At 46.9% G+C, this 71,630-nt stretch overlaps 1 protein-coding gene across 1 annotated transcript; it reads left to right on the top strand.

Annotated features, from left to right (window-relative positions):
* The first annotated feature begins 13,141 nt into the window (after window positions 1-13,141).
* On the top strand, window positions 13,142-47,122 carry EHD3 (EH-domain containing 3). The gene is made up of 6 exons (XM_011960555.1): window positions 13,142-13,976; window positions 25,075-25,251; window positions 30,309-30,406; window positions 41,362-41,774; window positions 42,423-42,587; window positions 44,885-47,122. The coding sequence occupies exons 1-6, from the start codon at window positions 13,750-13,752 to the stop codon at window positions 45,410-45,412; spliced, it is 1,608 nt and encodes a 535-aa protein (XP_011815945.1). The 5' UTR covers window positions 13,142-13,749; the 3' UTR covers window positions 45,413-47,122.
* Window positions 47,123-71,630: the final 24,508 nt, after the last annotated feature.

The following is a 71,630-nucleotide window of genomic DNA, read 5'->3' as shown; positions in this document are numbered from 1 at the left end:
CAAGTCATGCTACTCCTTGATGTTTTTTTCCACCTGATTTTTGTTCATTTGGTTACACATTTTCAAAACCAGGATCCAACAAGGAAAAGAGAAGGCTTTGATTTGTGAGTGGGAGAAAGGGCAATAACAAGTTCAGAAGAATGAAAGGAAAAATTGATGATTCCATATATAACTTTCAAGCATTAGAAATCTATCCAAGAACCAAGATAATAAAAAGAGGCTTTGTGGCGTAGCTCATAAATGAAAAGTCATGGCCAAGGTTTCAAAGTAAATTCCAAGACCTAAGTTATTAAATCCTTCACATTCACAATCTTTTTAGAATGTCATAGAAAATATTCTTTAAGAAATTCATTGTGAAGTTTGAAAATAAACACAGACAAGCTATTTTCTCAACAGAAGGGTGTTTTCCTAAGTTCTCAGAGAGCTAATTAAAATTTCAATAACGTTTATTCATAACAAACAATTTGAGTGAACTCTGATTGACAAGGACTGCTCTGTCTGGGGAGGGCTTGGGGACAGCGCCGTGAGTCATGCCCATCAGGGAGGCAAGGCAGGTACAATGCACGTTTTTTATTTTCTGCCTCTATTTTAATTGTGTACTTGGCATTGTTTAATGGGTCCAAATCAATACACTACTAAGGAACATATTTCTAGCCATTCTCTTCCTGACCCTTTCTTTGTTCCTGACATCATTTTCTCCAAGTGTCTCACAGTTTTACCTTTGTTTATCTGCCTTTTTGGGGTTTGGTTTTTTTGGTTTATTTCTGGCTTTGTTTTCCTTTTGATCTGTAAACTACCTATCTTTCTTGGCAGAAAAGTATTTGTATTTGCCATTATGATGCTCATGACAAGGAAATCTGATTGCCAAGGAGAACAGCGTGGTTTCTGCATTTCCTCCCAAGAGATGGTTGCGAGGTTTCTGTTTCATGTCATTGGGGTATAGTTGGAAAGAAGCCCTGATGGTAAATAAACCATGACTAATTTCAAGGATACAAAAGTGAGTAAGACATTGCAACTGATGCCCAAAAGATGCAAGAAAAGAGGTACAAAGGGCCTTGAAGTCAGCAGCACCCCAGCCAGAGTAAGGACTCTAGCACAGTTGCCAAGATAGCAGCCCCAATTCCTAGGAGTTTTTCGCACATAACCCTCTGAAGCAATGTATCTAGCATGGAGGCATCAGGTCTATCAGTCAAAGGAATTCCTTACCTTAACAACTATGCCAAATAGCCATCCTAAGGCTTGCATTATCTTAAAATAGAGGGATTCTCTATATACAGAAAATAACACACTTTTATGGAGTTGAGTGGGCAAAATTTTTCAATAGAACATGGAAGACACTTATGTTGAAATGCATTTTCCTCCTACGGTTCCATGGAAAGGTTTATCTGTGCCTTTCAAAGCATAAAAGACCAAACTTCCCCTCAACTGAAAAGCATATCTGGTAAGTCTTTGAGTCTGGGCTTTATTGAAAGAGGAAGCAGCTCTGAAAACACTAGTCACCTAGGTGGCCTTCATACCTGCGCCTTCCGAACACATAGCACCTTCCACTTTGACTTGCCCTCTCTGGAATTATGTGGAGTTTGCATCCTAGAAAGACCTTACGTTTGGAGCCAGATCAACCTGTGGTTTGACCCTGACGCTACTCCTTACTAGTCGGATAGCCTCAAGATAGCAACTAACCTCTAAGAGCCTCAGTGTTATCATCCACAAAATGGGAATGATAGATACTTTACATGATTAGTGGAAAAATTCAATTGTTTGTATAGTAATGAATATAAAACATTTAATCCAGGGGCTGGACTAAATGGGTACTTAATATGCATTCAATACATTTTTTGAAAATTGTAATTGTGATTATTCACTAATGATTGGATTTGGTGCTTACTGAGAGGTTTTTGAGAACCTTTTAACCCCTTGGACTAAGTGTGATTGGTCTATAGGATATCCAGGTGAAAGTGTCATAAATAGATCTGGAGTTCAAAGTGTTATGGAGTGAATGTTTGCATTCTCCCAAAATTCATAGGTGGAAATCCTAACCCCCAATGTGATCATATTAGTAGGTGGAGGCTTGTGGAGATACTTAGGTCACGAGGGTGGAGCAATGAATGGGAGTTACGAATGGGAGTTATGAATGGGATTAGGGCTCTTATAAAAGGGACCCCAGAGAGCTCTCCTGCCAACTTTCCACCATGTGAGGATACAACAAGAAGTTGACAACATGCAACCTGGAAGAACCTGGTTCACCAGAACCCAGCTATGCTGGTGCCCTGATGTCGGGCTTCCAACCTCCAGAGCAGTGAGAAATAAATGTCTATTGTTTATAAGCCATCCAATCTACAGCATTTTGTTACAGCAGCCTAAACTGACTAAGACAAAAGGAGAAGTGTAAACGGGAGACAGGAATGTTTAAGGTTATCAGCATGCAGATGCAGAGAGAAGCAGAAATCTTGCAAGTGGGTGATATTACGGTAGTAAATTGATTACCTTTGGCTCACCCTCTATCCAGAGTTTTCACTAGCCAATGTGACCGCCCTTCAAATATAGCTTTAAAATTTTTAGCTCCTTAAATTATTCACACAACACAGTTTAGTGTGACCAGTTCCGTCACTGTTAAATATGTCCCATCAGACCACATCTGGAGCACGTAAGTCAGTTCAACATCCAACCCTTCAGAAAGACAATGACACCTCCTCTACTCTGCCTCATTCCAAGTACTAAGCTTCTGTTTCTTTTCCTTTCTTTCTTTCTTTCTTTTTTTTTTTTTGATGGAGTCTTGCTCTGTTGCCCAGGCTGGAGTGCAGTGGGGCAATCTCGGCTCACTGCAACCTCTGCCTCCCAGGTTCAAGTGATTCTCCTGCTTCAGCCTCCCAAGTAGCTGGGACTACAGGCACCCACCACCACACGTAGCTGATTTTTTGTATTTTTAGTAAAGATGAGGTTTCACTATGTTGGCCAGGCTGGTCTCAAACTCCTGACCTCATGATCCACCTGCCTTGGCCACCCAAAGTACTGAGATTACAGGCATGAGCCACCATGCCCAGCTACTTCTGTTTCTTTATCTGGGAGAATAATGACATTTTGAGCTGTCATTGTGCAAATGAAATGAAGTCATCTATTTAAGAACACTGAGCGTAACACGTGACATATCAATGTTGATAGTCATTTTTTCCTATGTTTGTTTTCATACAGCCTGAATCTCATCATCATTTTTCACAACTACATCTCAGTATTGATCCACATTGAGTGTGTCATCAGTTAAATATCTTGTCTCTTTAACATGTGAATTTTGTCCCATCCTGTAAAGGAAAAGCCTTTTGAGAAGAGCCTGGGGCAGTGCTGTAGTATCCTTGTGGCTATCAGTGGAGAACTCCTCAAACTGACTGCTTGCTCCTGAGACTCTTCTACAGTCTCAGCTTCCATTGATGGCACCACCATCTACCCAGGCTCCCAGGAAAGAACACTCAGTACACAACACACATACACATTTACGTATGAAGGCTTCCATATACACCCAAATATATATGCCTGTTAAAGCTGAGAAGATACCACATACCAGATGCTTTGCTTTAGTAGAATATTTTTTTATCCAGCCAAAAGGAAAAAATAAGTGTTGAAAGAGATCATCATGCCCAAGCCAAGGGGTGGGGAAGTTGAGGTGAGGAGAGAAAAAAGAATCCAGACAGGTACCAGGATATCATTGAAATCATGAACAAAACAAGAAAGCTGACATCTTTGTTATTTTCAACATTGTTCTGAAAATTCTAGCCAAAATACAAAATATACATTATAAACCAACACAGTATTAATAAAAAAGGAAAGCACTAGTTGATAATCTTTATATAAGTTGAAAAACAAAGAATAAACTAAAATCAAATTAATAAGTACTAAATAAAATAACTATATATATTGTTTAAATTAATGGGATTGCTATATATAACAATAAGACGTTAGAAGTTACCATAATAGAAATATCTCATTTGCAATAACAATAAACTACAAAATATCTGAGAATAATCAAGGAAGGTTTTTGACTATTTGAGGAGAACTATAAAAAGTTTATAGAGATATAAAAGATTTGCGAATAAATAGACAGTCATGTCATATTCCTGGAGGGAAAGATTAAGTATTAAAAGGATGTCATTCCTAAAATTAATTCCCAGTTTTAATGAGATTCTGATTAAGAGATCCCAATGATTCTGTTTTGTAAGACAGAGAAGAGACAAGGACAAGGTAATTAGCAAAATATTAAAATTAACTTGGATTAGACACAGACAAAAGATTAATCATGTCCTTACTGTAAAACTTAAAAAGTCTTTCAAAACAATAAGAAAAACACTAAATGCTTTTAGAAAAATGAGGGAAAAAATAGACAATGGGAAAAATATAAATGGTTAATAAACAATTTCAGAAGTTTTTCATAGTAAAATATATACTGATTTTTTAAAGTCTATCATTTCTCATTTCCCAAATTAATGGATATTTTAAAATAATAAGGTTTAGATTATTAAATGAGAGATAACTACATTTTAATAAAATGAAAATATTTTAAAATAGTAACATACAGGGCTGGAGAGAGAGAAAAAATGTAGGAACTCTGACATCATTGTGGTAAGTGTATAAATTGATGTGCCTCTTTGGGAAAGCAATTTGGTGATAAGTATCAAAAGCATTAGTAATATTTCCAGTAGTTTCATTTATTAAATATGTACAAAGAAAATAAAACCATAGATGAATATTTACAAAATGTTCATCTTTCAATGATGATCACAGAAACAGGATAGATAACTCTGAAATAGAGTTTTTATTATTGTTGACAATAATTTTGCAAATGACTTATCTGTCCATCACTGAATGTAGTTAATTAGATTATAGAATTTCCATATAGCTGAATATTAGCATTCACTTGAATTTAATTATTGGAATATTTTTCAGGATATCTAAAATTACTGGTGGTATGGTGTTGACTGGGGGAAAATATCAGACGGCAAGTTAAATATATGTGCACAAAAGAAAAGACTGAAGTAAAATTACCCCCAAATTGTCATAATTACTTTTCAATTTCAATTGGAAAAAATAAAAGACAGAAAGAGGGAGAGGAGGAGGAAGACAACGATGAAAACAAGAAGAAAGTGAGAATATCTAAGAAATTTTAAAAATATACTAGTAAGGGAGGGTGACTATTCATACCAGATATTAAAATTTAACAAAAGTTGCTGTAATTTAAATGACATAATTCTAATTTAGGCAAATAACTCATGGAAACAAAATAGATAACTCTGAAATAAGGATTATGTTACCCAATAATTTATAATAATTTATTTTTAAGAAGGCGCGACAAATCAAAAGAGAACAGAAGATCATTGAACCGAAAGAACTAGTAAAGAATGCGGAAATAATTCCTGATGGATTATCACCCCAAACTTTAATACCCCACTTTGTCTGCCTGTGTATTTTTAAATAACCCATACTCATAGCTTCTGCCTTTATCAGGTTCTCTGTGCTCACGGACATTTTTGTAGTCATAGACTTATCTGTTATAACATATAAGGTTATAATAATTGGCCAACTGCAGCTAATTCACATTTCTAATCTTTCTGTTTGCTTGTCAAAAGCCACATCAAGAATGAGTCAATGTCAGTGCCTGCACCAGCCCTGTGCAGGGTTAAAAGAGAGCTTTTCTGCTCAAGGCACTTCCTCTATCTCCCCTGGCAAAGAGACAGACACATAAACAACACTTACAGCCCAGGAAAGATGCTCAGGAACTGGTGTTGGTCCTGGGGTCCTTCAGCACTGGATTTTCCTGCTTTGGGTGTTTCTCTTACTCAAGCGAGGCTGTTGTGTGGGATGGTGCAATCAAGATCCTGCTGGCAGGAACAGACTGATATATTTGGGTTTGGAACTAATAACTTGTTTCTGCTTTTGCTTTGATCAAGCAGCTCAGAGCCCAATGTGATGGCTGCTCACCTCTGGGGGCCTCTTGCTCACCTCTCTCTGACATTTCTGTCCCACCCACCTGCCCATTCCCCTCATATCAGCTGCCTCAAGGGTTCATTTATTTTTTAGAATTCAAGAGATTTCGGTAAGCTGCCTCCCGCTTTTTGTGGACTGAGGGGAAAGTGAGTAGGATGATCGATAGCTCAGTCAAGGATGCCGGTGTGGGCAGTTTCCTCCCTCTCTGCGCCTGAGTTTCCCGCTGGGAAATATCCCTAGCCCCCTCTTCAGGATTGCCGTGAGGACCAGATGCCCACGCTCTGGAAACATATGTGCTACAAAAGCAGACCCTGGCCATAATTGGGAGATTTTCTAATTATAGCTCACATCTTGCAGGTAGCAAATGTCTTGCCTTTGGAAGTTGAGGTTCTTAGAAACTGAGCTGTGGAGGTTCATCAAGCAGGCAGCTTATTAAAACCAGACACACACCACTGCCTCTCACGGTGTGGGCTTTCCTCTGTGAAATGTTGGATTTCTCAGGTGAGCTCTGTTCCTGCTGCACCTAGGGATGAAACTGACTTTCTGCCGAGGAGAGCTGCTATGTACCAGAGAGCCGCATCCCAGCGATTGGTACCGATGGTATGAAGGGGGGGGTGTTATTCCTGAACAAGCCATTAACTAGACTCAGCCAGACCCTCTTTCTTCACCTCTTTTTTGGCTTATAAACTTCCTGAGCACAGTTCCCTCACCTGTGTATTTTTATTCCAGACTTCCCTTTCCTTGTGCACGTTCAGTACTCATTCATCCAAAGGGAAAGGGAACTATTTATTGAGCGCTTACTATAGACTTATAAAAAACGTATCAAGTCCTTGACCTACATTGTTTCATCTTATCCCCACAACAACATTGTGAAGTGTCACTGACACTTTTCTGCCTTTGGTGTTTCTCTTACCCTGGTTTCACCAATGAGGACCTTATCCTAAACAGAGGTTTTCACTCGGCCTGATCTCATCAGTAGGAATTGGCTGAGCTGATGCACTTTCACCTCCAACTGAAGTAAACAAAACGAGTACAACACAGCGCCAGGCTGAAGACGTGCCCTGTCTAGTTGAGAGGCAAACAATTTAAACACGTAATTACAGTAAAATATGATGAATGCGGTAACAGAGGTTTACGTGGGGTAGCTTGGAAGTGGAGAGAGGGGTGCAGCCTTCTTATGGGAAAGTTGCTGACTCAGCTCTTCAGAGGGCGGACCACCGCACTGAGCCCTAAGGGATGAGTGGGTGCCTACCAGGCAGAGGGTGGGGAAGGGAAGACTGAGGCTGAGGACAGGGTGTGCAAAGGAGCCCACGTGATGAGGAGTGGGAAGCACCTGTGAAGGCATGGATGCCTGCGTGGTTGCAGGCAGGTCACTCGGATGCAATCGAATTTGGGCCAGGTTGAAAGAGGCCATAGATTCCTAGGATTGTGGACACTTGGCCCCACTTCCTGATTCTTCTAACTCCCCTAGCCAGGGCTCAAACTTGTATTCCAGGTTGCTGCTACAGTTTCCATCTTCTCCCTTTACTTCTGGCCAGACTCTGGGGTTGTGGATGAGAAAGGGAAGTGGCTGTATCCATACCACCCTGAATGCACCCGATCTCATCTAATCTTGGAAGCTAAGGAGGGTTTGGCCTGGGTTAGTACCTGAGTGGGAGAAACGGAAGAGATGGAAAAGTCCTCTGTTTCATAGTGTCATCCCCAAGAACCCACAGCAAACGCCACAGACATCACTACTAACAATTACATTCCTTTGAGTTAATGAGCCATCCTCAGTTAAGACATAAATGAACTGAAAGAAGTTGCTCACTAACTTATTAGGTGCTAGCTTATTAAATAGCTTATTAAATATTACAGCTATTAAATACTAAGCTTATTCAATAGTTTATTCAACAGCTTGTTAAATAGGATGTAAGGCAGTGCCATGTAGTAGATACAAGTAATAATGATTATAATATTAAGAGCTAATATATACTGAACACTCTCAATGGACCAGGCCCTGCACTAAGCACTTTACATGCCTTGTCCCTTTAATCCTGAAAAAAAAGTTATTGCCATCTTTATTTCAGAGACCAGGGTGCTGAGGCTTGAGAGTGAAGCCACTTTCCCCAAGCTCACACAGCAAAGACATGGGGACACCGGGACTCCATCCACTGCAGGTTGTCTGACTGGGAACCCCCATGCACCTGGCAGGTGACAGAAATAGGAGGCATGTGCTGGGTTTGGAAGAGACACCTGGTGGGAGAGAGACCTGTGGAGCCAGATGGGGCTGAAAACAAATGTGGAATGGGAGAAAAGTTGAGTTCCAGGGACGCTACATGTAGCAGGATATGCTTTTTATAAAAAGTCCAAAAACACTAAACCTCAACAATATGTTCTTTCGGTTTGCATTTGTGTGTAACAGTAATTAAGAAGCAAGGGAACAATACACAGTAGATTCAGGATAGCAGTCTCCTCTAGAAAGAAGGAGAAGGGGCAGGAGACAGGATGGGGAGGAGCACATAAGTAGATGTAAATTACTGCTAATTTTTCTAGTCCTCTGTTTGAATGATGGGTTCATTAAGGGTCCATTACATAAATATGTGTTAAGTTTTTAAAAAATATAATAAAAGAGCCAGGTATAGTTTGTCCTGAACCACAATTATGAAAAAAAAATCCAACTTTGTGCATCCAAGGATCAGATTTTTTAAAAATAAAGGATAAAAGGAATAAGAAATGAATAGCCAAGTACTCACTATCAAATTTGAGAGATAATCACCTGGCCAACATGGTGAAACCCCATCTCTACTAAAAATACAAAAATTAGCCAGGCGTGGTGGCTCATGCCTGTAGTCCCAGCTACTTGGGAGGCTGAGGCAAGCGGAGAAACTCTTGAATCCAGGAGGTAGAGGTTGCAGTAGGCCGAGATGGCACCACTGCACTCCAGCCTGGGCGACAGAGGAAAACCCTGTCTCAAAAAAAAAAAAAGAAAAGAAAAAGAAAGAAAACAGTGTATATATAGTTGAAGCTCCTTGTGTTTTGTGTACCCATCCCCAATGCCATTTCCCTTTTTAGTCCCCAGAGAACACCCCATTCCTTTGCTTCTCTTTTAAAAAATTTCAGTGCACATATATGCATCCATGAACAACAGATAGTGGTTTTTGCATGACCGAAAACATTAATGAAATTGTATGATTCTATGCATAATAGCCTACTTCTGGCTTTATTCACTCAACACTATATTTTGGCATCAGTAGCACCACTTTCCTCATTTTTCTCATCTGTAGATTATGCATTTTTTGTAACTTTTATTTCAGGTTCATGGGTACATGTGAAGGTTTGTTACATAGGTAAACTTGTGTCATGGCGGTCTGTTGTACAGATTATTTCATCACCCAGGTGTTAAGTCTAGTACTCAATAGCTCTTGCTTTTTGTTCCTCTCCCTCCTCCCATCCTCCACCCTCAACTAGACCCCAGTGTGCTACAAATTTTATATGAATGTGGCACAATTCATCCATTTACTCGGTGAAGGACATTTAGTTGTTTATATATTTTTGCTGCTACAAATAATGCTACCATCAACATTCTTAGACTTATCTCCCTATGCACATGTGCAAGAGTTTCTCTAGATCATGCCTTGAAATAGAATGGCAGGTCATGCAAATCTTCAGCTTCACGAAGCAATGCCACATAGTTTCCCAAAGTGTTTGTGCCAGCCTGCACACTCACCAGCATTTTATGAGAGGTCCCATGGCTCTACATCCTCACCAACCTTGGTATCATCCAACCTTTTTGTTCTTGCCATTTTGGTGGGTATGGAGTGTTAGTGTGGTTTGGCATTTCTCTAATTACTAACAAGATGCAACATCTTTTCTTGTGTTTATAGGACATTCATGTAGCCTCTTGTAAAAGGCATTTTTGTGGCTCTTGCCAAGTTTTTGTCTATTGGAATGTTTGTCTTTTTTTTATCAATGTACAGGCATTAATTCTATATTCTGGATATGCTTTTGTGGGTTTTTGTGTATGGGAAATATCTTTTCACTCACTTTTTTATTTTTAGTTGAACGACGGTTTTAAATTTTGCTAGTGCTAAACTTAGTTTTTTTCATTTTCAGTTGTACTTCTGATGTCTTGTTTAAAGAATTTTTCCTGACTTTGTGGTGATATATATGCAATCTCTAAAGCAACTTCTGTATATATCAGGTTTCCAAATTTCCTGGCTATTTACTGTGTCATTATTCTATTGGTCTCTGTGCCAAAACCATCTTAACCACTGCAACTTTATAATAATGTCCACTAGGGCAAGTTCTCTTCACTTAGTTGTTGCCATTGCTATGTTACTGTTGTCTTCTTCTCTTCTCTGTTCTCCTTTTTCTTCCCTCCTTCCCCTTCTACCTCTCCCTCTCCTCCTCCTCCTCCTTGTTCCTCTTATCTTCTTTCTTCTCCTGGAATATCTAAGCTATTTTTTACTATTGCTCTATATGTTATACATTTTAGAATCACCTTGTCAATTTCCATGGAAAACCTTATTTAGATTTTGATTTCAATCATATCTCTCAACTATTGAATTTATCAATTATGTTGTAAAGAATTCACATGTTTGTGACATGGAGTCTTTCCATGATGGAACATGACATATCTCTCCCATTTATTTAGAACTTCTTTAATATCTTTCTATAAAGTTTTGTCATTTTTCACATAAAGATCTTGCACATCTTTTGTTAGATTTATCCCTAGGTTTTTGTTCTTTTGAAAACGGTATCTTTTTTGAATATTATCTTTTATGACTTTTTATTGCTAGTCTACAGAAATGCTTCATTAGTTCCTTTTTTAAACAGATAGATTTCAACTACTCAGGACTGAGACGGGAGTAGATATGTCAACAGGCACTTGGCAAATTAGATATTCAGAACAGCCATTCAGCAGACAATGGCATGGTTGTACTGATTACAAAATTCTTGAAATATTTTCATAATGGGTCCCCTTGATTTCTTTCCTGTCACGCTGGCCATCCTGACCTCTCCCCGGGGACAGGCCCAGACCTCTCCAAGGTCCAGACACCACTGTATTAACACCAGGTATGGCACAGGGCTCAAGTCTTGCTCCACTGGGAAGGCCAGTGTCTGTTCTGGGTGTTTGATTCTCATGCCTTATGAGTTGTTAAATATCTTTAATATTACTCCTTAGGTTTTTATGCTGGTAGTAACTAAACACCAAGGGTGAAATATTAATCTGAGTGAATTCTCAACAAGAGGTGTCAGTTTTGGGTTTCAAGGAGAGAGTCAGGAGATCTGAGATGTAACTAAGGAGATTCTATTCAGCACTGGCCTCTAATCAATCCCCCCCCCTCTGAAATCCCTGCAGCTTCACCATACTCTTCTTGAAGCTCCTGCAGGCACTTCAAATGCAACATGTTTTAGAATGAATACATTATCTCTGTCTGCTAAATCAGCTCTCTCTGTGCCTCCACTAATTAGTGGAAGAGGTTCTCCGACGATCTTATCCCCTATGGTAGAAAATTCAAAATCATCCTAGACTGTGCCTCACCCATATGTCCTCTTTTTTATCACGTACCAAGATCTGACAATTCTATTCCATGAAAAAATCTTTTGAGTCTGACCTCTTCTCCAATCCCATTGCTGCTGTCAAGTTTTGGAATCGTTTCCTAAATGGTCTCTTGGCCTCTGTATTAGTCTGTTTTCACACAGCTATGAAGAAATACCCAAGACTGGGTAGTTTATAAAGGAAAAAGGTTTAATTAACTCACAGCTCTGCATGGCTAGGGAGGCCTCAGGAAACTTACAATCATGGCGAAAGGGGAAGCAAACACGTCCTTCACAAGATGGCAGGAGAAAGAAGTGTGAGGAGTGAAGCGGGAAGAGCCCCTTATAAAACCATCAGCTCTCACGAGAACTCACTCACTATCATAAGAACAGCATGAAGGAAACTGTTCCCATGATCCAATCTCCTCCCACCAGCTCTGTCCTTAGACACGTGGGGATTACAGGGATTACAATTAGAGATGAGATTTATGTGGGGACACAGAGCAAAACTATATCAATCTCCAACCTCTTGCCCCTCCAGTCCCTGCCCCTGACACTGCTCTTGGCATTCCAGTCCCTGCCTGGTCCATAGCCTACTCCTTCTTCATCTGTGGAAGGGAGGGTAGTGGGAGCCATCAGCCTGGGCAGGGAAGAGTGTTTTCTCACTATACTGTTTAGAATGGTGCCAATACAAAGCATGCCAACTTTCAGCCAGTTTATTATTGGGTTTAAATTCTCTACACACAATGCACTGCTTTTGCCTACACCTGAACAGTGTTACCACTCACACTCCTTGGTATGATGCTGGAGATAATATGATCTGCCACGAAGGTTAAATAAAGCAATGTTCACTGAGAACTCAGCCCATGCTTGGCCTCCTTCACTCTCTTCCACCTTCCTAAACCCTACACTCCAGCTATGCCAAACAGTTTACTCTGCCTTAGGCACACCAAGTTCTCCCATGTTCCTCAAGCCTTTGCAAATGCTCCTTCCTTATGCTGCTAGAATAATGAATGTCAATTCATCATTTAGGATCCAGCTTACAGTCCTGCTTTCCGTGAAGCCTTCCTCAAATTAGCCACACAAAAGGAGTGAATCCTCCCTGTATTCCCATGGCCCTCTGCTCATGCCTCCTCTTTAAAGCCTGCCTTCACTGGAGTTCCTGGAAGGAAGAGTCTGTTCAGCACTCATCTCTGTATCCAGTCACCAAAATTGCATCTGCCCCATAATAAATGCCCAATACTTGCAGGGATTTTGCTTGTTGGCTTGTTTTGTTTTGCTGGAATGAATGAATAAATAAAAGGGAACGATTATGACTTCACCCTAAGCCTAGCTAAAAGTTTGGGTAGTGACAGTTTTGGTTATTTTGTGGAACCTGATAGTGGGTCCTTCTTTCTATGCCAAAAAAAAAAAAAAAAAATCCCAAATAGTAGAGTACCTGTTTTCCTAGGAAATTGACCTCAGCAACCGAAGGAGAGGCGATTCAATACAGGGAGGGTGATGAACAGGTCAACTCTGTCCTCGCAGCCGTCCCTGAGAGGGCGCTGTTCCCAAATAGAAGCCCCAGAGGCGGGGACTGAGACACCGGCGCTCTCACCCGGGACTGGGTCAGCATCCGTCTCCCCGCGCGGCCGCAGGTCTGGAGCCGAGCGCCTGCCCACAAACATGGCGGCGCCCTGCGCGGCTTCCCGTTGCCGGGACCGTGGGGCCGGCCCAGCCTTGCCAGTACTCGGGGACTTCCTCTGCGCGCCGGCTTCCTGCCCAGCTGGCATTTAAACCAGCGCCTGGGGCTGCAGGATGCTGCTGCGGATGCGGAGCTGTCCGCGGGCTGGGCAGTGTCACCGCCTCCCCTGAGCCGCCTCGGTCTGGCAGGAGCGGAGCCGAAGCATCCCTTGCTGCACGCAGGGCAGAGCAGGCGAGGGCTGGGGGCCGATCGGGGACCCCGGTATCTGGCAGTTTCCTTGCAGGTTCGACTTTAATTTCCAAGATTGCACCCCTCCTCCTCTAGCCCAGATCATTTATCCTCCCTCTGGCCTGGGCTGCTGGATGCAGCAGCGGCTGGACTTGGTCCCAGGAGCAGGGAGAGTGCGCTCCCGGCCCTCCTAGCCGTGTGCCCGGGCCATGGTGCGGCTGAGCTCCGTGCTTGGGTGAGGCGGCGGCGCGGCTCGGAGCCCGGCGGACCGGTCCTACGGGACATCTTTCCCTGAGGAGGAGTCTTCCCTTGGAGCTGCGTGCCGGGGGCGAGCGGCGGCTGCGATGTTCAGCTGGCTGGGTACCGACGACCGCCGGAGGAAGGACCCCGAGGTTTTCCAGACGGTGAGTGAGGGGCTCAAGAAACTCTACAAGAGCAAGCTGCTGCCCTTGGAAGAGCATTACCGCTTCCACGAGTTCCACTCGCCCGCCCTGGAGGATGCCGACTTCGACAACAAGCCCATGGTTCTGCTGGTGGGCCAGTACTCCACTGGGAAGACCACCTTCATCAGGTGAGCCGGCCCAGGGTCCCGGCAGCCCACCCCGGAGCCCAGCGCCTAGTCCCTCCGGTCACTCCTGGTGCTCCACTCCTGACAGGGGACCAATGGGAAGCCTTCAGTTGAGGGCTCTGAAGATATCTGTGTTTGTGCAGGCGTCAAAATCTTACCCCATAATTTTTGCTGGTCCCCCTTCCCATCCTACCCAATACCTGTACACTCTACTTGGCCCTTGGCTCTAGTGGTCAACCTGAAGTATTCAAGTGTAAAGCCATTCCTGGTCTCCCCATCTTATGGATGATGCAATCGAGCCCCAGGAGGCACAATTGAAGAGCTCCTGGTCTCTGGAGCACCTTATGCTGGTGGGGATGTCTTGCATCTTCACTTTTTAGAAACACATCATTCACGGGCAAAACCTCTTCCCTTGCTTTTCAAGGGGCTTGGCACTCACGTGGGGGCCTCACAGTTGCAGCTGAGTTCTGATGGGTGCAGGCCTGGGGACGGAGGTGGCCTGGGGATGCTACTTGTCCTCCTTTTATCATTTCCTTCTCTAAAGCAGAGCTCCTGGGTGTGTATATATGTATCTTGGAGACTCGACAGAGTCCAGAAGCAGAATGCTTTTTTTTTTTTCCTTTCTCTTATTTGATCTTAATGGCTCAATAAGAATATTAAAGACTCTTAGAGGTGGAAGGGATATTGGCATTGTCTCATCCAGTTCCTGACTTTGCAGGTGAGATAACTGAGGAGCAGAGAAGTTAAATGAATTCTGCAGAGCCATCTAAAGAGTGGGCAGCAGACCTGGGATCTAAGTCCTAGACGCATGTGAGGAGATGGTTGGCTAAACGCCTGTAACTCTTGAGAGTGAGTCATCCATTCCCTTCAATTACAGAATCCTTGGGCTGAAGGGAAGCTCAAGAAGTCAGTTTGTTCACCCTGCATTCAGAGAGGTCCACCAGAGGCCCTTCCTATCTTTAGATAACAGGCTTCTCTCCAGTCGTCAATCCTCCCAACTTCAAGGCCGGCCATTTTTCTTGGCCTCTTTTATAGCCATTCCAAACTGTTGAGAATGCTGTGGCCCTCTATCTTAAGAGTCAGGCTCCCACAGACTGAGAATGGAGTTTGGTATCCCCCCAAAGTCAAGCGTGCTCATCTCCTGCAGAGGGCTTGGAAAGCAGGGGTACCCGTGTTCCTATTCCTTGGCTGTCTGAGCATCCACAGCATGCGAAATGCTGTGCTTTAGTGAGGAGAGCTGAAAAGTTAACAGTCTAGTTACTAATTTTCTAGGTACTAATTTTCTCTAACATCGACCTTGTAATGCAAGCCTTCTGGAAGTAGCACCATGCTAATAGGTCATGTCTAAGCACAACACCACATTGAGTTTGTCCTTGTGGAGTGCACAGCCTAGGGCTCAGCAGCTTTAAGAGGCCAAGTGATTTCTGAAGGAGTTTGGGAGGTGATGGGCCTGTTGGCTCTTGTATGTTTTGTATTGATAGAACTGCAAGAGGCCTTTGAGATTAATCTAATCCATTGCTTCTTAACTTTCTATCTTTAGAAAAATGTACATGCGCCGGGCGCGGTGGCTCAAGCCTGTAATCCCAGCACTTTGGGAGGCCGAGACGGGCGGATCACGAGGTCAGGAGATCGAGACCATCCTGGCTAACACGGTGAAACCCCGTCTCTACTAAAAATACAAAAAATTAGCCGGGCGAGGTGGCGGGCGCCTGTGGTCCCAGCTACTCAGGAGGCTGAGGCGGGAGAATGGCGTGAACCCGGGAGGCGGAGGTTGCAGTGAGCTGAGATCCGGCCACTGCACTCCAGCCTGGGCGACAGAGCAAGACTCCGTCTCAAAAAAAAAGAAAAATGTACATGCATCCCAAATTTGCATATAATGTTGGGGGTGCAAGGGCCATCTTTGGACTTCAGGGTGGGAACCCCTGATCTAAGCCATGCCCCTTGTTTTATTAAGCACCCATTGCTGCCAAAGGCACTTCAGAGCTGCCTGAGTTGTGTGCAGGGTTTCCTTTGTGAGTCCTGGCCTCCACTTGGCCCATTCGTGCCTCAAGGGAAATGCAGGCCATTTGCAGATGGCCCTTGCCCTCTCACAGCCTTCCCTGGCTCTCTGCACATATGGTATTTATAACCTTTCCTACATTATTTGTAGCTTCTCCTTCCTGGAGTACGATCACTGACAAGACAACATCCATGCCTTAGCATCTCCGGGGCCTCTTCCAGGATCTCAGCTATAGGAGGTTCCCAGCAGACATTTTGCAGAATGGGAGGGAAGATGGGGAGAGGCGAGGATCCCCAAGCAGCAGACAGGTTTAACTGCCTTTTGTCTGAGACACTCTCCCGGCTTTGCCTGAGTCATCACTGGCTGTTAACTGGGTCTAAGAAAGTGGCAGAGTCAAATTGCCACAGATGATTCCTTGTCTGAGGGAGACAGCAAGACTGGGAGAGACAGATCTCTCTTCTTTCTTATCCTCCATGTGCAATAGTTCCCTCTCCCCACTCATGTCAGCAACTGAATTTAGCTCATGTGTCAAAAGCTGTCTCCCCTTGGGGGAGTGTCAGCCAGCACTGTCGGAGGGGTCGTACCAGAGGGAACCCTCCAGAACCAAATCGTGTACTTTTCTTCTTTCTTATAAAATCCAATAAACAGTTGTTTTTAATTGGAAAATATAGAAAAGAATAAATTTAAAGAAGAAAGAGAGTCACCCATAATCCCGTGACTTAGGAGAAGCTATTTTAATTTACATATAAAACATTTATATATAAAGCATATAATTTATATATAAAATATATTTCCAGTATTTGTAGCTAGTCTATAGCACAGTTGAGATCATGCTGTACATATAATTTTGTGTGCTGGCTTGTTTGTTTTTGTGTTTGTTTTTGAGATGGAGTCTCACTGTGTCACCCAGGCTGGGGTACAATGGCACAATCTCGGCTCACTGCAACCTCCGCCTCCTGTGTTCAAGCGACTCTCCTGCCTCAGCCTCCCAAGTAGCTGGGGTTACAGGCGCCCACCACCACACCTGGCTAATTTTGGTATTTTAAGTAGAGATGGGGTTTCGCCATGTTAGGCAGACTGGTCTCAAACTCCTTACCTCAGGGTATCCACCCACCTCAGCTTCCCAAAGTGCTGGGGATTTACAGACGTGAGCTACTGCGTCTGGCCAGTTTTTCTTACTTATAGCATGAACATTTCCCATGTTATAAACATTATTTGTAAGCATTATTTTTAACAACTGCATACTATTTCACTGTTTGTATATACAATTATTCATTTAACTAATGGGTAATAACTAATGAATAGCATTGTTTTTAACAGCTACATACTATTTCATTGTGTGTATATACGAGTCTTCATTTACTTAATCTACTTCTCTTGGATGTTTTAGGCTATTTCTAATTTTTTGTTATTGTAGAATAATTCTGAATATCTCTGTGTATACTATTTTTTCCTATATTGTGTGTGTGGGTTTTGTTTTGTTTTGTTTTGTTTTGTTTTTGAGATTCCCAGAAGTGGAATTGCTAGGCCAAAGGTTGGGCAGAATTTTGTTTAAATTATTTTTTAACTTTAAAATTGTTGTATTAAGAGTCATATTTTGCAGTTGTTTTCCAAGAGGGTGAGTTGACACTGCATCCCTTCCCCAGAGCGAGTGAGGCTGCTCTGGGGTGGATAAGTGCGTACATGCCTAGGTCTCAGAAGGCCTCCTCCCCTCCCTTCTCCCATCCCTGCTTCTCGCCTTGATTCTTGTCTCCATCCCAGGCCTGAACCTGTGAGGGGCCTTTTCCTCAGAAACAAAGACTTGCCTCTTCATTCCCCTAGTTCTTGGCATTTTGCCCCGAGGGTCCATCTACTTTCTGTTATATGTGCTTGCCACGGGGTCTATTTCTTGTCTCAGGAAGAACACACAGAAAAGGACATTCTTCTAATAACTAATTAATGTGCTGTGATCTTTGCCTGAAATAACTTCCCTGGCCTAAGGCCCGGCAACACAGAGTAATAAAATAAACAGTAAATTGGCTTGGCGGCTGCCCTCTCCAACACAGGCTGCCTCTTTGGAGTACAGTAGCTCTGTGTCCCTCGGGCCCTGGCAGCCTTTCCTCCTGCCTCTGCTATTCTTCCTTTGCTATTTCTCTGCCTGGCATGCAGCCTCGAATCCCTCCTTCCTTAGACCCTCTGGCCCCTGGTCACTCCTTCCCGCTGCCTACTTCTGTGGCCCCTTATTCTGCAGGTAGTGGAGGTGAGTAGCTGGCTGCTCCAGGGGCTGAGAAAGGCCTGAGTACTTCCGTGGGCCATGAGGGAGGCCTCCCAGGACCTTGGCAGAGCTGAGATAGGGGCTCTAGCGGGTTGGCTGTGGGGGCCTGGGGCTGCAGAGCTAAGCTGCCCTGGGCTCCACAGGGAGGCTGGGCTGGTCTCGAGGGTTACACGGACCTTCTATCATGTGACTTGGACTCTGAGGCATGAGCACACGGTGGGGCTGCTGGGAGTCCACCCTGAGGGCTACTGAGCTGACCCTTTCAGCTTCTCCCACTTCAGGAGACTGCAACCTCCCACCCCAAAGGCGAACTGTCATTTGCTGTGGCTGTACCAGCTCTCATCACCACCCTGACATCCCCACCCCAGACATTACAGCGCTACGGCACCGGGAAAGATGGTTCTCCAGAAAGCCAAAGGGATAAAGTAAGAGGACCACCGCCCCAGTAGACCCACTCACTGCAAAGTCCATCCTGCCGGGCACAGCCCCTGCATCGCCTTCAGCCCTGTCTACCCACCGAGGCCAGGGGATGTCGTTAGTCTGTCAGGGTTCTGATCTGCTGGCTCTCTAAAGGGGCCTGGGTGAAAATCCACCTGCTTCTTATAAGGCCTAAGTGTTACACAAGGGAGCAGAAGGCCTTAAGCCAGAGGAACTGTGTCTACGTGCCTCAGCCTGGCTTAGGGGCTGCCTTGTAAGTCAGGTGCCTGGAAGTCATCAGGAAAAACATTTACTGGGAGGAGAAAGACCTTTGGGGAAAGGTCTCCCTCCCACTCCCATTGACAGTGGGACGAAGGCCATGGTACACAGTCCAAGTCAGCAGAATCCAGCTCCACCACTTCCTGCCCAGAGACCTGGTTAGGAAGGTCTGACAGAGGTCAGGCCACCTCCCCTTTCTGACCTGCAGTTTCCTTATCCATAAGATGTGAATAGTAATAACTGCCTCACAGCATTATTGACCGGATTCAGGGGGAGGCAGAACCAGTTTAGCACCAGCTGTGCTCCAGGCCCCGTGCATGGGGCTTTATCATTTCCTCTTCTCTCTCGAGCTGACTCTGATATGAGCTTAGAGGCAGGCTCTCAGGAAGGTGCGGGAAGGCCCTTCTCCAGCACGAAGGGGAGGGCTGGAGAAGAGGCACATCGCTGAGCTCTGGGGATGGTGCCGAGTAGTGCCCTGGGCGGGCTGGCCTGTCGCAAGGAGGCTGGACTCGCTGGCCACCAGATTCTCCTTCGTGCTGGAATCCCTTCATCACATGGCTGAGGGTGCTTTCGACAGGGCCAGTTATAGCTGCTCCAGGGAACACAGAGCTGACTCATGCCTTAACTTGGCTGTGGAGTCTCCCATCCACTTCCTCGCTTGTGTCTATGGGGTGCGTTACAGTCTCCCTCAAACCCACGAGGCCAACAGGGCGAGTATTATCATCCTGGACTCAATCTGTCCTGTCTCCCCTCATTCTCATGTGTCCCTGTCTCTGCTGTTCCCACCCTGGCCTGAATTAACTTTTCTTTTTTTACACTGCTGTGGGAATGTTTTCTCCTGGCAACAGAGGCAATCTGTATCGCTCCCCATAAAGAATCAGTGCATGAGATTCCTCAATAGATTTTTCCTTTCTGGACACAGTGGCTTTGTTACAGGGGCACCCGCTGCTGTAAGCCATACCCAAATGTCCCTGAGAATTTACCCCACCCGACTGTGCTGCCTGGACTTGCTGGTGGCCTCATTAGACTGTGTTTCCCCAGACCCATGTGTGGCCAGCAAGTTTTGGGTCACGTGGGTTTAGCAGGACAAACCCCAGGCCCTTGCCTGACCACCTGAGGCTGCGGTCCTGTAACTTCTCCGGAAGCCACCCTGTTAGGCTGGGAAGCCTTCGCTCGTCTGCTGAGAACACCACGTCCCTCTCGGGGGTGGAATTTGAGATGCCTGTGTGAGGATGATCCTTCATCACTGCTGTTTGGCCCTGTTCATTCTGGGTATTTTTGAGGCTGCCTCAGAATGGTTCTTTTCAGCCCTCTCTATTTCAGCTGTCCCTGGAGCCTTTGTTGATCCCTACTTCCCGCAATCCACTGCTGCTGCTCCCTTGCAGAGCCCTGCTTAGAGCTTCTCATCCGCACACTCACTAGATCAGCTGCCTGGGCAAGCAAAGATAAATGGGGTTTCCCAATCAGGGTGGAATCTTTCTCATGAAGGGTAATCTTGCCCGACTGTTTGTAAGTCCAAAAGTGTCCTTTTAGAGCCCTTGGGGCCAGGGACCTGCTCTGATCACATGATAGCAGCAGCTTTGGGATGCCACACCCCAGTCACTGAGGCCAAGCAGGGAACCCCACGGCTGATATTTATAGAGATGAGTACACTCCTGCGTTTGTGGGCCTCAAAGCCTCACCTCCCCTCCAAGGCCTGGCCCTGCCTGCCTCCTGCCAAACCATGTTTCTTTGTGGCCTTCTTGTCCCATTCATTGTTCTAAAAGGGAGCTCAACCCTTTTGGCCTGTCCCTAAAGATGGCTGCATTTCCTGGTCAAGGCAGGAAAGGAGAGTGAGTGTAGTGGTTAGGAGCATGAACTCAAATCCAAGGGCCAGGTTCAAATCCTAGCCCTGTTACTATTTACTGAGTGCATCACCTGGGGCACTTCAAATGGAATGATAATCTAGGTAATTTAAGGTACTGGTTAAATGGTTAACTTCTACAATGAATTTAATCCTCAGAACACCCTGTGAGATAGGTTTTCTTATTAGGTCCATTTGATGAGGAAGAGCATAGTGCTGACATCATAGTATATGGGAAGGTGAAATGAGATAATCCATGGAAAATTTAGAATAACATCCAGCACATCGCAGGTACTCAGTCAGTTTGAATGATTACCCACCATGTTATGGAGGGAGGTACTGAGGTTCCCTGAGTTAAGTACCCCCTGAAGAGCATAGCCCTCAAGGTTAGAGGAAGCAGGTTGACTGGCCCCAGGCCACTGAGATTCCCAGCTTCTCCCAGGAGGCCCTGAAGGACAAGGTATTCTGAGAAGGCAGGAAGTGCTAGCCTAGCCAGCTGTTAGGATTCACTCTCATCACAACCTCAGTGCCAGCTTTCAGAAGGATCCTCTGACCAGGGGAAATCCTGCTCTCATACTCCGATCATTGAGCTGGGATCTGGAGGGATGAGGGGCTTCCCAAGACAACCTGAAAGCCATCTGTGCCCTGTGTGGCAGGTGGCCTTTGGACAGGAGGGCTCCAACTCTCAGCGGATCAGCAGCTTCTTCCAGGGCTGGCTGCCGAGGCTCCCCCTTGGGGACGGAGCCCATAGCAACCTGACTTTAACTACCATGGAACCAGAGAGTAAATTCACAGCTCAGAACGCTGCTCAAAGGCACAAATGGGATGTTGATGAGTGGGAGGAAGCCCTAGCGAGCCTCCCTGGCCACCACCCCTCTGTGCAGACCAGGCCTGCTGCTGCAGTCCACCTGCGCTGGCCCACCTTAGGGAGTCACAGGATGGGCAGAGAGCGAGGGCATGGGCCCTGGAGATGTGGCCTCTGGTACTAGCTCTGCCCTGTCGGCCTGTGGGGCCTTATCAGCTCGCTGGGCAGTGGTTTCCTCAGGGTAGAAGACAGTTGAAGAATGAAGGATTTGGTCAGACTGATGTGCATGTGGATTCCAGCTCTGTTACTAGCTGTTTAACTTTGAGAAGCCATGTAACCCTTCTAATCCTCAGTTTCCTCAGTGCCTGCCTATCTATAGGGCTCCTGTGAGAACCAAAGGAGATGCTGTTGTCAAAACATTTAGCATAATGTGTGACATGTGGAAAGGCTATGGAATGTCAGCAGTTATTTCAGTCAAATGAAAGGCTGGGTCCAGAGCAGGTTACCAACACTGGCTGGACCTAGAATCAGCTGGGTAACTTGGAGAAGTAGCAGTGTCCAGGGCTCTACTCCTGATAGAGCAGTGAGGACCTCTGGGAGTGGGGCCCAGACACCAAGAGCTAAAGCCCCACAGGAGGCTGGGATGTGCAGCAGGCTGAGGACCACCCACTAGGAGATCTCCAAGTTTCCCAACTTAACAGTCTCTGTTTTAACATCTCTGTTCCTGAGGGCCTCCTGGCTCTTCCCTCTGTGCATAACTACAGGCCCCCAAGGTTTAAAGCAGGAGGGGGATTCTCAGCGCTTGGGGAGAGCCCACCCCAAGGGCCTGTATTTGTTGGGCAACATCTCTTAGCTCCTGTCCATCAAGGTCTTGGAGGATGCCCCAGGGCTCTCCTCTGGCCGGTCCCAACCCAAGGTAGTTCTGAGCTCCTTTCTTCAGCCTGGTCTCATGCTGCTTGGCTCAAAGCTGTTCTGAGCTCCTGGAGGGCTGGCTGGTTCTTAGAGGTTCCGTGTGCCTCTGCTCTTGGCTTCTAAAGAGGACCATGGAGAGGGGGAGGGGACTTTGGGCTCTCACCGTGCAGACCTGGAGAAGAGCAGAGAGTCACCTACCTTCCCGGGCCACAGCCAGAAGGTCAGAGGAATAGTCTGCTCACCATCCCCCTGTCCTTTCAGGAGTGGCCACCAATGAGGGACAGAGCTGTGTGGGTGTGAGTGACACAGATGGGCACCACCCAGAAGTGCATCCTTCAGGCAGATCAGGGAACAGACTTTTAGAACAGGAGGCACCTGTTCTATCACATTGTCTAGCCTCTTAAAGGGAACGGAGGATGGGGCCCAGAGAGGGGAGGGGGCCTGCCTGAGGCTGCACAGTGAGTGAACAGGACCAGATCTTGGACCTCTGGCCCCCTCCTGGCCCACACTAAAGGACAGAAAGAGAACATGTTAAAAACCATTCCATGAAAATAAACAAACCCCCTTCCTCTTCTTCGCCTGTCTGGTTGGGATAATGTGTAAACTCTCCTACTGCCATTTGTCTTCCATCTAGGAAGAATTGAAATAGTTGAAAGTTATTTGTAAAATTGTAAATGGTCAGCAATGTGGCCGTTAAATTAGCCAGTAATAACCCATATAATGGAATTCTACATTGTCATTAGGAGGAATAGAATAGATCTGTCCTGCTATGTCCTAAACATATTAAGCATAAAAAGAAACACATGCATTGATAATATCCATGTAATCATCACAGGATCTGTACATTCCTGCTTGTGCACATTACAACATCCTTCATGGTTACAAAGCATGCACGCGTTGTGGGGAGGCGTGTGTGTGTGGGTGTTGGGTGCGGAAGGAAGGTATTGACACATAAAAGGTAACTTTTTGACACCTATTTAGGTAGTACAGGTAAAAAACCAAACACATTTTTAAAAACATAGCACAATTATAATCTCTATCTGGGAATCCCACCATATACTATTACATTTGTAATGAAATTGCCTAATACCCAAGGGCACAAGGGAGGACTCATTTGTTGAACATATCTGTTTTTGCCAGGTGCTATACAAGGCATTTTGAATGTAGTCTCTTCTTTGATAGTTGGAATTAAATGGATAATGACAAGAAAGCTAGAATGAAAGGTGTGCAGGTTGCTTCTATGCTAAAAAATAAGATCAGGTGGCTGGGCGCAGTGGCTCATGCCTATAATCCCAGTACTTTGGGATAGGCCAAAGCAGGTGGATCACCTGAGGTCAGAAGTTCAGGACCAGCCTGGCCAACATGGGGAAACCCCATCTCTACTAAAAATACAAAAAAATTAGCCAAGCATGGTGGCAGGCACCTGTAATTCTAGCTACTCCGGAGGCTGAGGCAGGTGACTCATTTGAACCTGGGAGGTGGAGGTTGTAGTGAGCTGAGAACACGCCACTGCACTCCAGCCTGGGCAACAGAGTGACACTCCATCTCAACAAAATAAATAAATAAGATCATAAATGTGTAGATCTGTGTGAACACTTAATAGCATAGTACTTGTGTGCATGGGACATTTCTGGAAGGATACAGGATACAAAATACAGATACTAGAGGTGTAGGATAGGATGGAGATTCATTATTCTTTTCCTTTCTCTTTCTTTTTCTTTCTTTCTTTCTTTCTTTCTTTCTTTCTTTCTTTCTTTCTTTTCTTTTTTTTTCTTTCTTTTCTTTCTTTCTTTTTTTGAGAGAGAGTTTCACTCTTGTTGCCCAGGCTGTAGTGCAATGGCATGATCTTGGCTCACGGCGACCTCTGCCTCCTAGGTTCAAATGATTCTCCTGCCTCAGCTTCCCTAGTAGCTGGGATTACAAGCTTCTGCCACCACGCCCAGCTAATTTTTGTATTTTTAGTAGAGACGGGGTTTCACCATGTTGGCCAGGCTGGTCTTGAACTCCTGACCTTATGATCCGCCTGCCTCGGACTCCCAAAGTGCTGAGATTACAGGCGTGAGCCACCGTGCCCGGCCAGAGATTCATTTTTCATAGTGTACCTTTTATATTGTTTGTATTTTGTATCACATATGAGCTATTTTTATATTAAAGAACCAGTTAAATAAAGACCTATGAAAAGCCAGCAGAGTCTATGGAAAGTTTAGTTCTAACCATGCCTTTGTGTGGGTGCTTCAGCAGATTACCTTCAGTTATGGAGTCTGTAATACTCTGTAAGAATCATTTCAATCCATGCTTTGTTTCTGAGCCTAAACCTTGCTCCTTCCACCCCCGCCCACCAGCCCCCAACTGATTGAGAAAGGGAAAAAGATAAGGACCAAAAAACAGAATATTTTAAGTTCAGCTGAAATTCCACCTGCTCTACAAAGTTCTTTGGACTCATTATCTAACAGGCATTTCTCCCGGCCATGAGATCCTGCTGCTGTGGCTCTGCCCTCCCCTGTGACTCACATGTTGTCTGCCTTATAGTAGACATGCCGTGTTGGTCTTTGAGCAAAATGCCTGCATTAGGACTGTGCTCCTTCTTGCTAGGTACCTGCTGGAACAGGACTTCCCAGGCATGAGGATTGGGCCCGAGCCCACCACAGACTCCTTCATTGCGGTGATGCAGGGAGACATGGAGGGGATCATCCCTGGGAACGCCCTGGTGGTGGACCCCAAGAAACCCTTCAGGAAACTCAACGCCTTTGGCAACGCCTTCTTGAATAGGTGAGTGTGGAGGGGAACACAACACTTTCGGGTGCTCTCTTTTCTTCTTCTTAGAGTATGGGGGGTGAAAGAACAATAGGCAGGGTCTTGGGAGGCTTGGTGCCTAGAGTCTCCTGTCAATCTTTCCATACCTAGATTGTCCCTTGCTTGCTGAGAGTGTAACTGAGTCAGTTGTGAGATGCAGCAGCTGCAAATGCTGGGCTGATTCCTCCTTATCAGGGAGCAAGGAAGGATACAGCATTGACTTAGGTCACACTCCCCTACCCTGCACCTACCCCTAGTAAAAGTGGAGGAGGATGCTCCATCTAGTTCCCAGCATTTGCCTAAACGTGCAGTGGCTGGGATTTGCATCCAACTGGAAGGAGACAGACGAAGGTTCTTTTCTGTTCACGGATATTGTTTCTACCTGGGGGGAAGAACCCGGACTTCAGAGGGAAGCCTTGGGTTTGAGCACTGACTCTTCTACTAAATTAAATGAGCTTACACAGGTCACCTCTCTTCCCCCAGAACAAGTTCAGCCTTGCAGATACCAAGATCATCATGATGATTTGAATGGAGAAAGCTCTAGGAATGCTTGGCAAACTAATCTGGGCCTTTGCATTAATTATTCTGTTTAACCAGAATGCAGGCTGATCCCCTGCTCACACTTATAACACTTATAAATCCAGTTTCATATGTGCATGGTAAATACTTTGAAAATAATTTTAAAACTACTTTTTCTACTTGGAGGTGTTTAGAATAGAGGTAATGAATACGGGCTTTGCCTTCAGATAGACCTGGGTTCAAATCCTGCCTAATACTGTGGCTCTTAAACAAGTTACAAAACTTCTTTGTTTCTTATTTTTCCCATCTGTAAAATAGGATAGTAGGAGTTAAAGGAGAAATAAATGGGACAGTGAACAGAAAACACTTCGTGCCTGGCACATAGTAACCAACAGGTTAGTTAGTGATAGTGTTATGTCTTGTTTCATTTGATTCCTTAATTGTTTAGTGAATGGAAATAGGCATCTGCTGTGGCCATTTTTCAGTTGTGGAAGGTGAGGCTCATTGCCCAAAGGATTCTTGATGTCTCCTATTCCAAATATATATACATACATATATATATATATATATATATATTTTTTTTTTTTTTTTTTTTTTTTGGTGAGACAGAATTTCACTCTTGTTGCCCAAGCTGGAGTGCAATGGCGTGATCTCGGCTCATCGCAACCTCTGCCTCCCAGATTCAAGCAATTCTCCTGCCTCAGCCTCCCGAGTAGCTGGGATTATAGGCATGTGCCACCATGCCTGACTAATTTTGTATTTTTTTTTTTTTTAATAGAGACAGGGTTTCTCCATATTGGTCAGGCTGGTCTCAAACTCCCAACCTCAGGTGATCCACCTGCCTTGGCCTCCCAAAGTGCTGGGATTACAGGCATGAGCCACCGTGCCCAGCCCCAAATAATATTTTTTATAAACCTATGAACTTGTTTCTGACCTTTCTTACAGTGGCATGGAGTCAATAACAGTCTGAGACAGGGACAGGGAAACAACCACATGAATGAAATGTGGAATTGTGAGTGGCCAAGGTATGCACCCAGAGTAGGGAGCAAAGGAAGGGCTATGCTGAGAAATCTCAGGAACTTGGCCTGGCAGAGAGGCCCAGGCATGGGGTTTGGTTTATGTCGGGAATGAAGCTAAGGTCCGTTTAGGAAGAATGAGGAGGTCGTGGTGGTAAGGTGCAGTGGGCAGGCGTCCTGGAATCCAGGGGTGTCTCTCATACCTGGGAATGAAGCCGAGGTCCGTTTAGGAAGAATGAGGAGGTCGTGGTGGTAAGGTGCAGTGGGGCAGGCGTCCTGGAGTCCAGGGGTGTCTCTCATACCTGGGAATGAAGCCGAGGTCCGTTTAGGAAGAATGAGGAGGTCGTGGTGGTAAGGTGCAGTGGGGCAGGCGTCCTGGAGTCCAGGGGTGTCTCTCATACCTGGAACTGAGTAAAGAGGTCCTGGATGCCCAAAATGCTAAAATGCAGAAATGGAGGGGGTGGGATGAGCATGATTCAGGAGAATGAATCGCCAGAGCTGAAGAGAAGCAGGGATATCTGAGCAAGGGGGTAGGCAATGAATTTGATTTTGGACAGGTTGAGTTTGCAATGCTGGTGAGTCAGCTGAGGAGCATCGTCTTATCTGAAGGCAGAGAGGAGGAGCTAGACCCCAGGGGAGAGGAGGGAAAAGCCGGGGAGAGACAAGAGGAAACTGGTCTCATCACAAAAGAGGAGTACAGGTTTAGTGAATAATGCCATTTTGGGATAATTGTGCTTATAATGATATAGTGTACTGTATTATATGTAATAGCGTATAGCCTATTATGATAACAGAATTTAAGAGATTGCCATCATATGCTGGGTGTATTCCTGAAAGCTGAGCGCCCTTATGTCATTAATCAAACCCAGCAAGTCTCATTAACTCCATTGTTAAATTTATTGAAACCAGGAGGTGTGGGTGAGGTTGGATGGGGGTGGTTTACTTTAAGTAAAGACACCTCTTTAAATATTATTATCTTCATCTAGAAAGTGATAAAATGTAAATCGCCATAATCTAATCCTGCAAATGTTGTGTGAAGAAAATTTGAGAGAGAAAGGAAAAAATATATAATTCTTTACAGTGGTTACTTTTTTTTTTTTTTTTTTTTGAGATGAGGTCCTGCTCTGTCGCCCAGGCTGAAGTGCAGTGGCGTGATCTCAGCTCACTGTAACCTCCGCCTCCTGGGTTCAAGCAATTGGCCCACCTCAGCCTCCTGAATAGCTGGGGTTACAGGCATGTGCCACCACGCCCAGCTAATTTTTGTACTTTTAATAGAGACAGGGTTTCACCATGTTGGCCAGGCTGGTCAGGAACTCCTGGCCTCAAGTGATCCACCCACCTTGGCCTCCCAAAGTGCTGGGTTTACAGGTGTGAGCCTGTAACTGGCTTACAGTGGTTCCATTTAGGGAGTGGAATTGAGCAGGGCAGAAAGATGGAGAAGAGGAACACCTTCCTATTTCATTTTATGCCTTGCTGGACCATGTTGTGGTTGTTTTTTGTTTGTTTGTTTGTTTGTTTTTTACCATGTGCATGTATTTTACAAAAAAAAGTATAAAGAAAATATGTAGGAAGGTGTTGTGAAACAAGTAACATGCACATAAAAGGTGATACTATTAAGGGGTCAGGAATCTCTCTATATATTTGTGATTTCAATGAATAAAATGAAGGGGACCCAGGCAAGATCCTGCATTTCCAGAGTGACCTCATGTCTGGCCTAGAGAGCAGACATTGACAAGGAAAGAAATGTGGCCACAGGAGGGGCTGTGTCTCCTGCCTCCCTCCCAGGTGCCTTGCTAAGGGATAGAATTCATGTTTTATTTCAACAGACACCAGGCCCCTACGGGCCTTGGGCTCCGTTTTGTGGGGGAATATAAGGCTGATCCAGTCCAGTGGACACAGGCTTGGAGAGAGCCAGTGAAAACCCAGGCAAGAGGAAGAGCAGGGCTGATGAGGCCTTTGTGGGAAAGTTGCCATTTGACCCTGACGTTAATGAGTGAAGTGACACCAAAAATGTAAAAAAAAGAGGACATTCCCAGCAGAAAATACTGAAGAGAGAAAGAGAGAGAAAATATGCATCACCATAGAAGAATGATGAAAGAATGTGGCTTACTGCAGGCACCTATGAAATCGTGAGGTTCTGAGATTTTCTCCAGGAGCACGCAGCAGCTAAAGTGGTGTATGTTTAGGTTGGCTGGGGGTCTGCCAGGCATGTCCATTGAAACGACAACAGGGATGATGGGAGCCCTCTTGCACGTGCCACCGGCTTCACTGCAGTCCGCACAAGGTGCTGCACCTTTTAGATTTCCAGGTTCCTGTCTCTGCGCTGCTGAGTGGTCTTATTTCACACCCCTTGTTTGCTCCCCTTCCCTCGCTTTTCTTGAGTAACACCTGACTGCTATCCTAATAGAGATGTTTGGCCTTTAGATGTCCAGATAAATGTTCCTGGGTGGTTCCCATTCTTCAAGGCCAGCTCCAGTGCCTACTCCTCCAGGAAGCCCTCCCTGGAAGCCATTTCTTCTGCCTTGAATTTTCCAAACACTTCATCTGACTTCTCTCAGGGTGCTGGTCCCATTGCACTGTGTATTCTGGTTGTCCATGTATAGGCCTCCTGTCCTGCACCAGGCTGTGCTCCTTGGAGACAGGGATCGAGGTCTGGACATCTTAGTGTCCCCCACAGCAGGATTTGGTGAACATGAACCATGGCTGCCTCACAATCATCCAGGGAGCTTCCTCAAAGCATAGATCCTGAGTGAGATCTACTTTTGGGGCTGGGATTCTGGCCTGCCTCCTGGGAGTCTGCATTTTAAGCCAGCCAGGCTTGTAATCCTCTGGCCATGGCACCCAGCCTGCTGTCTTGCACAGAGTAGGCCTTCAGTTACTGTTGAATGATACTCTATATACAAATGAGGACATCTACAGGGAAGCACAGCCACTTTGCCCACGAGGATCAAATCAGAAAGAGGATCCTCAGACCCTGACTCTGTGCAGTGATGGCTTGGGACAGATCCTTGAAGTCCCTCCTGCCCTACTAGTCCCTAGGGGCTCATATGAAGGCCAGGCAGGGTGTCTTCTCATTGACTATCTAAAAAAGCTGAGGTTCCTAGAAAGGGCCAAGCTAAGTGGGGTTACTCAAGGAAGGGAGATAGCTGACCAAGGACAAACTAAGGACTTGGGGGCCATAAGAATTAGACCCAGGCTTTGATCACACATGAAGATGGGATGTTGCTATGGAATAGCCCTGCTGGTCACAAAGCATTTCACCAAACACACCCGGGTGCAGGGCATTCTAACACTGGATGTGGGGAGAGGCAGGAGAACTGGGGTTCAGCCCTGGGTCAGCTGTCAGTCACGCCCTGAACTGGGCAAGCCCATGGTGAACTGAACGTTTCAGGATGCACCTGCAGCTCACCTGAGAGAGACAAGACGGGTAGTTGGAGTCATGGGGCTGGGTCACAAAAGGCGGGCAAGTACTCACCCAGGTTTCCTCTGCCCATGCAGGTTCGTGTGTGCTCAGCTACCCAACCCTGTGCTGGAGAGCATCAGCGTCATCGACACACCAGGGATCCTCTCCGGGGAGAAGCAGAGGATCAGCCGGGGTAAGCAGCCTGCCTGAGGGGTGTTGGCTATGGGCTCCATGGTTCTGGCATGTTCACTCTCTTACATACCAGAGGAGAAGCACCCAGGGCTATGCTGTACCTTGGCAAACCGGCACTTCTCCTGTGCTGTATGGGATCGTTTTACCTGGGGCAGTCCTAGGCAGGGGTCAGGAGAGGAATTCAGGTCCGCTGTAGCTCAGGAGACAGCTGGCCTCAGTCTTCTCATCTGTAAAATGAAGACATCAATATCAGCCTCACCTCATTAGGTTTATTCATGCTACAAGAGGCACCTTCTATGGCCCTGACCCTGGGTTGCTTCTTAAGTTCCTGGGGAGCTTGCAGCTCTGCAGGGCAGCCAAAGGCATACAGAGAAATTCAGCTCAATGGTGTCAGTGATCTGGGCCATAAGAGGAGGGAATCAGGTAGTGAAAGCACTTCGAAAACTGTTCACTCCAGAAAAACACGGGGTAATTGCTCATTAAAGGAGGTCACCTGGTGTGGTGGTTAGAAGACAGAACTCTGGAGTCAGGCTGGCAGGGTTCTAAGCCTGCCTCTGCCACTTCCAGCACAGTGATCTTCGGCAGGTTTCTTTATTTCAGTTTCTTTATCAGAAAAATGGTGTGGGGTGGCGGGTGCAGGTGGGGTGGGAATAGTACTATCCATCTTATAGAGTTGTTTGAAGACGAAAAGAAATGCTTCAGATGAAAAGCCTCTTCTGGCTGGCACATAGCAAGCACCTAGTAACCATGAGCTATTATAGATCATCATCATCATCATCGTTGTTTTCTTTTTTTTTTTTTTTGAAACAGTCTCACTCTGTTGTCAGGCTGGAGTGCAGTGGCACAATCTCGGCTCACCGTAACCTCTGCCTCCTGGGTTCAAGCGATTCTCCTGTCTCAGCCTCCCGAGTAGCTGGGATTACAGGCGTGCACCACCACACACCAGCTAATTTTTTGTATTTTTAGTAGAGATGGAATTTTACCATGTTGGCCAGAATGGTCTCGATCTGACCTTGTGATCCGCCCACCTTGGCCTCCCAAAGTGCTGGGATTACAGTTGGGAACCACCGCACCTGGCCTGTTTTCTTTTTTCTAACTCTGAAATGCTAGGCAGATGCTGTCAAAGGCTAAAAACAACTGCTCTGGGCCCCCACCCCCAGCCTGTCCTGCCACAGTTTGCTGAGTGTCCTGCATGGCCCCCTACCCTTTCTGTGCCATGTGTTGTATCTCTGACAAGAAAATCAGATGATGCCACATCCACCCCAATATTGGAGCTAGTTGCCAGGGCTGGAGCCACATCAGCACTCGGAAGTCAGACTCTGGGTAAGGGAGGACTTTGAACCGCTGGGGATCTCTGGGAAGCAGCTAGAACTCTTGCCTGAATGGACCTAGGTAGGTGACTGTCTGCATGTGCCTTTACCCTCTGTGCTCTGTGGCTCCAGCTGGGACACAGATCCACCCTGCCATGTCTGTGCCACCATAGTGAGTCCCAGAAACCTTTGCTCTTTCTGCAAGAGCATGGTCTGCCCAGGCCAGCACTGTTCACCTCAGACCCCTCAGAGGAAAGGTCACAGCCTCATGATGTGACAGGCCAGTCCTGCAGCTGTGTATTGACAAGGCCCAAGTGGTGCAGGCCCTTGGCCCAGGTGCAGGCCACTAGTGCCAGACCTGGGCTTCTGTCCAGTGCCCTTGTGAGCTGCCTTGGTGTCCTCTCTGCAGAGAGCAGCTCTTTTCTGATGAGGGCAGGCATTGATGCAGGGCCAGGCTCGGCTCTTTGGGGCTTCACTATGGCTGTGTGTGAGCTACCAAGCCTGCCCTGGCTGGGAGTGCAGAGGGAAGACAGTGAGAGAGGCTGTCCAGGTCAGCAGTCTGCTCAAGGGCCCGGTTAACCCCAGTCAGCCCTCCAGGGAAGACACAGCCTGGAGTCCTCATCCTGTCGCAGGTGGGAGGGAGAGGGGAGGCTGAACATCCTGAGCAGGAAAGCCCTGCCCTCCCTCCTCACCACCTCTTGCTTCGCTTAGGCGGTGAGACCTAGGAAGAAGAGGGGAAATGAAGCAGCTGAGTCAGGAGGTACTTGGGAAACTGTATTAGCAGTTCCTGTAATTAGTGGCCTGTGAATTCTGGGACATCACAGTGTACCCTGGGAAGGGGGTCTTGGAAGACTTGATCCCCTGGCTCCCTATCTTTGGGCTGTATGGTAGAGGTGATAGGGAGCTGGAACCCCTGGCCTGCGAAAATAGGGATGTCTGAGCCTCCCTCCTTCCAGCCCGCACGCACGCTGTAAGCACCTGGCTCCCTGTTCAGGGCCCTGTGGAGGGACAGCACGGGTGGTTTCTCTGTCTTGCTTTGGTTTGTTTCCCTGAGCACCCCCCTTCTCCTAACCCACCTATTCCCATCTCCAAGTGGTTCATCGGGGGTTCACCCTGCGTTTAGGACTGAAAGGGATTTGCTGTTTCACTCAGGCAGCTCAGGACTCCTCCAGGAAGGCTGAGGAAAGCCATCCCTTCCCAGGGTGAGCTCCCTGGGGGATGTGCACATGTATACCTGCAAGGCCGGTGCAGCCTGACCAGCAGGTCCAGAGAGGACTCCAGCCTCTCCGGTTTCCAAGGACACTGTACTAGGAGTTCAGAGTTCTGCGCTTTAGAACCTCTGTGTGTCTCAACAGGTCACATTTTCAGTGTCCCCATGTGTAACAAGGGGTAATGATATGCATCCCACAGCCTTCTTGTGAGGTCCATAGACCATATGAAAACATGGGCCATAGCCCTGGGTCTGGATCACCATGAGCTACCTTCCTCCCTCCCTCCTTGTCAGTTGGCCCTACCTGTCATACAATCCCAGAGTAATCTGTGTGAATGGTTTCCCTTGTAGTTGCGCAGTGCACAGCCTGTGCACTTGTTTGTGGAAGGCTGGTTCCCAGGGACTCCTGCCTTCCTCAGTTCCTATCCTATTCCCTTCTTTTCCTATTTCTGTTTTTTTTTTTGACTGTCTCCAGACTGGAGTGCAGTGGAGCAATCTCGGCTCACTGCAGCCTCTGCCTCCCAAGTTCAAGCGATTCTCCTGCCTCAGCCTCCCGAGTAGCTGGGACTACAGGTGTGCGCCACCACACCCAGCTATTTTTTGTGTTTTTAGTAGAGATGGGTTTTCACTACCTCTCTCCTGCCTTTGTCTTTGGACCTCAGTGACTGCCTTAAGCAAATCAGGTCCTTGGTGTTCTTGTCTGCACTTCCTAATGCCTCCCACCCACATCGACTAAGCACCAGGTCCCCCTATCTCTGGGAGAAGTGATGGGCCCAGGAGTGGCTTTGCAGGCCAGTCTGTTTTCTGCTTTCCTGAGTCCAGACTGTCAATGCAGCTGTTGGCGAAAGCAGCCTGTGTTGAAAACAAGAGCTAGGAACTGGGCTGCTGGTGCCTGGGGCCGTGCTGACCTCAGCTCCCTGAGGAGACCAGGACAGTTGGGGGAAGGGCATCAGATACCCTCAGTTATCTGTGGTACCCTAAACGAGGAAAATTTCCAGGGTGCACAGCCCCACCCCTTTCTTTCTCACAATTGGCCTTAGAACACATGGTTCCAGTTTAAACTGACACACATAGACCCTCCCCTATCCATACCTCCGTTTACACACACACCCACACTCACACATGCACACACACTCCTCACACATACCCCGCACATATACACGACTCCCGTCTTCCCCACAGCACCCCCCCCCCCCCGCACGCACACACACACACAAATGTGTGCATAGAACCAAAGTTGCTTTCTCATGGCTTCTTGCCTGGGGCTCTAAGAGCTCTGGGTTTGGCCACAGAGCAAACTGGGTGCTTCTCATCTTACTCCAGCCAGCCCAGGCCAGGACCAGACACCCTTGCTCCCTGGGATAGTCCTGCCAACTATGTCCTGCACGAGGGCGTCTAGAGCCTGAAATTCAGCCCACCTTCTGCTCACTGAGCCTCATACCTGGCGCAGGGCTGTGTCTCAGCAGATAAGATAAAAAGGGGTGTGGTTATCAAGTCGGCACAGAGACCCCGACTGGCCACATTAGACTGCCTGTTCTGCAAAGTGAGCTGCTTCTAAGGGCTCCAAGACCTCAGGCTTCACAGGAAGGAGCATTCGGGCCCCAGGCTAGACTAGGGTGGCAAAGGGTTGTCCTTGCTCAGAGTGTGGACTCTCTACTGGGCCTGGGGCACGGTGTGTCTTGTAGGAAGAAGGGTGGGGTGCCCGGGAAGCTGATTTTAGGAGGTCCTGGGCCAGCACTTGTCTCTGGATGCAGATGCGTTGGGGTGGGCAGGGGAGGCAGGCAGGGAGGTGGTTCCTGGAAGTGGCAGGATGTGCCCCGGCCCTGGCTCATTACCGGGAAGAAGTGAGGATGCAGCAGGAGTGGGAGGGCTCCAGAAGGCTGAGTGTCTTCAGCTTAGGAACCACATTTCCTGGCTGCTTCCCAGCTAGAAATCCCCACAGGCACCACCTTAGGAAAGCAGGGCGGGGCTTTGTGCTCACATCACAGACTGCACAGCTTGAACCTCCTCTTCACAGGCCCCTTCCCGCACAGGTGAGCTCAGTAGGGCCAGAGCAGCTTGAAAATTTGCCCAGATCACACACCTAAATTGGGAACTCTGGTCTCCCTATTCCTGGTCCACTGGCTTCTCAGCCTGGAGCGCAGCGGGTAGGAATGATGGCAAACCTCTCATCTCCAGGTTTCCTCTAGGGGTCTTTAGGGCTCAGACCTTGGCAGACCTGGGCTCATCCTTGCAGCCTCACATTCCTAGCCCGTCCAGGGCACCCTCATTGGAGCAGAGCCTGCTCTTAAAGGCCTCCGGGTCTTCCCAGACTACGTACCGGTGCGGGCACACCTGTGTGGGCACTCCCGTGCCTGGGCAGAGCAGCCAAGTCCTGACGCCCTTCAAATGGCCTTGCCGACCATCTGCTTGGGCCGCTCTTTGCTGTTACTTCTGAGAAACATCTAACGTGGCATTTCTTCCCCATTGTCAGCCAAACTCTTCCCACATTTTGGAAATTGATGCCTTGTTATTCCTCTTTTGCTCAAATGTCTTTCAATCGTGACAGAGATTTTTGGGAGGAAGGATGGGGTTTTTGTATGTACCCACCACAAGTAAGTGCCTGGTTTGAGGGCCCAGCCTCTGAGCTTCAGGCTTACATGGCTGTGAGCTATTATAGAAAGAGAACGTGGGCTGCAAGTCAAGGAGCTGGGTTCCAGACCTGAGTTTGCCACCACCTGGCTGTGTGAGCTTGGGCAAGCCCCTTAATCTCTTTGTGTCCAGACTCCCTGTCCGTCCTGTAAGATGTGTATGCCCTACTTACCTCCTGGAATACAGAGAATTACAAAGAGCAAATGAGGTCATTTGGCCGGAAACCCAAAGAAGTGTGCTGCCCTGTGAGGGCCCCGGCACTGCATGTCAGACCACGAAGGAAGCCAGCAGGTGATGAAGGGGGTGGCTTTCTTTACTGCATTTGTCTGATCGATTTCCTCCTGCCTGGCATTACTTCAAAGTGCTTTCTTTCCAGTCCTCTGGAGCCTCGGGTTGGAGGAGACCACAGATCCCTGCAGGCTGCCCAGTCTCCAGGCCCAGAGCTGGCTGACTAGACCTCTTAGAGCCAGCAGACTTGTGCTATGAAGTCCAGGAAGGGCAGCTTCTCTGCTCTGTCTCTCAGCGCTTGAATCTCCCCCCGACTCACTATTTTCATGAACCCTTGGGCTGCTGCAGGTGCTCAAGAGCTACTGTTGTGGGGCTCAGAGCCATTGCTGGGATCAGAGAGGGGAAGGGGGCCTGTCATGGGCCATGGCACTCACCACAGCTGCAGAGGCAGAGTCTCTGCTGTCAGATCATGTTGCCACGGCTCTGCCACAGAGCCCTGATTCAGCTCTACCACAGACCCCTCATTCAGTCATTTGTTATCCCCATTTTGCAGCTGAGAAAACTGAGGTTCAGATTTGCCAAATGAGAAAGCGAATCCTCTACCGTACCCTTTTTCTTACTGGGTCCAGTCCATACCTTTGAGATACCACCATTCCTAGATCTTCTCCTAAGTCCAGGCCAAGTGAACAACTAAATATCCACCCTACAGGTGACACAGTCTCAGGGTTAGCCAGGAGCAGGGAGGTTGAGCTTCAGAGGAACCCATGGAGTCATTCATTGCTTGATGGTCATGGTCTTCACCGCCGCACCTGGCTGGAAGCTTCTGGCACTACTGAGTCTGTAATTGGGTAGCAGCTTGCCAGAGCAAGTAGGAGGCCTCTGCTTATAAAAATCATAGAAAGAGTTCCCAGAAGCCCTTGGCCTGTCCTCAGCAGAGGCAGACTTCACACAGGCGTGCCGAGAAGCGGTCTGCAGCTTCTTTCTCTTGCTGTGCCTGCAAAGGGTTCCTTGATTCTAATCTCCATCCATCCTACTGTACTCCCCACCCTCACACCTCTGGTCTCAGATGCAGAGAATTGGGGACCGAGAAAGGAAGCTCGGAGGTTGTCCAGCTCAATCCCCTGATTTGACAGGCAAAGAGACAGAGGGCTAGAGAGGGGAGACTGCTTGCGCAAGGACACACAGGAAGTTAGTGGCTAAGCAGAAACGAGAGGTGGGCTCACCCAGGCCAGTGCTTCTCTGGTGACCCCTGCAGAGCACATCCCATCTCATAGAAACTAGGGCTTTGAAGGAGTGCTTTACAAAAAACAGCAGGGCAGTAAGAACAGCCAAGGTCACAGCTCGGCAGTTTCACCTGCATCCTCTGATTTGTTTAGATCCTCACAATAACCCTACAACTGAGTCACTGATTCCTCGAGCATAAAACTGAGGCCCGGAGATTACTCATTTACTGTCTCCCAGATGCAAAACGTGGAACAGGGCTCCCATTTCAGTTCCGTTCAGCAAACGCTGATAGTGCACCTGCTGTGTGCCACACACCGTGCTGGGTGCAGGGGAAGCCCAGAAGGGTGAGGTGCTGTCCTTGCCCTGCCCAGCTCCCGGTGCAGTGAGGATGATTTCAGTGAGCTGAAGAGCAGAACAGAGCATGCATGATGCTACAAGACCACCAAGGGCAGGGACAGGGGTGGGCAGGGGTCTATCCTGTTCTGGCAGCATGGACATGTTGCTGCCCCTCAACCTTTGCAGACACAGCCTTCTCTTACATCGCTGGTGTCACCAGGGATTGCAGCAAAGTTGCAGGGACAGAGCCTCTTCTCTTCTCTGCAGCTTCTCTGGTGCCTTTGTTTACCCCAGCCTGGTGCAGGCATGACTACAGTGCAAGAGTTGAATTTGGAGTTCAGGTCTTGGCTCTGACCCCCAGCATTGCATGGCCTTGGGCCTGTCTCTCACCCTCTATAAACCTCCATTACCTTGTCAGCATAGGACTCAACAACACTGGCTGTCCTGGCTGCCTTAGCTTGTTCTGAGCCATTGAGCCAATGCGTTGGGGCTGAGATTTGCTGGACAGGTGAGATGGAGCTGCAGCTCAGTCTTAGCCCTCCAAGCAGCCCCTCCTTCAGCCTGCACTGCCACAGCTGGAATCCAGATTGGGGAACAAGGAGCAGCAGAAGGCCAGAGGCCTGGCAGGGAGTTGTGGAGGGGCCCTGCTCCCCTCCTGCTGTGAGCTGTTTGCAGAGGTGGGGGTTGGGGCAGGGGGCTCAGGCTGCCCTGATTTTCTTAGCCCTCTTGCCCCTCCCCACCCACAGCTCTGAGGGACTGCCTTTGGGAGGTGACAGCAGCCTTGCCATGGGCTGTGCTGAAGGGAAGATAAAAATAGGCTGGAGCCATCCCTGGGGAGGGGAGGAGGGACAGAGGAATGTAGGAAAGAGGGGAGTAGTGCAGTGCAGGCTGCAGGCTTCACCTGGAGTGGGAACGCTAAGGGCTCCCAGGCTCCAGTGAGGAGCTGGCTGGGCCCTTGTGCCAGGGAGGGAAGGAGAGAGGGAGGCAGGGAGCGGCCAGGTGCGGAATGGCAGGATGGCTGACAGCTGGGTCATCTGGCCTGACCACTCGCCAGCTGTTTGACTCTCTCCTCTCTGAACATCAGTTTCCTCCCCTGGAAGTGAGAACGATACTCCTTGCACTGCCTGCCTCAGAGCGTGTCATGAGGGTGAAATGAGATAATGACATGAACATCTTGCTGTCCGCAGCAAGCGCTGAACTTGGAGGTGGAGAGCTAGGGGTCTGTCTCACGAGTGCTGTTGGCTGAGTCACTTAACCTCAGAGAGTTTGCGTGAACATCTCCGAGGGAGGGTTGATGGTGCCCCGCCTACTGGGCAGAGCAGCCTCTGAAGCAGTTTCCTGGGCCTTGTCTCTGAGCTGAGACAGGGCACCTGTCTTCGAAAGAGAAGGCAAAATCTAGTTCACACCAAGCCCTCAATGATGCACCAAGCAGGGACTGTCCTCAGGGTGGTACCTGGAGATACTGGGCCAACTCTGCCCCTTCCTGGGCCTCAGTTTCCCTATCTGTAAATCAGGGAGTTGGACCATTGATTGCTAAGCTCCTCATAGCCTCATCTACCCCCACAGGAGCACGGGAAGAAGACTTGTGTGTTAGTTGAGATGTATATTAATTGAGCAGCTGACAGATCTTGGAGAAAATCACATGGGAACAGGAATGCTTAGAAGCACTTCATTTACCAAAGACAGAGGAGTTGAACATGGCGTAGTGCCGGCATCCGGGTAACCAAAGGAGGGTTTGACCTTCCTTTGTTGGAATTCTCTTACAGACCCCAGAAAAACATTACAGGGGTCCTCCAGGAAGCTTTAGGGCAGCAAGTTTTCCCCACCATGTTGATCCCATCCCCCTACCCCCTGTGGCAGTGCCTCCACATGTCCTAAATATGTACCCCACTGGGGTGTTCACTAGATGCCACAGGGTGGGGGAAGGACTTTTTAAACCTAGCTCTGTTGGCTCCATTTATTCTCATCCCCCACCCCATCGATGCCTGATACTTAGTCTGAAATGACAGCCTTTGAAAACCAACTCAGTGCAGTGGTTCATAGCACTGACTCCAGGGCTGCCTTCCTGGACTTGAGTCCCCAGCCCATTGCTTACCAGCTGGGTGACCTTAGACAAGTTCCTTTATCCGTTTGTATCTCTGGTTACTCCTCAGAGAAGTGGGGCTGATATTAGCATCTAATGACCCTGTATAGAGTCATCGTGAGGATTAAAGGAATTAATGATTATAAAGTACTTAGGTCAGTGCTGAACACCTTTTGAATGCTATTGTTATTTTTATGGACCAGTGGTATTCAAAGCGTGGCCCTTGGACCAACAGCATCAGAATCTCCTGGGAGCTTGTTAGAAATGCTCTGCGCCAGACCTACTGAATCAGAAACTTTGGGGATGGAGTCCAACCATCTGGGTTTTAAGAAGCCCTATGGGGGATTCTGATGCAGGCTGAGTTAGGACCCCTGTTATAGACAGTCAGAGCTTCTTAAGTCTGACTCACTCACAAGGCAGTTGCCTGATGATCTTGCCTGGTCTCTAGCCTCCCTCCGTAAGGCAGGACAGGCTTTGTCCTAATGATTTGGTTTCTCATTGGATGGTGACAATCAGCTTTGGGTCCCCAGTGTGTGTCACCTTGGAACCCTTGTGCTATGGGGAGCCAAGGTGGTTGATCACTTTAGTGCCCAAGAAAGGGCTCCTACCTCGGTGCCAGAGCTATGCCATGGGGGAGTAGCAGGAGGAGAGGCTGAGAACCCTGCTCAGACTCAGAATGGGAAAGCCTGACACCTCCATCCTCAGGCCACTGCTGCTACTCATGGGCTGTGTGCCCTTGGACAAATCACCTGACTTCTCTGAGCCCACTTCCTTATCTCTTGTCTTCCTATTTTATGTGAGAGGAGCCTGAGACACAGAGGTAAGACCTACTGGGGCTCTGGGTGTCAGGGAATGGACAGACCGTTGGTCTACCCTCCTGCTTCAGCTGCTACTGAATCCACAGCTACTGCGGATTGAGCAGAACAACTTCTCTGGGGCTCCTGGAACCAGTATGACCTCAAGCAGCTTAGTGCTAGATAACCAAGGTGCAAGTGGCCAGAGTTCCAGTCACATCCTAAGGAAGAAACCCCTTGTGGTTTCAAGAGTTGGGAGTTTTGTGCTGCAGCTGATTACAAAGGAAAGAGCCTGAGTGAGAAGATGTTTTTATGACAAGAATTGCAGATTTCTTCCAGACCAGTGATAGGCATGGTCTGAACCATCATCAGTATCTACGTTTTACTGTTTCATTGTTTCCAGACCTTAGAAAGAATTTCTGAGTCTCTGTGTCAGATTAGGTGTCCAGACTTTCTTTTCCAGCAAGCTTGGATAAGGGAGCTGGATAGTGGCTGTGTCTTATGGAAATAATGAGGTTAATAAGAGTTACTAGGCCAGGCACAGTAGCTGGCTGGGGGTGGCGGCTCACATCTGTAATCCCAGCACTTTGGGAGGCCAAGGTAGGCGGATCACCTGAAGTCAGAATTCAAGACTCAGCCTGGCTAACATGATTAAACCCATCTCTACTAAAAATACGAACATTAGACGGGCATAGTGGCACATTCCTGTAATCCCAGCTACTCGGAAGGCTGAGGCAGAAAAATCGCTTGAACCTGTGAGGCAGAGGTTGCAGTGAGCAGAGACGGTGCCACTGCACTCCAGCCTGGGTGACAGAGTGAGACTCCGTCTCAAAAAAAAAAAGTGACTAGCATTTACTGAGCACCTACTAAGTGCTGGATTCTAAGAGTATTTAACCTTTATAGTTCTATGAATTAGGTATTTATATTATTTTAGGATTTAATAGTATTTTTAGATGAAAAAAATTCTATGAGACATTGGGTAATTTGCTGGAGTTCGAACAGTTAAAATGTGGAGGAGCCAGGATTTAAACTTAGATCTGACTCCCAAGACTGTGTTATTTCTACCACACCCGACTGCTTCTCCAAACCCCTACCCTATACCCCAAAGGCCCCAGCCCCTGATTGTCCCTCTGCCGGCAGGGTATGACTTTGCAGCTGTCCTTGAGTGGTTTGCCGAGCGGGTTGACCGCATCATTCTGCTCTTCGATGCCCACAAACTGGACATCTCTGATGAGTTCTCAGAAGTCATCAAAGCCCTCAAGAACCATGAGGACAAGATGCGGGTGGTGCTGAACAAAGCTGACCAGATCGAGACGCAGCAGCTGATGCGGGTGTACGGGGCCCTCATGTGGTCCTTGGGGAAGATCGTGAACACCCCAGAGGTGATCCGGGTCTACATCGGCTCCTTCTGGTCCCACCCCCTCCTCATCCCTGACAACCGGAAGCTCTTTGAGGCTGAGGAACAGGACCTATTCAGGGACATCCAGAGTCTGCCCCGAAATGCTGCCCTGCGCAAGCTCAATGACCTCATCAAAAGGGCCAGGCTGGCCAAGGTGAGGCAGCCCCTGGGAGGTGGGCAACTTGGGCAGGGGCCGAGAGTTCAGGGTCAGCTGCAGGAGTTGAGGGTTGCTGCCTTCAGCAGCTGGGCTGGAGAGTGTCCTGCAGCCATTGCATCATATGTGTGACACCAAGGGGCAGGACAGTGCGGGAGCCATGGTTACAAGCTCTGAGGTCAGATGGCCAGATTGGAACTGACTCCATTGTTTCCTGTCTGTGGGATTCCCAGCCTTGGCAAGGCCTTTAGTCTCTCTGTGCCTCTGTCTGCATCTGTAAAATGAAGGGGTTGTTGGAGGATAAAGTGAAATAAAGAGTCTCAAAGCCCTCATCATAATGTCTGGCACCTTCAGAGAGGCTCAGCAAATGTCAGCTCTTGGTATTGTCTTCGGCAGCAGCAACATGACCAACTCACCCTGCCTTGACTGTAGCTCCCCACAGCCTCACCTTGCCTGAGTAACATGGAAAAACAGCCCAGGCCTGCAAGCAATGTGGAGGCATGAGGGTAGAGGTAGAACGTATTTCAGAAGTAAGGGCAGGAGGAGACAGGAGGGATGCAGGGGAAGAAATGGTGTGAGAGCCATCCTAGAAGGAAGGGACCATCCAGGGTCTTGACGTGAAGGCTTCTCTCTGGTCCTATTTGTCAGGTCCATGCCTACATCATCAGCTCTCTGAAGAAGGAGATGCCCTCAGTGTTCGGGAAGGACAACAAGAAGAAGGAGCTGGTGAACAACCTGGCCGAAATCTATGGCCGGATCGAGCGGGAGCACCAGATCTCACCTGGGGACTTCCCCAACCTGAAGAGGATGCAGGTAGCGAGGGTCGGGGGCTCTAAGACAAGGGACAGTGTCCTGAGAGCTGGCTGAGCAGTCTGAGTATGGAGGAGGCCACTCTTGGAGCCCCCCAAGGAGAACCCAGCCCAGAATCTGTAGGCAAGGCGGTGGCCCTGGATCTTCTCTCCCTGCTGGACTGTCACTGGCCCAACAGGGGCCATGTCTGGGCCTGGGGAGAAGCACAGAGCCCACCGCCCCAGTGATGCAGGTGTGTTAGGTGATGTTGGGGGGCTGACACCTCCAATTAATGACCTTCTCTAGTCACGGCCACCACAGGCTTGACATCCCCACCATCTCTGGTGCAGGGGGATGGGTCACCTGACCAAGGTTCTCCAGGCTCTTAAAGTGCTTGAGTTTACATTCGAGGTCCCCCTTATGAGCAACTTGGGACACAAGCTTCAGGGAGGCAGAAGTGCACACGGGAGCTCGTCATCTTTCGGTCACATTGCAGGTGCCTGTCTTGGGCCAGTGGCCATCACACATGGTTTCTTACGGTTTTCCCCAAAGCACTCCTCAGAGGGAGGCATTTTGCGTCTGCCTTTTTACAGAAGAAACTGAGGTCTCATCATTTTCTGAGTGTAGCATTCACATAGGCCACAAGAAGAAAAGCTGGGAGCTGTGTCCAAAGGTCCACGCAGGAAACTACACCACCACATTGACTGGATCCTCTGTGAGCCTCCATCTCCTCATCTGTAAACTGAAGCTACAAAATCACACCTTATACAGGTGTTGTGAGCATCAGTGAGATAATATTTACAAAGCCCTTAGCACAAAGCCAGACAGACTATATGCCCTTAATACACAGTAGCAATCATTAGGTGGGCAGAGGGAGGTGGGTGCTGAGCACAAAGCACTTACCCTCTGTACAATGTTTGCAACTTCTGGGAAGTTTGTACAATGTTTGCAAAGTGCTGGGATTACAGGCATGAGCTGCTGTGCCCGGCCTACAAACTTTTTGACTTTTGTAGTAACAATTAGCTTGAAACATACGTTACATACACAAATATTTTCTTTATATCCTTCTTCTATAAGTTTTTTCTATTTAAAAAAATATTTTTTACTTTTTTATTTTTGCGTATGCTAAAGACTAAGACAAACACCCACGCTAGCCTAGGCCTACACAGGGTCAACATCATCAGTTTCACTGTGTTCGCCTCCACATCTTGTCCCACTGGAAGGTCTTCAGAGACAGTAACACACATGGAGCTGTCATCTCTATAATAACAATACCTTCTTCTGGAATTCCTCCTGAAGGGCCTGCCTGGGGTTGTTTCACTGTTACCATTTTTTTAAATAAGTAGAAAGAATACACTCTAAAATAACAGTACAAAGTACAGTATAGTAAATATTTACATAAACCAATAACATAGTCATTATCATTATCTGGTATTATGTACTCTATGTAAATGTGTGTGCTAGATTTTTATACCACTGGCAGCGTGGTGGGTTTGTTTACACCAGCATCACCACAAACACATAATGTGTTGTGTTATGTACAGTGGCTACAATGTCACGAGGCAACAGGAATTTCCCAGCTCCCTTATTATCTTCTGGGACCCTCGTCCTATGTGTGGTCCTTCATTGACTGAAACATCCTAATGCAGCGCATGACTGTATTTTGAAAACTATCTTCAGGTGACTCCGATGAGCATCCTGATTAAGAACCATAATTTGGGGATAACCTTTGGCTTCTGTTATGATTTGGTTTTAGTAGCCTGTGTCCTGTTTTGTTTTTGTTTTTGTTTTCACTAAGTGGGGATAGAATGTGATTTTCCTACCTCAGAAGGGCGCTGGGGGAGTGACCAAGGTAATATAGTGCAGGCATTTGCAGTGATTTTCAAGTACAGTGTAACCCTTATTAAAGTAGAGGCCCACATGACCCAGTCTCAGAGGTACAGCATTCAAGAGACAGATTCAATAGCCAAAACTGACTTAAAGAGAAATATAATGATTTCCTCTCTGGAATGACATTAAAGGGGATTGAAATAAATAGATCATGCCAATATTTGTTAAATTTCCCTTTCTTCCCCAGCCCCTACAACTCTTCTGCTCCCTCCTGAAAAATCCCATCATCAGCCCAGTGGGCCTTTATTCCCCTCCTCTCTCATACCTTCAATTACCATGTGATGTCCATCAGCTGAGCCTCTAGGTCACATGTCTTTCATTGTAGAAAGGGATCGGCTGTGAACATTCTGGTGTTCATAGGAGGCACGTGACAAGTAGAGGGCTCTCCTTTCATTGTATCCTATCTTCATCTTCTCCCCTCCTCTTCCCAGGACCAGCTGCAGGCCCAGGACTTTAGCAAGTTCCAGCCACTGAAGACCAAGCTGCTGGAGGTAGTGGATGACATGCTGGCCCACGACATTGCCCAGCTCATGGTGCTAGTGCGACAGGAGGAGTCACAGCGGCCCATCCAGATGGTGAAGGGTGGAGCGTTTGAGGGCACCCTGCATGGCCCCTTTGGGCATGGCTATGGGGAGGGGGCTGGAGAAGGTATCGATGATGCTGAGTGGGTGGTGGCCAGGGACAAGCCCATGTACGACGAGATCTTCTACACCCTGTCGCCGGTGGATGGCAAGATCACAGGCGCTAATGCCAAGAAGGAGATGGTGCGCTCCAAGCTGCCCAACAGTGTGCTGGGCAAGATCTGGAAGCTGGCCGACATTGACAAGGATGGCATGCTGGATGATGAGGAGTTTGCACTGGCCAACCACCTCATCAAAGTCAAGCTGGAGGGGCACGAGCTGCCCAACGAGCTGCCTGCCCACCTCCTGCCCCCATCCAAGAGGAAAGTTGCTGAGTGATGGGGGTGGGGGGACATTCAGATGGGCAGGTGTTAGAGGAGGAGATGGGAGCAGTGACTACACAAACACACACACACACACACACACACACACACACGAACACACATGCACACACACATGCGCAGATCTTGACATAGATCTGTAGGTGAAAGAGGACTATGATGCCCACGTTTGCAGCTGATACTTGTTTGGGCACACCTCCAAGTTCTCGAGATTAGTAGAAGGACAAGAGCACTCCCAGGCCCCAGAATCTAAGCCTGAGTCTTCATCCCGCTCCCCCCCCCATCGGCCACTCCCCAGGGATGAGACCTGAGGCAATTCACTTGCCCGCACAGATGGCCCACCCACCTCCAGATTCCCCAGTGCCTCCACATGTGGGCTCTGAGCAGATGGAAAAGACTTTTCGTTTAGTAGACAATTCACTTCTTTTTCTGTGCTTCCCATGCCTGCTTTGGCTTCCTAATAAGAAATCCATTCAGGAGCTAGGAGATCTGAGGGCATGGGGGCAGCTGCAGGGAGGAGAGGTGAAAGAGGAAGCATCTTCTAGAGACATTGGCCCAGGAGCTCTGTTCTTTCCTCATCTAAGCCTCTGTCTTCTTTGGCAAACCTTGCTTTGAACTCTGCCAGTATTTCATTTTAAAGAATCCCAGCGTGGGAGAGAAAAGAGAAAAAATTTGATAGAAAGAGTGAGGAAACCGTCCTGTGGTCTCCTGGAAACCAGTCAAGGTGGTTTTAGTCCATAGATTTTGTTAGATGTTCTTTCCACCTGGCCTGTGATGTTTAGATGTTCATACTTGACTCACATTTACCCAGCCCCTCCTGCGTGCCAGGAGCTATGTTAGGCACTTTATATACATTATTCTATGTGGCCCTCACTGATGTCCTAGGTAAGTATGCATTAGCCTTCCCATTTTGCAGATGAAGAGGCTGAGTAGCCTCAGAAGGGTTTAGGCGACCTTCTGAAACTCACAGAAGTCACATGTGATGGAGAGAGGATTTAAAGCCAGGGCCTTAGACCCTCACACGCTTCTCTGTGCTGTGATGTGTGCAGCATCCCAGCATTGATACCCAGTGACAAACTTTGGAGAACAACAAAGCATTCAGGACCCCGGCGGCCTCCCAGGACAGGCTGGCAAGGGAGGAGGGCTGGCCAGCACTTGGTGGGCTATCAGTCTGGCCATCTGTCGTGTCACAGAAGCAAACCGTGCCTTCTGGCTCTGCGCCCCATATTCCCAGCATCACAGACATCCAACAGCACCAGCAGGAGAGTGGGCTGGCCTGCTGGATGCTGTTTGTGCCTGTCCCTGCTCTGCCTCCCACCCAGTTGCCTGAATCATCCCAGCTCAGATGCAGCCACTGTCTCTTGTCAAGTGGGACCTCATGCTCATTCTCAAAAGGCTAACTTGAGAGGTCTGGGGCCTTGTTCCCTAGAGGGTGCCCAGGGACTCTGCAGTGTCCTTGGCAAATCCCCACTGTACTCAATGCCCTACATCCTCCTCTATGGTCTCTCCCCTGGCTTGCTTCATGGCCACTGAACCAGTCGCTTTGTATGCTATGTTCCTACTGTGATGGAAAACTAAATGAGTATAACTTATTTTATATCCATATTCAGATTATATAGAGAATATTCTATGTATCTATGATGTGCTTACTACTGCAGTGCATTTGTCATTAGTCTTCATGTTAATACAGTACATTTATTCTTTGGTACCTGCCTGGCCACAGAGCATCATTCAATGGAGGCTGAGGGAGAGGGACTGGGTTCTTACTTGGGGTTCCTGGTGGAATCTTGGGCTGGAAAGGGCTCACTGGTGCCACCCAATGGCCAGCATCTACAACCAGCTTCCCTGTGGGCTGGAGTTTCTCTAGGCCCAGTGACCAACCCAGGCGAAGCTGGTGGAGCCACAGCTCCCTGACCGTCTGGAGTGAGGATGTTCCCCTAGCCCCTGGGCTTCCTTCTGCAAGCACACATTTCTCTTTCACATGAAATGAAGGACAGACAAAGGCCAAGCAAAGAGGGCTCTCCTGCTCTGGAGAAAACCCTTGAGTGCCAAGTGCAGGTTAGGGACCATTTCTCAGCTCCACACCTTTCTTTGAGCTGAAGGAGAAATGGGAAGGAAATAGCAGAGGTAGGTGAAGTTCCCGTCTTTTTATTTTATAGGAAAGGGAGATGTCTGTTATCCCCTTTCTTCACCGCCACTTGGACACATGTGTCACTTTCCTGCCCTTCTCCATACACTGCCTCTCTTCCCTCTCTTCTTCTTGAAGTCTCCACCCAGGAGAGATCTGCGAGGTGTGGGAATTCCATGTTTGCACAACTCCCATCTCCCTGGAAAGAGGAACTGATGTTTCAGGGGACAGATGTGGGTCACTTTCCTGGGCAGTGCCCTCTGGCCTTGCTGCCTTGGCTTCCTGACCCCTTTCAGGTTTCAGGGGCCTGGGAGATCTCATGCCTCAGCTTGGGAAACATTTAATAGGAAAGCAGAGACATGCCATGTCAGCCCCGCAGACAGGAATTTCTAGAGCACTTGTCCTGTTGTTCCTTGCCCCCACCTTACTCAGTCTGGGCCATGGAATCCATCCAATAAACACAGCAACACCCTATGCTACTGACCAAGCAAAGCCTGCCTCTGGTACCAGAGAGCTAAATCATGACCGAAATGTGACACGAATGTAACCAAAACGTGGGTTAGTTGCTGAATGTACGCAAAGTTCCATGGACAAGAGTGAGGTCTGATACCAATAAAGTGAATGTATTCTGAAGCTAGCTTGGAGGAGGGGCACACAACGTCCTGCCTTTCAATGTGCCGCTTCCCCTTTGGGGCAGAAAGCAGACACTTTTATAAGGTAAGGGAGCAAGTGAGCAAGGGTCTGCCTGATAGCATGGTGCCTTATCAACTGGACAGCTGAGTCGGGCCTTCCTGGGCAAAAATAAATTGTAAAAGTGGCCAAGTAGGCATACTTTAGACATACCCTCCTGGTGAATGAAAGTCCTGAGGCAGCCCCTGGAGGGCGGGAATTCCAAGGTAACCCCTGGAGGTGAAAGCTCAAGGAGGGCATGCTTTCGTCTACAATTCTGGAGGACTATTTTGGAGCAGAGAGATGAACTTGCCCTGTAGGGAATGTCTAATGAAGAGGAGATGAAAGGTTATATTTGCATTTCCCTTTTTTTGAGACAGAGTCTCACTCTGTCGCACAGGCTGGAGTGCAGTGGTACGATCTCGGCTCACTGCCACCTCTACCCCCCAGGTTCACACCATTCTGCCTCACCCTCTCAAGTAGCTGGGACTACAGGTACCCACCACCATGCCTGGCTAATTTTTTTGTTTGTTTGTTTGTTTACTTTTAGTAAAAACAGGGTTTCACCGTGTTGGCCAGGCTGGTCTTGAACTCCTGACTGCTCACCTCAGGCTCCCAAAGCGCTTGGATTACAGGCATAGACGAGAGCCACTATGCCAGGCCTATATTTGCATTTCTAAAGGGCTACATAGGAAGTTGGGAATCCAGGAAATGGAGAAAAGAAGAGAGGGGGGAAAAAGAAAACACCTCTTAGAAAAATGGGGTGCTCATTTACATGAATGTTTCCAGATGACACCACTGAACCATAGCAGGGCATGGGCCTTAGTTTGCAGAGTGATGAGAGGCTGCCCTGAGTCATCCCCACTTCCATTTGGTTCTAAAACCTGTATTTATGAGTTACCTCATCAGAATCTGCTGAATGACTTGAAGAGAATAGGCTTGTTTATTCTCCCTATGCGATGCTGACTGGAGTCTATACATCCTCAATCCTTTATTTAATTTGTCCATCCATTCATCCATCCATCTTTCTTTCACTCAAAAGATGCTGAGCACCTCTTACAGAAAACATCCTGAGGGAGAATATAGAGATTCATTGCTTGAGTCATTCAAAAACAGTCAATCAAGTCCACCTGAGAGTAGAGACTATTCTCTATGGATCAAAGAGCTCAGAGCCTAGTAGGGGGAATGAGGCATTTACGCAAACATTGATAATACGGTGAGGGAACATGAAAGGGGGTGCTCAAGAAAGTCAAAAATGGCTTCAAACTGGGGAGAAGGTGGTCAGAGAAAGCCTATGGCAGGGTGGGCACTGGAACTGAGAAACCATCTGGGGCCAACCTCTTGGGCCTGTTTTCTTCCTTCCTAATCTAAGGAAGACAGGCAGAATTTTTACATAAAACAACACAGAGCATTCTCAGCCCACTAAATCAAGACAGACTGAGAACCACTGAAGTATTTGTGGAAAAGCACGATTAGAATTTTGCCTCTGGGGACTATGCTGTTTTTTCATAAGCCATTTTCAAGTGAAAATTGTATCAGTATCTTTAAAGTTGAAATGTTAAGTTCCTGGAGGGAAAGAAAAATGGTGATGGAAGAACGTCAGTTATCCCGGCCGAGTGATGAGGACACTGGGGGCACGTCACAGGCACAGACTCCTAATTAGTGCTGTCTACCACAGGTTGGTTCTCCTGTCCTCTGGCTCATGGGAGGACTGTGCTTTTCTCCCTTTGAAGTAAGCAAGCTGTGTGACTTGCTTTAGTTCACGAAGTAGGTGTGTGAGCAACATGTCTCTTCCTTGCAGAGACAAATGTGCAATTTGCCACGTTCTACTTTTCCTGCCTCTCCAGGAATGTGTGTGGGAGTGAGTGTGAAAATGGAGCCTAAGTCCTGGGTCATGCTAAAACCCCTTCCCAACCTACACTGGACAGATGCCTTGAATAAGACATAAACTCCATCATTTCACTGTTAAACCATTGATAGTCATAGAGCTGTTACCTGACATAGCCTATACGAGCAGACCTGGTAAGTCTTTCAATAGTTTAGCCCATGGAGCAAGTGAAAAGGAAAGAAAGTTCTTTGGAAATCAAGTTCCTGCCTTCTTAAGAACCGAGGTTGGCCAGGTGTGGTGGCTCACTCCTGTAATCCCAGCACTTTCAGAGGCCGAGGTGGGCGGACCATGAGTCAGGAACTCAAGACCAGTCTGGCCAATATGGTGAAACCCCATCTTTACTAAAAATACAAAAATTAGCCAGGCATGGTGGTGCATGCCTGTAGTCCCAGCTCCTTGGGAGGCTGAGGCAGAAGAATCGCTTGAACCTGAGAGGTGGAGGTTGCAGTGAGCCAAGATTGCACCACTGCACTCCAGCCCAGGCGACAGAGCGAAACTCCGTCTCAAAAAAAAAAAAAAAACTGAGGTCACTGGAAGCTGAAGGGGTGGGTGATTCACATAAACCCCTTCAGTATCTGAGTTTTATTCTGCCATATCCTAGCCCCACCCTTCAATGTGACTTTTTACATTGGAGAACTTTCCACTTACACTATCAAATGCTAATAGGACTTGCCTTCTCTCTGCAGGAATGCAGGTACTGGGGATTGACTGGGTATTTGTCTGCCTAGGGTTACACAGGGAGGTATACAGGTTGGAAAGAGGAAAACTACAATTCCCAGACTCCCTTGCAACCAGGTTCAGGATGTGATTTTAGGTACTGCCAACCAGATATACTTGTGGGAGAATGTGCTGTAGCAGATCATGCCAGAGGTGGACCCAGCAGCAATACAGCTGTAACAGCAGCTCCCTGGCTTCACAGCTTCTTATACTTGCTCAAGAAACTGGAAGTCTTGTGAGGTCGGAGAAACAATGGCAACACTGGTAGACAGCACCGTAAACAGCCATCCACCACTTTGTGTTTGCTCACCTACGTATGGTGCCTGAGCACTGCTGCTATGTACAGATTGCACAGACGGGACCTGCGCTGCAGCAGGAGACACTTCATGGAGGGTGGGGTGTGTGTGTGTGTGTGTGTGTGTGCATCTCTATGTGTGTTTGGTCAGGTTGGGATGCTACACAGAGGTGATTTTTGCAAGATAATTGAAGATAAGAGAGGACGTGGCAAGGTTTCAGAAAGAATGCAGCGGGGGAATTTTCAAAGCAAGAATCCCTTCCTAAGAATTAATTGGGATGAATATGTGCAAGTAAGATAGTTGAGGCTATAAAATAAGGACATGTCAGAAGCAGCAGTTCTATGTCCTTCCCTTAGAATTTCATGAAGTGTAGGGTAGGTACCCTTCCCCACCCCAGGGCGCATCACTGAAATGTAGTGGTGGCAGCCATGACCTGAGGGCAGGTCAGCACAGAAAAACTCCACACAGAGAGACCGGTGCAGCAGGGGCACCGGCATCTGGTGACTGAGTTCCTCCATCAGAACAAGCCATGGGGCCTCTCTGTGCCTCTGTTTATTCTCTCCCCAAGTGGGGTCACTTCAGACATTTGGAGATATGAGGCAAATAGGAGATGGGAAAGTTCACCAACAATGTAAACACTGTACATGAGAGAGTTTTGTTGCCATGTGCTAGAAGAGGCATGCTTCAGGGAAGAGGTGAGAATCCTATACAAGGGAAGGAAGGAAAGAAGCCCTGTAAAAGCACAAAGGAAAAAGAGACTAGAAGAGATGTGGAGTTGGGGGATGCTGCCAAGGATCTGGGTGCAGCAGTGCTTACAGTGTTGAATATCTGAAAGGTGCCCAGGGACCTGGAGATGACCTGTGGGGAACCTGCAGCCCTAGCCTACTGTGGCCACTGCCACCTAGGTAAATGCATATCCCAAAGTCCCTGCCTGGCTTCCCAGCCATCATGATCTGGTGCTGACAGGGGCCATGGACACTCAAGGGGCACTCACTGGGGTGGGTTTAGGTATAACATGGCATGACAGTCTAGTTACAATGCAGACCACCTGAGAACTCCAAGGCTGATAGCAGATCCTCCAGTGTGTTGAACGCATGACTCTAAATGCAAATGTTTCTCTTCATTTGCAAAGTGTCAGGATCACACTATGTTGTTAAGTTCCTTTTCTGACAGCCAGTGCTTTTTTATAGCATTTCTTAAACCTCCTTGAAGACAAGGAGCTAAGGCAGTGGCAAATACAAGATCATTATGGAAAGGAGGGGACCCATCACTGCATCTCAGTCCCATCACAGGCCAGAACTAGGATTTGGTTCACCTTTGAAAGAATCTCAAGCTTAGTGGCATCATGATAACATTGGTGAAATCTGACTTCAGTCCAGGTTTCCTTTCTCACAGGCCACCCCCTCCTGTTCTCCTGCCCATCCAGGCCCAGCTCAGGATGCCAGAGGATCACCCCTCCCCCCGACTGGCCAATTCTGTCCTCTCCAGGCCACTAATGCATGCATACGTGCACGTGCACGCGTGTGCGCAGGCACACACACACACACACACAGTCTCTCTCTCTCTCTCTCTTTCTGTCTCTGTCTCTGTCTCTCCCTCTCTCACACACACTCTCTCCATTCCCATCACCCATGTCTGCTCCATCCTACAGGGCTGAGTTTTGCTATGGAACAGCTGGCTGATCTGAGGAATCAAGAGGCTGTATGTGTAACCGTGGGGTCAGATGCTGCAGATATGAGTCTAACAGGACCCTCCTAAGCCCAGTGAGAGGAGTTCCTGTTATTCTGGCAAGGAAAGCAGCAAGAGAGGAGTGTCAGGCAGATGTATGGACCTGACACCATGTGGACACCTGCTTATATGCGGAATTCATCTCTGCTTCCTAAATGTCTCCACAGCTTTCTTGGCCATACAAGGCAATTCCCCTCATTCCAGAAAAGCCTAGTCTTCAGGAATATGCAATGGAATGAAAAGATATAACTCACTGAAAGGAACTCAGCTGGTGCTTCTTGCCCTGCGCAGGGTAACCATTCCAGCCTCAAGCAGCTGCAGCTTATCCTCTCGATACCCTGGTGCGTCCAAGAGCCACAGGAACTGAGGCCTGAGATAATGATAGCCTTGAACTCTTCAGCGACATTTCCTGGAATTTCTTGAGATGAAGAGAAAACAAGAAAACTAACTCTGAGCTATACAGCTCTTGACCAGATGTTACTCCTCAGCCCGGGGATTTACTTAATGTCTAGTCTGGAATCCTGGTTTAGTGGTCTGTGTAAAAGAAGTCCTCTTTATGCACCAAGGGTTTCAATCAGGCTAATGACTAGAAAATGACAAAAATCCTCAAGCTAGGATTCTCCAAAACCCAGTGCAAATATCTCCTTCAAGCAAATGTGACACCCCACTCCCACCATCCCTGCCATCTGCAAACCCCTAGAGCTTTGGGAATGCCACCTGCCTGATGCCACCTTATAGCACTGTCACTTGCACACTTGTTTAATTCCAACTATCTAGATAATTAGCTTGTTATGGGTACAGAATATGCTTTGCACAGAGCAGTACATACCTTACTACTTCCCCAGGTCCCCTTTCAGGAGTAAAGGACTTATTTATCCAGCTGCTCCACTTCAAGCTATCTCCAGAAATTTCCCTCACCTGCAAAGATCTGCCTCCCCACTGCTTTTGTCACACGCCCTTCCCAGGGGCAGCTGTACCCAATGACTGGTCAATGAGGGCATATGAAGGTCTGGTCCCCTTGCCCCAACCTGGAACAGTTCTGAAGGGACATCCCAGCTTCAGAACTCCTTATGGGGTCAGCTGAGCCTTTGTGACTGCGTTAGAGTCCAACTGTTCCCTCTGCCCAATCTTGCTTCTCTTCCTTCCCCTTTCCAAGTATAAAACCACAGGCACTCTCTAGTAAACGTTTTGCGTGATGAACTCCATCTCAGAGTCTGCTTTCCAGGGAACATGACCTACAACAGTGTCTATGTTCAATAAATACTTGTGGGCATTAATGAACAATCAATTGCTCGATGACGAATCCAATCAGAGGATGGCCTGCTGGGGATTACTTAGCTGGCCATGTGAATAGGTGCAGTGGCCTTGCTAGAAAATACGTACCACATGGCACCAGATCCTTGGCAGGCCACTTTGAATCACTGGGAGAAGATGGAGCCATGGAATGTGCAGGACTTCTCCTGTGAACGTGGCCCCAAAGTTACCCCTTGGACAGCTCCAGCCAGAGGGTCGTTCTTACAGAATGCTGAGAAGGACCACAGGGCTCATTCTGTGCAGAATGATACCATTGCTCAGACTGTCCCATCTGTAGTTTCTTATTTTCTTAGAAAAGCAAATCTCTCCTGTTGTAGGACATGCCACAGCTCAGAGAGACAGAAGGCATCCTTTCCTGGAGTGCAGCTGCAGCCCCAGCTTTACATAAAGCGAGCATTCAAGGGAGGGACTGCCTTAGAAATGAACTTGATGAAGATACTGCCCGTAAGCAGCAGCCCAGAACAACTGCATATAAAAACTGAGACTTTCTAACATTCAATCTAAAAGCCTCAATGATAAGGATGAGATATTTTCAATTAGAGACTTGTAGGACACAAAAGATCAGTGGATGACAAAGAACGATGACAACAACAGACCTGAGGGGGTCAGGATACCCACAGCTGGTTTCAAAATCAAAGTGACCACGGATTGGCAGCAGGCCTGGAACACTGCTGGTGACAGGAGTCGGAGAGCAGTGCGGTTTCCATGACCAGTTGTCAGTGTCTTTCCTGGCACAGACCCCGGGAACTGAGGCGCATTCACCTTAAGATTACGGTTTCACCAGTTCCTCAGCGAAGAGGAGTCAAATTTAATATCAAGCCTATGTTGTGTCTTATATCTAGTTTGTTATATACATAAATACATGCTGTAAATTGTTAATAGTTTAGTAAATCACGAAGATCTTATTCCATATTCTCAATCATCTTTACCATCTTTGAAAGGCCTTGGGAAAAAGAATTATCTGAAGATACTTTTAAACGAATAACAACCTGGCCATAGTGAATTCCAATTGGTCTTCGTGGTGAGGATCCTAGCGGTTGGAGTTTTAAGCAACACCCCTCATAGAATATGCCTTTGGAAGTCTGTTCCTGATTGTGTATGGCCTAGGCTACAAGACCTCAGGATCTGGGGCCTGAACATGTGCCCCCAAATCTCAGACACTCACTGATGAAGTTCTGTCTCCTTGTGACTGTCCCTGGCCACTCACATGTTTGGACCAATTACTTCTGGATGCAGTATCTTCCAGCAGTGACTGTCTAGTCGTTCTAATACTATGCCTTTGAAACGTGCACAAAGAATTGCACCTGAAAAGCAGTTAGAGTCATCATTATTTGTCAAAACCCATAGAATGTACAACACTAAGAATGAACCCCAGTGTAAACTATGGCTTCGGGTGACAATGATGTGTCAGTGTAGATTCTATTGTAACAAATGTACTTTCTGGAGCGAGATGTTGATAATGAGGAAAGTTGTGTGGGGCGGGGTACAAGGGATATATGGGAACTCCCTGTACTTTCTGTTCAACTTTGCTGTGAACCTAAAATTGCTTTAAAAATTAATGTTTCTTGGCCAGGCATGGCGGTTCATGCCTGTAATCCCAGCGCTTTGGGAGGCCGAGGCAGGTGGATCACCTGAGGTCAGGAATTCCAGACCAGCCTGGCCAACATGGTGAAACCCCGTCTCCACTAAAAATACAAAAAATTAGCCAGGCATGGTGACATGCTGTAATCTCAGCTACTCAGGAGGCTGGGGCAGGAGAATTGCTGGAACCCAGGAGGCACAGGTTGCAGTGAGCTGAAATCATGCCATTGTACTCCAGCCTAGGCCGACAACAGCAAGACTCAGTCTCAAAAAAAAACTTTTTAAAATTATGTTTATTAATTTAAAAAAGAAAGATATCATGGTCTTCTCTGTCTGTACAGGTGGACTTCAATATCTATATGTAGCAGTAAAGGAAATACAGTCTGGTATGAGCTCTGGGTCACTGGAGTTGGGTACTCTGGCTCCTTCTTTCCCATCAAAATAAAATTAAAAAATAACAAAATCAATGACTGCTGGATATTATGGTGAGAGTTTTGTGTTTTGAGCTGGGGTTTGGGGTGTGATTATTTGATTAATTATCTGCTCATCTGGGGAGCACTTGGTTTCCTTGTCCTGTGAGCCCCTTCTCGCACCCCATGTCAGTTCTCTTGTTGAGAACTACCTTCCATCATGGGTAAGTTTTGAGATCATCATGTCCTACCATTTCCCTTTGTTGTTGGTCTCATTCAATCCATATATGGAAAAAAATAACCCAGGATGACTTATTGTGGAAAGAAAGGGAGATAAGTCACGAGAAGGAAAAGATTTTTTTTCTTCGAAGTTCAGGAAATGCAACTCTTTAGATAAGTTTTTTGTTGTTGTTGGTTTTGCTTTTTTAATGAACACCTTAATTTTCTTCCAATGCAAAAATAAAATTTCCCTTGAAAGTCAAATGTATCATTCATGTGGCTCAAACTACAGTCACTTTTTTTTAAGATAAAAAGGGCACATTTGTGATGAGGGAAAGACGATTAGTTTCAGTCCACCCTCCCATCACTGTGAGCATTAATTAAGCAAGGATAAAAAGCAAAATAATCTTTCCAGTGCCCTTCCTCTGACTCTTCCCGCTGCCTGCAGTGGTTTCATACAAAGTTATTTCAGTTATTGTAGTTTCTGGCCCTAATCCAGCTTTTTTTTTTGGCCAAAGTATTGGGAACACTGCAGTGTCTACAGGGCTTCAGCATCCACAAGCGTGTGTGTGTGTGTGTGTGTGTGTGAGAGAGAGAGAGAGAGAAGCTATGTGCCTTTGTGTTTGTGCTTGCTTATGTGTTAACTGTTTTTGTTCTATTTCTTTAGCAGTGCAACAGTTTTAAAGAGCATCTGAGAACGACTTTGCAAATCTCATCTTACCACAACCTTCCTATCCTGTTTCTATTGAGCAATTCCAGCTTTGGAAAGAAGACATTGAAAAGTGCCTCTATTGGAGCAATTCAAAGATTCCGGGACAATGTTTGCATATTATTAAACAGTCCTCTCTCAAGGCCACCAAGCCCATTACCAGTGCCTTTGCAGCATATCACCTGGGCAGGTTATTGAACCCTTCTTTGAACCGCATCTGTAAAATACAGGCAGTTAAACCCACTGCCACAGGGTTCACACGAGAATAAAGTGAAACAATGTCTGTAATGGACCTAGCATAGACGAGGTGCTCAATACATTACAATTGCCTTCCTCCCTTTCACCCCTTTGCAGTGCTTGGGCGAAGGCATGGCACTATCCCCTTTCCTCCTGATGCTGCCTGCCAACAACCTCCAGCAGAAGGTAGGCAGGATACGAGCCCACTCTGATTGGTAGCACATTCCCCTATTTTCAGCCCTGTCACAAGTCCACAGTGACCTCTCCCTTTCCTGAACTTGATAGTACCCACCAATGTAACACCAAATAACATGCAACTGAGCGCTTATTAAGGGTTCAAGTGTCTTTCTTTCGTCTGCCAACAAAGCTGTAAGCTAACAGAGGGCAACCTTATGTTTCCTATTCCTGTCGTTTCCTCCCAACTGCCTAGACTAATCATAGGCGATCTGCTGGTGTTTGGCGCTGGATGTGTCAGCTCAGGCCCAGCAAGTGGAGTCCTAAGGGCAGCAATCTAAGAAGCCTCCAGCCTTGCCCGGCTGTGCTGGTCACACACCAGAGCTGTTGAATCTGAGATTTGGCCTTGCAACCACAGGAGAGTCCTCCAACCTTCCCAACACCCCAAGTCCCCTCTGCCTGCTGAAGCTAAGTCATGCAAATGGCGACAAAGACAACCCTTGAAAGGCAAGAGTGTGCCTGATGTCAACAGTTCACATGGGGCTCCCCTATGCTTAATGGACACCCAGAGACCTCACAAAACCTCAACTTCTGTTACCATCACTTACTCCAGAGCATGGTGAAATGTACCTCCTTGAATTCTGAAACCTTCTATTTTGCTTTCCTGAACTCTTGGTATTACTGGGACAACATTACACCATCAATTTGAGAGGTTTCTTTCAACACATTCCAGCTACCCGGGAGGGTGAGGTAAGAGGATTGTTTGAGCCTAGTTCCAGCTACACGGGAGGGTGAGATGAGAGACTGCTTGACCCCAGAAGTCTGAGGTTACAGTGTGCTGTGATCATGCCACAGCACTCCAGCCTGGGCAACAGCGTGAGGCCCTCTGAGTTAACAACGAGTTAACATAAATATTTGTTGGATGGATGAATAAATGAATGAATGAATGAATATGGGATTGCTCAGATCAGTCAGACCTGTGGAGAACTTTAACATCAGTCAGTGCTAACAATGTGGTTATAAAACCAGGCCAAGCAGTCACAAGATCAAGAGCCCATGGTGGTGGAAATTTGAAGTGACTCAGTCAGTGGACATGAAGAGAGGCAAAGTGTCGGGACACCAGGTATGAAGCACCAGCCATAGAGGGGACTTGACAATGGAGAAAACACCATCACCAGTGAGAAACCTCTTGTGTCAGGAGGTAGAATCATCCAGAAGAAAATGCTTATTTTATAAAGTCAGGAGGTCTAATTTGGAAGCCCAAATCTACCATGTAGTAGCCTTGGTTGATTAAATATCAGGTATTTTTTTAACCTATAAAATAAAGGTAATATCACCAGAATTTGATGATTGCTATCATGTGTTAAGTACTTAATACATACCAGGTGAAGTCCTTCACATGCACTTCATTTGGACACCAGAACAACCCTCTAAAGTCAGCACTATTATTATAATTCCCATTTTACAGAAAAGAAACTTAAAGGGTAAAGCTGAGATGAGGTGCAAGAGATGAAGTTACTTGCCCAAGGTTGCCATCCAGTAAATGGCAGATCTAGGATAAACAATAAGAAGTCTTTTCAAGAGTTGTTGCTCTTGTGTATATCTTGTTCTTTCATCTCTAATGAAGACTTTTTAAGGATAGGGATGTGTGTTTTACTGACTTTATATTCAACTCTAAAGCCTATAAAACATGCCTCAAAAAAATGCTAAAGGGAAGGAAGAAATTGGTTTTTGTTTTTGTTTTTGTTTTTTTGAGATGGAGTTTCACTCTTGTTGCCCAGGCTGGAGTGCAATGGCATGATTTGGCTCACTGCAACCTCTGCCTCCTGGGTTCAAGTGATTCTCCTGCCTTGGCCTCCCAAATAGCTGGAATTACAGGCATGCACTACGAGGCCTAGCTAATTTTCTCTTTTTAGTAGAGATAGGGCTTCTCCATATTGGTCAAGCTGGTCTCGAACTCCCGACCTCAGGTTATCAACCCAAGAAATTTGTTTTAAAAAAAGGAGCCAAGGACACAAAATCTTTAGGGAAATAATAAAAATTTGGAATATATAAAATACAAGATTTCTTACATGCAACTCCACCAGAGACCAGAAGAATAAACAAATTATTCTTCACAGTCCTTTCTAGACATGTGACACTGAATACTAAAAACAGCTTAAATATTCAAGCTGTTGACCTTGTTTGTGTCTGAAATTATGTGTGATCTATCTGTTCATTAGTTGCTTGTCATCACAGGCTCACTATCATGCCACACTCTGCCCCTTAATTGCAATGGAAAGATGAATGAATCTGTGATGAGTGAAAAGATTTTCATCAGCTAGAAGATTTTTTTTTCCCCACATTAACGATGTTGCCAGGACTTTACTAGTTGGTTCTTATCTGTTCCCATCAAGGTCATAACTGCTCTGTGATGACCTATGTGATTAGGAACTTGTTGATCACCTACTGGGGGATAAAGGTCGCACAAAATCGGGTGAGGAGAAGACACTTCTCAACCCAACGTACGGCCAAGAAGACTTCTCCCAAGTCAAAAATTGGATATTTCCAAAAGTTGAATAGTGAATTCTTGCATAAGATATAGCCAGATTTACCACTGTGCCCTTCAGTGGAAATACTCCTTTCCCAGGTTAGATCATGTGTCCTCCTGAAAATTTACTTCCGATTCCAGCTATACCTCAAAAGTTGTGCACTCAAACCAAGGGTGGCCAACTCTTTTAAAAACCTGTTAAAGTAAAACCTCTTTAGTCGGAGCACATACTATCTGGTTCACTCCATCTCTATTCTAGCTGCCTAACAGGGTGCATTGCCACCTGACTCTTGTAGGCTTTTGCTACAGGAAAAAATCAGTGAAAGCACAGGCCCAAGACCTGGACCTTGAGGGGTGTCCTAAATGGACAGAGATAGCACAGGCAGGTTTACTCCCTAGATCTGAGACAGAGAAATAGCAGCTTTAGAGATGGAAGGAGAAAATGTGGTCCCAGAACCCAGTGGTGCTAAATGCAATGGAATCATTATCAAGATTGAGGGCAAAAGAAGTTTGATAGGAGAAGGTTCAGGAGTCCTCTAGAAGGTGAAGGACATAGTGAGAGCATGGACTATATTTGGAAGAAGTTTAGGAGTCCATAGAAGAAAAAGAATGAATAGGAGCTCAAGGGAAGCAGAATTGGTTAACAAAGAGGTGACATGGGAATGTTCATAGGTTAAGAAGGAGTGGTGGAGGAAAAGACCTTTAAGGTGAGCAGCTGTCCTAGTTTGCTCATATTGGGGGTTTCCTGGGTCATGGGACTTTCAGTGCTTGTGTCAGAGGCATGTGAACCGGAGCAACTCCATGTTAAATAGGAGCTGGGTAAAATCAGGCTGAAACCTACTGGGCTACATTCCCAGACAGTAAAGGCATTCTAAGTCACAGGATGAGATAGGAGGTCAGCACAAAATACAGGTCATAAAGAAGACCTTGCTGATAAAACAGCTTGCAGTAAAGGAGCCAGCCAAAACCCACCAAAACCAAGATGGCGATCAGAGTGACCTCTGGTCGTCCTCACTGCTACACTCCTGCCAGTGTCATGACAGTTCACAAATGCCATGGCGACGTCAGTAAGTTGTCCTATGTGGTCTAAAAAGGGGAAGCATGAATAATCCACCCATTGTTTAGCATATCATCAAAAAATAACTGTGAAAATGAGCAACCAGCAGCCCTCGGGCCTGCTCTGTCTATGGAGTAGTCATTCTTTTATTCCTTTAATTTCTTAATAAACTCGCTTTCACTTTGCACTGAGGACTTGCCCTGAATTCTTTCTTGCACGAGATCTAAGAACCCTCTCTTGGGGTCCGGATCGGAACCCCTTTCCGGGGACACTTAAACCAGTAAAGTCCCAGGCAAACTGCAATGAGTGAGTCATCGCTACAAAACACAAAGGGGACAGGGAGAGAATGGAGTGAGATAATTACAGGATCCTGGAGAAGGTAGAAAGGTTAACCTGGGAAAGGAAGACAGATATTTTTACACACCAATTTTTATGACACTGAGAAGTAATATCTTGGCACGCAAAGGACAGATAGGTTTATAAATCACAGAAACACATTCTCAGTAGCTCAATTAGCTTGGTGCAAGATTAAACTCTTGGTCTCTCTCTGCTGTGTAGAGCCTTCTGATCATTGACCTTCATTCAGCTCTCTGTCCTCCAGCTTAGGTCAGGCTGTCACTCTGTTAGACCTCAGCCCTGACAAATAGTTTGTAAAGCCAAAGCCACAGGCTGGTCTTCTGCTTTGGCTCAAAACACTTTCCCAGATGCTACAAAATCCCCTAGAGCCTACTCACAGAAATTCCCAGAACTTGCCTCTCCTCCAAGGTCCTCCCAAGCATCTACTAACTGTGTTTCTTACTCTTCCTAACAGGTAGCAGTGTTAGTACATTCATTACCACCAATTCACAGTTGGCTGCCAGCTCCTGACAATGCACTTTTCTAAAACCTCAAGACCTCAAGAGGGCTCCCCAGGCCTTGGGAGGAAGCACTCATGTCTGCAGTATGTGCCATTGTGTGCCCCATCTTTCTCCCTGTTAGATGTGAGTTCTAAATTTATTTTCAAAGAATCAATATGTCAGTATGTTTAATTCTTTGCCTTCTACTTTTAAACTTAACTTCCTTGTAAAGCAACCTTTTTCGATTACCTGCTCCACCCTGACTCATTCCGATTACCTGCTCCACCCTGACTTGTTCTGATTACCTGCTCCCTCATAACCATTTTTCCTGCCAAACCACTCACCCCGTCACTGTCTTTAAATTAGCCAATCAGAATTAGTTTAGCCTGTGTGGTCTAACCCTAGCCAATAGGGGAACGACACAGCAACAGGGGCCACGTGGGTCAGGGATAAGAACCCCTTCCCCTCCCTTGTCCAAGTTACACTCACCATTGCGCCATCTGTAAGGGTGCACCCTTCTACAGAAGTAACTTGCCTTGCTGAGAATTAAAAAGAGAATTTTGTATTCGAGTGCTATTTCTTTTGTGGCACCAAAACTTTATTTATAACATCCCCTCCCACCCAGCCACTTCCCAGTAGAGCCCATATTCTCAAATCCCTTTGACGCCTCATCCTACCCAGCCTCCCCCCATCCTGGAGCCACTTTTTGTAACAGTGATTTCTCAGGAGAAGTGTTGAGGCACACAATTTCTTTTTAGTACATCTTTTCTCAGAGTTTAGGAAATTCTCCAAACCTAAAATGCCTCACCCCTTTCAGTAAGGAGGTAGAAACAAACAGGCATCTTGAAGAGATAAAATCAGAGGACCAGTGGTTGGCTCCTGGCACTGCTGCTATTAGCCCCGTGACTCTGAGTAGGTAACTGGAGAACTCTGAATCTCCATTCCCTCATCTATAAAATGGGCACTGTTGCGATCTGAATGTTTCTGTCCCCCCAGATTTATATGTTGAAACCTAACCACCAATGTGATGGTATTAGGAGGTGGGGTCTTTGGGAGGTGATTAGGCCGTAAGGGTGGAGCCCTCACTAATGGGATTGGTGTTCTTGTAACAGAGGCCCAGAGAGCTGCCTGGTGCCTTCCACCATGTGAGGACTATGAGCCAGGAAATGAGCCTTCGCCAGGCACTGAATATGCCAGTGTCTTGGACTGTCTTGGACTACCCAGTCTCCAGAAATGTGAGAAATAAATTTATGTTATTATAAGCCATCCAGTCTATGGTATTTTGTTATAGCAAGCCAAATGGACTACTGAGAGACAGGACTAGCTGGTTTTCCTAGGCCGACTAAGAATTCCTAAGCTTAGCTGGGGAAGGTGACCACGCCCACCTTTAAGTACGGGGCTTGTAACTCAGCTCACACCCGGCCAATCAGGTAGCAAAGAGAGCTCACTAAAATACCAGTTAGGCTAAAAGCAGGAGGTAAAGAAATAGTCAATCATCTATCCCCTGAGAGCACAGGGAGAGGGACAATGATCAGGATGTATAAACCCAGGCATTCGAGCTGGTGGTGGCAACCCCCTTTGGGTCCCCTCCCGTTGTATGAGAACTCTTTCACTCTATTAAATCTTGCAGCTGCACACTATTCTGGTCCGTGTTTGTTCCGGCTCAAGCTGAGCTTTCGCTCGCCGTCCACCACTGCAGATGGCCACCCTCGCAGACCCGCTGCTAACTTCCACCCCTCCAAATCCAGCAGGGTGTCTGCTGTGCTTCTGATCCAGTAGGGCACCCATTGCCGCTCCTGATCAGGCTAGAGACTCGCCATTGTTCTTGTGTGGCTAAGTGCCCAGGTTTGTCCTAATCGAGCTGAACACTAGTCTCTGGGTTCCACAGTTCTCTTCCGTGCCCCACGGCTTCTAATAGAGCTATAACACTCACTGCGTGGCCCAAGGTTCTATTCCTTGGAACCCGTGAGGCCAAGAACCCCAGATCAGAGAACAAAAGGCTTGCTGCCATCTTGGGAGCTCTAAGAACAAAGACCCACCGGTAACATTATGACAGATATATAATGTGTATCTCCAAGTGTTAGCCTACTTATCAAATTAGAAGGGCTAAATAAAAACAGACTGTCAATTCTCAGGCCCATTCTAAGAATTCTTATGTCCATTCTATAAGTAAGTTAGCAGCACCAAAAGTAACAATGAGGTGGGGTAAAGTGACTCACAACTAGCACTTTGGGAGGCCAAGGTAGGAGGACAGCTTGAGGCCAGGAGTTTGAGAGTAGCCTGGACAACATAGCAAGATTCTGTCTTTACAAAATTTTAAAAAATAGCAAGGCATGGTGGTGCGCACCTGCATTTCCAGCTACACAGGAGGGTGAGGTGAGAGGATGGTTTGAGCCCAGAAGACTGAGGTTACAGTATGCTGTGGTCATGCCACTGCACTCCAGCCTGGGCGACAGCATGAGGCCCTGCAAGTTAATAATGAGTTAACATAAATATTTGTTGGATGGATGAATAAATGAATGAATGAATATGGAATTGCTCAGATCAGTCAGACCCGTGGAGAACCTTAACATCAGTCAGTGCTAGCAATGTGGTTATAAAAACCAGGCCAAGCAGTCGCAATTTCAAGAGCCCATGGTGGTGGAAATTTGAAGTGACTCAGTCAGTGGACACAAAGAGAGGCAACATGTCAGGTCACCAGGTAGGAAGCACCAGCCATAGAGGGGGCTTGACAACGGAGAAAACACCGTCGCCAGTGACAAACCTCTTGAATAGGAAGCAAAGGCCAGGGTGAAGGGGCATGGTAAGCATCCTAGAATCACATACACAGGGGCTGTTGGCACCAGAAGAGGACATTTGAACCATTTTGTCCAAAGATTCAAACTCAAATGGAAACATGTGAAGTAGATGGCTCTAAGCCAACAAGCCACGCTGGACTGGTAGTGAGCAGGAGATCGCTTGCCCTGGTAGATAAAGTCATTCAAAAATGAGCTACAGACAAAATCTTTTGCCAGCCAAACAAAATAAAGATGAAGAAACCGGTTCAGAAGTACAAGTGCCTGTCAGTTAATGACAGCCCTGTTATTGGAACCTAGGTCTTCTGACTCCTAAGCAAGACATTGTCAAGACAATGAGGGAGGAAGGAGGGTTTGTGGAGGAACCAGCTCCAACACAGATCAGCCCTTGAGCCTCAGCTGCAGGTGGGCTTCTGAGCACTTTCAAAACCAGCTTTGTTCTACTGCGGATTCCGAAAGAAGGATTTTTTTTTTTTTTTTTGAGATGGAGTTTCACTCCTGTTACCCAGGCTGGAGTGCAATGGTGCTATCTCAGCTCACTGCAACCTCCACCTCCAGGGTTCAAGTGATTCTCCTGCCTCAGCCTCCCTAGTAGTTGGGATTACAGCTATTTTTTTTTTTTTTTTTTGCAGTTTTAGTAGAGACGGGGTTTCACTATGTTGGCCAGGCTGGTCTCGAACTCCTGACCTCAGGCAATCCACCCACCTCGGCCTCCCAAAGTGCTGAGATTACAGACATGAGCCACCACGCCCAGCTAGGAATCTTATAAAAAGGAATGGGAGATGAAAGCCCGAAGTTGTGGAACCAAAAGAAGGATGTAACTCTCAATAGGTAATTAGAAAGAGAGAGACAGAGAGAAAGAGAGAGACTAGCTCTCAGTGACACCCAACAATCAGTCGCTTAGCATTTTTGTGAAATTTGTCATCTCCGGTATGGTGAACACTAGAAATAATCAGAAGACCGCATGGGAACAGGAGCAAGGAGGCCTAGCCACAGGACACCGCAGCCAACAGATCCCACACTTTCATCCTTTCATCCAGAGTCTGTTTCTCAAGTGCCTGCTATATTCCACGCACTCTGCCTGGTGTTGGGGACATAGTGGGGAGCAAAGCTGGCCTGGCCTGGGCCTCAGGGTCACTCAGAGTCTATTGAAAACACATTTCCTAAATACAAACCTGCACATTGTGCACATGTACCCTAGAACATAAAGTATAATTTAAAAAAAACAAAAAACAAAAAAACACATTTCCTCTCGGCTCCACCCTTTAGTCCTTATGTGACTTTGACCCGGTTGCTTAACATCAGCGAACTTCAGTTTCCACATCTGTGAGATGGAGAAAATAGTATCTGTAGTGAGAGAACGTAACATGACCTACATAAAGTGTCTATCACAACAGCTTCTCCTCTACGTTCTGTTACCTAGGATTTCACATAAAGTAATGCATTCTGAAGAATGAAGCTTTTCAAACCTGAAATGGAGCATCTTAACTTCGCCTGAATTTGCTACTCCCTATTCCAGGACAAGACAAAAACAGGACCATAACTTATGAGTGGAGACAATGAATATGTTATCAATAGAAATGTACATTTCAAGATAATGCAAATCCTGCTTCCCAGGGTTCAGCATATACCTCCCTCTCTCACCCCGTGGGCCAAGGAAGGGCTGGCGCCATCTTGGACCATAAATCATTGCAAAACAGTTCCTGGAGGGCACAAACCCCCAGGGCAGAACCTTCCACATAGCTAAAGAATTTCCTGCCAAAACAGATAAGAATTTCCTGTTTTGCTTTTCATTATTACTTTAAATAATCCCATTCAGAGTCTTGAAGGAGGATGGTGAGCAACAGGGGTTGGAAGGCATGTCAACATCTTTTCTAGATAAACTCAGGATGATAGTAGTGGCTTTGGAAATGGCTAGTTGAGACCTGGTCAGAATACACAAAATGACTGGTGGAAACTGAGTCTTCTCCAGAAGGAACAGTTGATGTCAGCTTCGTTATTCTACAGACCCTGAACCTCAGGGTCGGGGATTTCCATCCCTGTCCAGTGGAGACAGGGGCTTCTTCAGTCACCCACCCACAGCAAGCACTTGGAGTCAGAGCTGATAAGTCCATCACCTCCTTTTGGCTCTTCTCTCCGTCTCTCAGAGCCATCAGCCTCAGCATGGAGAACAGGTGACCTGAAAATGACCCTTTAGAGAGATGAACAGCTGATGAGCCAGGTCTCCTTTGGCACTGGACTTTACCCATGCCTTTCACCATGATCCCAGGCCAGAGTGTCCTCTTGTCATGGCCTTTGAGTTCAGGAGCGAGCACCACAGGCTCTCCGTCTACTAGAGGGGCAGAGATACCTTTTCCTTGCCCAAGAAAGCCCCCTTAGAAAAATGCAAGTCAAGGCAGTTCTAGGCAACTCCCAAAAAAATCACCCCTGCTCCTTTGGGATGCTAAGACCACTGCATGTATCTTTGTGTGCTCAGAAAACATAGGCTGGACAACTCAAAGATCCTCTCATAGTCTTGTTCCTGGACCAAACTGAGAGGCTGGCTGCTTATTCTAATAAGCTGCTTATTCATTATTATTCTAATAACAATGAGATACAGATGAACTGGGAGAAAAAGGAGTTTTTATTTCTGTAACTGGTTATAGGAAGAAGGCTGGAAATTCTCCTTAGACCAATTCAAAATTAAAAGTTTTCCAGAGCTTATATACCTTCTAAGTTATATATCTACATGTAAGTGTGCATTCATCTAAACACATAAGTGATTAAATTCTTTTAATATATAACTGAGGTCTGAGTCTTGAAGACCTTTCTCTGGAGCCTCAGTAAATGTACTTAATCGAAATAGGTCCAGGACTTGTCTCCTGCTAAATCATGCATGTTTGGAGAGTTCCTTCTGACTCCCCATAAATGTGTTTGTGGAGGCCTGGGGAGTTTCTTCAGACCCCCAATAAAACTTGTTTAATCCTAAGAGGGTCCCGTTAAGAATTCCTTCATTATCTTGTCATCCTTCAAGGCCCAGGAAAGGCCTAGGCAAAATTCTTGATGGGCTTTTGTTACATTCTAGCCTTTGTAATAGGGCACTGACTCTTCCAGATTTTAATATCTAACTTCACTGCTCAGTCAGTGCTGAAACAGTTGTGATGGAGGCCTGCCTTAGTGAGGCCTGGCCTGCCAAAGTCTCCCTAGTGGTTTGGGGGACACTGGCTTGAATTTCATATCCAGAAGGACTGCTTCAACCCAACTGCACACTCCAGCAACCCGTTCTCCTCTTCTCCACACTCCCATGAAGAGAGGAGGGAATGAAGAGACTGACTGGTCACCTTGAGAACTCAGCACTTCTCACCACACCCCTCATCCTGACTCCCTGCTTTCTGTAGATGACACTCCTTTTTTCCAGGCATGGGGGCTCAAATCTTCCAGCTTGTCTCTTCCTCTTTAGATAACATCAACTGGTCACCAAATTGAGGCCACATGTCAATGGTGCCAAGACCTGTGCTAGGTTCTTTCCCATGTAATTACTCTTGCATTTGTTTTATTTCCCCTGCTGCTCCTGTCCTAAAATAAAGCATCAGGCCTTAAGGCCTTGTCACCTCTCCCCAAAGGATAGCAGTGGCCTCCTGGTCTGCCTACTCCTTTGTACTCTTCTCACCTCTTCTTTACAGCTGCTGGTGCCATCCCACATACTGCTTGATAAGCTCACAAACCAGCTCAGAAATTTCAGGGCCTGGTCAGGCACAATGGCTCACGCTTGTAATCCCAGCGTTTTTGGGGGCTGAGGCAGGCGGATCACTTGAGCTCAGAAATTTGAGACAAGCCTGGGCAACATGGTGAAACCCCATCTCTACTAAAAGTACAAAAATTAGCCAAGCGTGGTGGTGCACATCTGTAGTTCCAGCTACTTGGGAGGCCGAGGCAGGAGAATCACTTGAACCTGGGAGGCAGAGGTTACAGTGAGCCGAGATCAGTTATTGCACTCCAGCCTGGGTGACAGAGGCAGACTCCATCTCAAAAAAAAGAAAAAAAAAAAAAATTCAGGGCCTAGCAAATGCAAATAAGGCACACACCCCTTCAAGGCCTTTGATTGTCTTTAAGGCTCTGCAAGACCTGGTATCAGATTTCTCGCTTCTTATTCTCCCCTAGTGCATTTATACTTCAGCGCATCTAGGCACTAGGCAGTTCCCCATTAAGTTTGAATTCTCGACCTTTGCAGCACCTCTGCTTCTGCTCCTGCTCCTGCCACCCCTTCTAGATTCAGTGCTTTCTAATCTCCACCTCTCAGAGTGGAGCCTCTTTATGAAGTCTTTCCATGAAGTCCAGTGGGGCAAGTGTCTCCCCAACCCCCACCCCCACCCTCACTGATCCACATAGCTCTTTGCACCATATGGGAGGCAGGATTGTTGTCAATTATTTCCAGGGTCTTCCTCTGGGTGCATGGTAGATGACCTTGTGACTTGCTTTGGTCAACAAAATATATGTGGAAGTGACACATGTCATTTCTGGCCAAAAGTTTTAAAGGCGAGTTTACGTTTTCTTATATTTTCTTCCCCATGAAACATGTGATGGAAGCTGAGCTTCCATCAGCCTGGGTCCTGCCAACCCACCAGGATCATAGGATGTGAATGAAAAAGAGGCCTTTGCCCTGTTGGCTGGAACCACCTTCTTCCAGTAATTTGCCAAAATGATGAACACAAAGGGAAAGAGGAGAGGTACCTGACACATGTTCTCTAGGTCTTTTAGAAAACAGAGTTGTTGGCTGGGTGTGGTGGTTCACGCCTGTAATTCCAGCACTTTGGGAGGCTGAGGTGGGCGGATCACCTGAGGTGGAGAATTTGAGACCAGCCTGACCAACATGGAGAAACCCCGTCTGTACTAAAAATACAAAATTAGCTGGGCGTGGTAGTGCATGCCTGTGATCCCAGCTACTCAGGAGGCTAAGGCAGGAAAATCGCTTGAATCTGGGAGGCAGAGGTTGCAGTGAGCCGAGATCATGCCATTGCACTCCAGCCTGGGCAACAAGAGGAAAACTCCGTTTCAAAAAGAGTTGTTGTTCCTTTGGCCACATACGTGCAAATCTATAAGAAAGGCCAAACTGCAGACATCAAGGAAATGGGCACTGTTCAGAAAGGAAGGCCCCACAAGTGTTACCACGGCAATACTGGAAGAGTCTACAATGCCACCTAGCATGTTGTTGGCATTGTTGTAAACAAACAAGTTAAGACCAAGATTCTTGCCAAGAGAACTAATGTGCATATTGAGCACATTAAGCACTCTGAAAGCCAAGATAGCTTCTTGAAGCACACTTGAAGGAAAATGATCAGAAAAACAAGGAAGCCAAAGAGAAAGTTACTGGAATTCAGCTGAAGCACTAGCCTGCTCCAACAGAGAAGCACACTTTGTAAGAACCAATGAGAAGGAGCCTGAACTGCTAGAACCTCTTCTTTATGGATTCATGGCATAATAGGTGCAAAAAAATAAAACCCCTCTGGACTGTAAAAATGTTTCTCTTCATTGAGTAGAAGTATGGTGTCCCCTCCCCCAAAGAAATGTTTAAAGCAAATTTTAATTGTGTCCTAATTCATTGTGTAATTTTTTTTTTATTTTTTTGAGACAGGGTCTTGCTCTGTCACCCTGGCTGGAGTACAGTGGTGCAATCATGGCTCACTGCAGCCTTGACCTCCCAGGTTCAAGCGGTCCTCCTACTCAGCCTCCCTAGTTACTGGGACTACAGGTGTGCACCATCATGCCTGGCTAAATTTTTATTTTTCTGTAGAGATGGGATCTCTCCATCTTGCCCAGGTTGGTCTTGAACTCCTGAGCTCAAGTGATCTGCCCGCCTTGGCCTCCCAAAGTGTTGGCATTACAGACATGAGCCATCACATTCAGCCTTATAATGTCTTTACTATTCAAATTTAATACTTTTCTTGCTGAAAGATGTAAGGTGGCTTATTGTGCAACAAATTCCTCAACTGGTTAGAAAATGGCCAGATATTATTTGTGAAATATTTGTACTGATTCGAAGATAGTCCTTCTAATCATCATAAAATACATAATTTACAAAAATAAAAATTTTAAAAAACGCTTTGCCTCTTAAGCCACTGAGATTTGGGGGTTCTTTGTTATCACAGCAAAATCTAGCTTCTCCTGACTATTGAAACATGAGACCAAAGAGACCATCCAGTACCATCCCCTGTTTTACAGATGGGAAAACTGAGGCTTAAAGGAGGTGAAATGAAATCCCCAAGTAAGTAAGTAGCTGACCCAATTCTATAATCAGGTTCTCCTAACATTCAGGCCCACACCTCTTTTATGACACCATTGTAACTGCCCAATGGGTTCACCTTGCCTGATGCCTAGATAGAGCTGATTTATCAAGACAGGGGAATTACAGTGACGAAAGAGTGATTCACGCAGAGCCAGCTGTGCAGGGGACCAGAGTTTTATTATTACTCAAATCAGTCTCCCCGAGCATTTGGGGACCAGAGTTTTTAAGGATAATTTTGTTGGTATGATCTTGGAAAGTAGGGAGTGCTGATTGGTCGGGCTTAAGATAAAATCACAGGGGGTCAAAGTGAGTTCTTCTTGCTGATTTCTGAGTGGGATCACAGAGCTGGTTGAGCCAGGTTACTGGTCTGGGTGGTGTCAGCTGATCCATCAAGTGCAGGGTCTGCAGAATATCTCAAGCACTGATTTTAGGTTTTACAATAGTGATGTTACCCCAAGAAGCAACTTAGAGAGGTTCAGACTCTTGGAGCCAGAGGCTGCATGACTCCTAAATTGTAATTTCTAATCTTGTAGCTAATTTGTTAGTCCAGCAAAGGCAGAGAGGACCCCAGACAAGAAGGGGGTCTTTTTGGGAAAGGGCTGTTATCAATTCTATTTCAGAGTCAAACCAATAACTGAATTCCTCCCCAAAGTTTGTTCAGCCTAC

This window comes from Colobus angolensis, unplaced genomic scaffold, assembly GCF_000951035.1.
Source record: "Colobus angolensis palliatus isolate OR3802 unplaced genomic scaffold, Cang.pa_1.0 Scaffold515, whole genome shotgun sequence".
In the NCBI taxonomy this organism is placed as follows: Eukaryota; Metazoa; Chordata; class Mammalia; order Primates; family Cercopithecidae; genus Colobus; species Colobus angolensis.
The sequence above is the reverse complement of the archived record's forward strand: the minus strand, read 5'-3'. Positions and strand labels throughout refer to the sequence as shown.

What these genes read in the sequence shown, in the direction of transcription:
- EHD3 (XM_011960555.1), top strand. Translation starts at nt 13,750, where the DNA reads ATGTTCAGCTGGCTGGGTACCGACGACCGCCGGAGGAAGGACCCCGAG. An exon ending in AAAGGGCCAGGCTGGCCAAG is followed by an intron (nt 41,775 to 42,422) that starts GTGAGGCAGCCC and finishes CCTATTTGTCAG; the next exon opens with GTCCATGCCTACATCATCAG. An exon ending in CCAACCTGAAGAGGATGCAG is followed by an intron (nt 42,588 to 44,884) that starts GTAGCGAGGGTC and finishes TCCTCTTCCCAG; the next exon opens with GACCAGCTGCAGGCCCAGGA.